Here is a 72,089-nt window from a genome sequence, read left to right as displayed (position 1 = left end):
ATATTTGTAAGTATTAATTCAGATGGGTACATTTTATTTTGGAGCATCTAAATGATGTTCTTATATATATTGACTGTATGCACAGAGATGGTCGTGGCTAAAGCATTTACCCAAATCAAAGCCTTCCTGGGTATTTCATTACGCCAAGCAGAGGTCAAGGTTACCCTGAACAGTTCTTCAACCAAGTAATTATTAGACGTAATAATGAACAGGCTCAATCAAACCGAGCCTGCAACATTTTCGTTTTTGTTGTGTTGAGCGACCTGTGGAGTTTCCACTTTTTCTATTTTAGACTTTGACTTCCCGGTTCATCAGCTAATTGATGCACTTCCCGGCTCATCAATTTTCAGCATGATCAAAATCGGGATTCAAAATTGGCTGAAATAAAAACAAAATCAGCTGTGGAGTTAGAAAAGGCTTTGAGCATATTATGGTAAAACTGAATGGACTCCAAGATCCTAAAAGACCAGAATAATTAACAACACTCATGCGAACACACACACATACACGCGCGAAATCCATCAGCCGTACAAAATTTCCTCTAAGATTAACCTTGACTTAGCGAGACCTAAACTGGCATCTCGCCGGCAAGAAACAACATCATGCTCCCGCCAAGACTAAATGAAATAAACATTAACGAGTAATAGTGAACGAGTAATTGGGAATGATATGTGAACCATTTTAATATAATTGCAAAATTGAAAATTGGTACCTTCTGCATAATAGAAAAAATGGGGAGTCGGTACTACACCGTATTGCTATTTCTTTTACTTTATATATCACAATAGGACTGCGTTCTTTGAACTCGGCTAAACATATTGGGTATATCTTTTCTGTAAAACAAACTGGGAGGGAAACATGTGCAAACGAGAAGGTTCTCATGAGTTTGCGCAGTTGACTAAATTTTACCACGCTTTTTATTGAAGTCTAAAATATCTTAAAATCTTTTTTTAAAACACATGGTTGTATTGAGTCAGTTTTTATCTTTACCGTCAATAAAATTTGTAAAACTTACTGAAAAGCCTTTTTAAAATTATGGTTGTCGATTATCGAACATCGCCATTTTGTTTGTGTAAAATTTTGACGTAAGACATAAGATTGTAGGTGTAGTTTGGCGGAACATAAATATCAAAAGAATAAACGACTAATTATTTGACAAAAAAATAAATGAAACAATACAAATGATGCATTTTACGCCAGAACAGAATTTACGAACCATTTTCTCATAAAAAAAAATCTGCAAAATCTGAGTTTAACAGGCTGTATTGAACAGATGCACTCTCATTACAACACGTGCAGTTATCAATCTTTTGGAATTTTGAAGATGTTCTACGCGCAATTAACTTGAGGGATTATACATTTGTCTTTCTTTAATATAGAATTCGCTTGTTTTGTATAATTGAACGTTTATATAACAACAGGTCGTTATTTTCTTTTGTCATATAAGTAGCTAATATTATTACCAAACAATGATACTTGTTTTCCCCTTTGAAAGTGAGAAAATTCTTTTATAGTTTAATAATCCATATCTGTATAAAGGAAAGTCAATATATTTGACGTGTGTCATTTAGGCAATATTGTAAATTGCTATATAGCAGTTATGTGATATTACATTGCTGTCAAAACGTTAAAAAATAATCCTTAGCGTCCTGTAAAATAGGTTGAGAATTAGGCCACTGATTAAAATCTTGTAAAATTTAACTGTATTTTACATATGTTGATGGAATGCAGCATTTGTTTGCATTTTTATCATGTAGTTGTGGAAAAATTAATGAGTAACCCGGCATTATCGTTCAAAAGCTTGAGCTTGTGCATCTGTCTCGGAAACAGCTTAGTCTGTCAATTTCAAAATTGTACAAACATGTTTAAACAGCAAAAAGATGCTTGAGCTTTAAGATTAGTCTTTAAGCTCAGTTCTAGAACTATAAATTAAGGTATTGTATCTTTCAGTGTATGAATGTCACCCAGCTACTAAGCAAATGCCTGAATATATTTCTAAATCCTGTTGAATACACGTAAATCAGTTGCATTAGGACATTGTCCTTAATATATTGATAATATTTGTTTCTTTTTTAACATAGGTTTTTAACAGCGGTGCCGCAAGAATAACACTACATTCTAATTACGTACTAAACTTTATTTAAAAGGCTATAAAGAGATATTCAGGTGTCAAACCAGCTCAATAATCAGGGTGTCATTAAAACACAAAATACAAAAATTATATACACCTGTATTATGAGATTTTATAACTAGATAACATTTATCATATGTTTGATGTCGCGGGAGTGAAATAAAGCCATTACATAAAGTTAATAATACACTAGTGTAATAAAGCTTTGACGTTGACATCGTTTATTTATAGGAGACGTTGGGCGAATTGGTCTATAATAGGTAAAGAAAGAAGAAATTTTGATGTCTTACACGTGATAAAAATAATATTACATTTGTGTCTTTCCACATTGTATTTATTAAACTCGTTGAATAAAATTCATAAAATGCTCGACAGAGCCTCGCATTTTATTATTTTATTCAACTCATTTAACAAATTCAATACGAAAAGACACTCATGTAATATCCTCTATTTATATGACTTTTTGGAGCTTGGGAAGGAGGATATAACAAAAGTTCCATCTGGGATATAATAACCCTAATGTTAAACACAGACATTATGCTTCAAACTTTCTGCTCTTGTTATTGAAGTTGAATAATAAAATACATTTGATACAAACAAATGGCATTGTGATATTTCAATGTATGTTGTAACTATTTCCTTAGAGACGGTTATAGTAAAACTGTGGTAACAAGTTGTGATGTAGTGCACTAATTCTAATGCTTGCCAATTGGCTGATTCGCTGACAGCCGTGTGTTAACGTCTGAGAGGCTATATATCCAGACCATTTACGTTGTCCAAAAGTCTTTAAAATTCTCATATGTTATTTGTTAAGTGTTTGAATGATTCGTTTGCAGTTGAAAAAGACAACATCTAGCTATTGGTGAGAAGTTGAGAGGGTGTCTAGCGTATTCATTTTGAATAGAATAACGTAATGTAACTTGTCGCCTAGCTATCTTTGCTTTTGGCTATGAGGCTGCATGGGAAGCTAATATTGAAACTACTTCTTTAAGGAAAATAACACGTAAATGACAGTGTTGTCAAGTGAAAAGGGACTTATTTCAGCAATCATTTCCAAGCTAGTCGATAAAAGTATAGAGTCCGAAAGACAGGAAATATATTACTTGGTAATTTAACTGTGAAGTTTAAAGTTTATAAAAAATGTAATTGGGGTTGCGGGTGTCCTACCACAGCTGGTTGTTGAAAATACCTTGCACAGGCCCTGTGCCCAGTTTAAAGATGCTGTGCGAGTTTAAGGATGCTGTGCTCGTAAACTCTGATCCTAGTTGTCTGCTGTCAGTTTATGTTAATTGTCTAAGACCTCACGTTCCTAGGTGCACGTTGTTATATTTTTCCAGCGTCAAAATAATTACATGAATGTGAAATAAATGGCCATACTTTCAGCAATAAATACAAAACAAAATCAAATGTTTTCCAGGCATGTCTTGTAACAGCTTAGCTCATCGTAGAAAAAAACTTTAAAAGGAATGTTTCTAACGGATTTTGGCACTAGTTTTGAGATTACTTCAACAGAGCGACGTTTTCTGCATAGATGAAGTTTACACAGAAAGGACAAAATCTGCCGCTTTAGATTATTTATTTACCTATCCTTGTTTTGTTATGGTAACTACTATCAAAACAATGTGAAACCGAAAGTTTGGTCAGTACAACATAATAACAAAACTTTAAACATTACAGCTCATTCATTCTCTCTTATAAATCTGTTATTTTCAGTAATGTAGGGCGTTTTATCCGAATTCACATTCCACAGGTCAAATGGAATTATCTTCAAGACTGTAACATTGTAACTACATGTTATATTATTTGCATTATCAAAATGTTTAGTACGTGGTAAGAACAGTTGTGATAATCACAATCTCGAAAAAGTTAAAAAAGAAAAAAAAAAAACAGGTATCTTTCTTGACTGCATACAAATACCTTTAGGCTTTTAAAAAATCCTATTTATCGTTCGTTTGTAGGTGGCCTGCTCTCTGGTCCTGTTTGCTGCTTTCAATACTTCCAATACTCCTACGTTTTTTTATGAAAATGAAAATAAATCGCTCTTCTTTAAAGTTTCTCTGAAGTGCAAATTCAGATGTGAATCTTTCTTTTTTCTAGAATTCTATTTGTTTTTTAAGCGAAATGATTATGTATTCGTAGCATTTGGTTCATTGCAGAAAATGAATATAGAGCATAAAGAGATTAAAACAATATTGACATGACATTTAATTACTGATAACTAACACACGAGTGTTTATTTTTCGGTTAGATTATATCTACATAGCAAACGTGTTCGCTAAAATCTTTGGTGATGAGGCCGCGATCATTTTGAATAGGACAAGTATATACGCGCTGGGGAAAATATTTCATGATGGACCTGTGAATTCTTTACTTATGGGTGAAACAGGTCTCATAAGCGTAAATACGACTAGCTTCTACTGATTATAAAACATACCGTACGATTTGTTGTGAATTAACTGTTGTTGTACTTATAGTAGTTCAACCGCCACCCTTGTTTACGAGCAACATTTAAAAAAACACGTTTTTTTCATCCTCAAGTAATAAGTAAGTAGACTCGCCCAGTTTAATCAATCTAGACGCACAATTTAATTTTATACATAGAGCGCGTACTTCACCCGATTTACATTCGGAACACTTTCACGCGTTTCGGGCTTTATCGTATGTTTAACATGGGATTTTTGAACCGTCCGAAGATGTTGGAAATGTTTGTCTCATTGTTTATTTTTTTAATAAAACTGTTACTGCTTTCATTGTCTACCACTTTTTTTCCACCCTTGCCTGAAAAAACAGTAATGAGTTTGTACACTGTTCAGACAATTGTGCTCTGAAATTTAACCAAACACAAGTTTACCTGCATAAACAGAAAGCATGATATGTCACTATGCGCGGATCCAGAGGGGGTGGGGGGTGGGGGGGGGGGGGGGGTACCGGACCCCTTCTGGAAAATCTTTATAAAAGGAAAGAAGACAAGAAGGAAAGAAAATGTTTTTCGAAAAAGGCAACATTAGGACTGCATGTAAAGTATATGCGGTTGCTGCTACATACGACCCCGGCTTAAATTATATTATTTATCTAAAAGAAACTAAGAATTTTACCTACAAGAAAGCTTGATTTTATCATTTTCCCAAATTTAACAGGTTAGTCCATAAAACTGTCCCAGAATGCAAAAAATGAAGTGCGAAATTTCAAAATTTCCAGGGGAGGGGGGGGGGGGCAGGGGATCGACCCCCTCTGAGAAAATTGGCTGTGTCCGTGCATGGTCACTATACCTGTCCAGTACTGGACATTATGGTAAACGCTTCTTTCCTGCACAAATGACAATTTCGCAACTTCTGTCCGGTTTCTACCAATTTCTGGCCGCGATAAACCATTTGACTTGTTTAAGTATTTGAAAATGTATTGTTTTCATAGCTGTACTTCAGGATTCAGTTGCTCAAAAAGAAACTAAGATTACGATAAATAGTCAGGTCATGTGTGGCATCATGCAAACCTTGCCAAACCACTACCTGTCAAAATACCAGTTTACCTCTTTTACCATTATGATGGGGTATGCTATGCAAGCCTTTTTTTCTTTGTTTTAAGGTATGAAACCCCACTACAATTATTAACTAAGATAAAACATAATAAGAGTAAACTGAGTAATCAAAATTTTTTTATCAAACTATTATTGAAAACAGTGGAGATGTAACATTATTCTGCTTCAGTGTCTGAACACTTGATGCACAACTGATACCACTTATAATGCATATAATTCCATTTGACCTGTCGAATGTGAATTTGGATAAAACGCCCTACATTACTGAAAATAAGGACCGGTGTTTTTATCTTCGTAACATATATCAAGGATACAGTGAAAAGCGAGATAATAATAAACACAGAAACTGTTAAACGTTCCGATGAAAAACAAAAGTGTTGTAGCGGTTTTGACTTTTTATACGCCCGTTTGAAAAACGAACGCCCCTGGCGGGCGGACGGACGGCGTCCACAGACTTTGTCCGGAGCATATCTTCTTCATGCATGGAGAGATTTTGATGAAACTTGGCACAGTTGTTCAACATCATGAGACGGAGTGTCGTGCGCAAGAACCAGGTCCCTAGGTCTAAGGTCAAAGTCACACTTTGAGGTCAAAGGTCAAATACACGAATGACTTTGTCCGAAGCATTTCTTCTTCATGCATGGAGGGATTTTGATGTAACTTGACACAATTATACACCATCATGAGACGAAGTGTCATGCGCAGGTCCCTTCTTTAGAATTACTTCCCTTTGTTGTTACTATAAATAGCTTGTATTGTAACTTTTTCATTACTAGTCGTCATTACTAGTCGTAGGGAAAAAGCGAGACCACTTTTCTGTAGTACAACATGCATGTTACATCCAATTCTGAAGTGTATTTTGACCTATCTCTACCTTGTTAGGATTTTTGTGTGGACTTACAATTTTTTTTGAGGTGTTGGGGGCGGGGATTTTTTTTTAAGATTAACTTCCCTTAGTTGTTATTATAAATAACTTATATTGTAACTTTTTTATAATTGACCGTAGGGAAAAACCAAGACCACTTTTCTGTGGTACAACATAGATGCTACTTTCAAATTTTAGATGTATTTTAAGGTATCTCTACCTGGTAAGGAGTTTTATGTGGATTTAGTAAAACAAAAGAATTACAATAATTACTACCACAAAATTAAAATTCCATTTGCAAATACAGGTGCTAGTGTAAAGAAATTTGCTGTGACGGGCGTATATTGTGACATACTGGCACTCTTGTTAGTAATTGTATCACCTCAACTATATCATTTTGACATTAAGTATTACCATCAAAACATACTGTACTTATAAAGTATTTCGAGATTTTTACGCTTGTAAACTTCAATTCGTCTGTTAATGCTATTTAATGCTGTGGTATTTTTATGTACGCTTCGTCGCCGTATGATAACTGATGTATATACCGTACTAAATTAAGAGAACATAATGTCCACATTTATTTACAACTACAGTAAAATATGTTTATTATGTTTCATTCTCCATTTTATAGAATCATTGTATTGTCAACCATTATCTATTATTTTATATTATTATGTTAAGTTAGTTATGTTGCATTTCTTTGTTATGTCAGATGATCTAAATGAGCCTTGACTATTCAAATAAACTGAAATATTTTAATTTGTTTCCCTTGTTTTAATCCAAAACTGTATAATGTCATTTCTTTTACTTTATTGGACTATAAAATGTTAAGCAATCACCTATTACTAATAGGTGTAATGATACAGCTCTTGCCGGGTTGCATCCATTTTAATATACGCAGTCACCATCCATGGCGCCAGCACCACACAAAGAAGTGTCTATAATCATGGGTTTTAAGTCAGCTTCATGAGTTAACGGATGGGTTAGTTATATGATTGCGTATCGTGTTTGGCTGGCAGTGCCTGTTATGGTACAGAAACATATCCATTCTATGTCTTTGTCGGAATAATCGCAATATGGGTCTATTAAAAGACTGTAAAAATCTAGATTTGGTACCTTAGGTACAGATTCAGCCAGTATTGTGTTACGGCAATGTAAGAAAAATTCCGACGAAACTATACAGCAGTATATATTAACGAGTTAGCAGTATGTACCGAACAATCGTTCCCCATTCTTTCAAAGTTATTTGACTGATAGATTTTGGACGGGTTAGGCAACGAATTTTGGGTTTAACAGATTAGGGAATATGTGTTTATACAGAGCGTTTCAACGACGTCATCGCACATGCGCGATTCCTATAAATGTCTAATCCGGTGACAGGTGTTAGGACAGGTGTTAGGAAACCGAAGCCAGAATACAATAACGATGCGGGACAAATTGTTCAATTTAATACGATGCTCTCGCAAAATGTAGATTTGTTTCCAAGACAAAACGACTTTATGTTTCCGCCTCTTTTTCCTACACCTGTATATACTATGCATCCGTTTCAAGGCCCTCGTAATGACCATAGTCGATCAAGGACACGAGTAAATTGTAGACGTTGCGGCAAGTTCTGTCATATAGCCGCGCATTGTACAGCACCACGACCTATAAACTAGGCCCAGTCGGCCTTTACGGCGAAAGGTCAGCCCTGCATCAAGTAATTTTGCCGGAAAAACATGTTAGATTTACGGGATTGTCAGATAGGAACAATGACCGCGGTAACAGTCAAATTTCGACTAGTATTATTCTTGGTTGCATTCTATGTTTCCAAAGGATCTTTTTACAGATTTTATTAACCATCACAACAGCATTCTTTAAGTGACGTGTGGCGGCTGTAAAAAGTTAACAAATTAATGGAGACAAAGATTCTACATGTAAACAGACCGAAATTCAAATATAAACATTTTATATATAGCGGCGGATGGAGGGAAGGGTTGGATCCCTGAAAGCAAGGGTTTCGAACCGTACCGTAAATATATAACAGAAAGCTTCTACTCTGCCCCCCCCCCCCCCCCCACCCCTCCCCCCGCTGCTTCTACTAGAAAAACTGATAATACCAGGTTAAACAGTAGAAAATAATTGTAAAGTCAACAAATGACTTCCTGATGTGGCATCGGACGGATCTAACTGTTAGTGATGATTGGGGTTTGATGTCATGGACGACGAGGATTCCATGGTCTCGTTCACAGATAGAACAAGGAATAGCAAAAGCTTTAAAACTTGAAAGAACTAAATTACTAGAGGTAAAGAAACATGAAGAAGAAGAAGAAGTAATTTCGTATGTTTCAACATTTAACCCTTGAAACCCTGAATTATTCAATTGTATTAGAACTAATTTACCTATCCTTGAAAACGACCAAAATATGTCGAAAATCTTAAGAAAAACTTCTATTATTAAAAGCAAAAGACAGCCACAAAATTTGAAGAGGATCCTTACGCGAGCAAGATACGATGAGAGGATCAAACAGGCTACAATAAGAAAATGTGAACGACCTATTTGTGAATTGTGTACACACATAATAGAAGGGAACGAGTACAAATTTTATAATGGACAGTCGTTCAAAATAAAATTTACAGGAACATGCGATGCCACTAATGTTATATAATGCAATAAATTGTAACGGGTGCAACAAAGATTATATTGGAGAAACGGGAAATTTGAAAAACAGGGTTATATTACATAACCAGCAAATCCGACAAGGTAAAGATGCACCCATTCCAGTTAGCAGACATATCGCGCAATGCGCTAAAGATTGCAACAAAATATACAAGATTTCCCTATATACCGACCACCAGAAAATAACAGTACTCTACGAAGAATCAAAGAACACCACTTTATAAAATTGTTTCAACCATCACTTAACGCTTTAACATAAAACCTGCCAATAAATTAAATAAATAATTGTATAAAAACATAAGCGGCGTCATTTCTAAGGCACAAGCAACATTCATGACGTCATGACGTCGACGCCTAGAGACAATGTCATTTATCTGAAGATCCCGTGTTGAACGGGTTAAACTGGTTATTTATTTCTTTGTTTTTATTGATTTTTAAATGTTTATAGACAATATTAAAATGTAAAGACTTGAGCATATTTCTCCACATCTTTTTTCCCCTGTATTTAATCCGTATTGTGCTTTTCAATTCGGATATATCCATCTCAACATTTGCATACATATATATATGCAAATGTTGAGACCAGATTTTGGCATAAAGTACATTTAGTGGACAGTTATAACGTGGTAATAAATTCAGCCAATTATGTAAGTTAATAAATCGTATATTGTTATTATAAATTTGTAGATTTTGGTTCAGAATTGGTTTAGAATTCAGACTACAGTTCCCCGCCCGAGGATCGAACTCACGACTCCGCGATCCGTAGACTAACGCTCTACGTACTGAGCTAAGCGGGCGGGCTCCTCCCGTTGAATACCCTTAATTATCCCGATTGTCGCCTTTTATTCCATTTGTATCACGTGATGTCTGGCGTTTGTCTGGTCTATAACTAGTACAAGTTCACTTGTTCCTGGCTCTTCAGTTTGGTTTTTGGTTCGGCAACTTAAATTGTTTATAATATTCTGGAATTACTTGAAAGCGACGGGATACATAGTTCAGTACAAATATTTTGATTGCATGGCCATGTAACATCTTAATATTTTTTTTCTATATATTTTTTCTACTGGTAATCCCCGCATTTACCCCCATTTTATAACAGAGCTACATCCGGACATGGGATCAACTGGAATTGATAACGTAGTTACGCAAAAAGATGTTGCCATTTTTATACCCCCACAAAACGAAGTTTGGGCGGGGGGGGGGGGGGGGGGAGGAGGGGGTATATAGGACTAAACTTGTCGGTCGGTCGGTCCGTTGGTTTTTATGGTTTCCGGACGATAACTCATGAAAGGCTAAACCGATTTAAATAATTTTTGGTACACAGATGTAACATTAAAAAAAATACAGGCCTAGTTCAACTTTGGGGTCAGGAGGTCAAAGGTCAAGGTCACAGTGACTCGGAACAGTTAAACAATTTCCGGGTGATAACTTGAGAACACTTCGGTCTAGGATCATACTTTTTTGTACATAGGTGTACATGATAAAATACAGGTCAAGATCGATTTTAGGGTCAGTAGGTCAAAGGTCAAGGTCACAGTGACCCTGAACAGTAAAACGGTTTCCGGACGATAACTTGAGAACGCTTGGGCCTAGGATCATCAATTCATGTACACAGGCGTAACATCATGAAATACAGGTCAATTTCGACTTTGAAGTTAGTAGGTCAAGGTCACAATGACACGAAACAGTTAATCAATTTTCGGATGATAACTTGTGAACGCTTAGGCCTAGGATCATGAAAATTGATAGAGAGTTTGGTTATGACCAGCAGATGACCACTTATGATTTTGAGGGCAGTAGGTCACAGGTCAGGGTCACAGTGACCTGGAACATTTAAAATGGTTTTCGGACAAAAACTTCAGAACACTTTGGATTAAGATCACAAAACTTCATAGTAAGGTTGATCATGACCAGCAGATGACCCCTATTAATTTTGAGTTCCAAAGGTCAAAGGTCAGAATGACCCAGAACATTTCCGGACAGTAACTTGAGAACGCTTGGGTCGAGGATTATGAAACTTCAAAGGGAGGTTAATCATGACCAGCAGATGACCTGTATTGATTTTGAGGTTTAGGGGCTCATCTTCTGTTTGTTGTTGAGCGTCAGCTTGCTTGTCAGCTTGTTTGTCATCATCTTGATTGGCTCTGTCATTGTTACTGAAATCGCTCGGTTTGTTCTTTTTGCCATCATCGCGATGTAACCTAGCTGTGTGCGTCCATTTCCAATACCAGAGTATTGAGATTTTGCAAAGACATCATACATTTGTTTGATTTCAAATATATGAGTATTCCTTATATAGTTTTTTTCTTCAAACTCGAGAGAGATCGAGATGGAGTCTATATCGCACTTGGACACAACGTTTCTTCATCCTTATCTGATTACTTTCATTAGCGAAGTTAACGCCTTGAGTGCGCGTAACTCGAAATCCTCTGCTACTATTGAAGACAAGTTCTATGCTTCGATAAGTAGCGACGAAGATAACGTTACAGCTCTCGCAACAAATATGATCAAGCAGAACAACGATTACGTGTTAGACAAGAGATTTGTGAATCCATACTTTGTACAACACAACACAACCGCTACCTTGTTAGATACTATTGGAAACGAAGAAGCGATACAGGAACGCGAGGAAGTCATAGATGACAAAAGAGACGCATTTTCAGACGTGACGCGTAAGATGAAGAACTTCTTGTCAATACAGAAGACACAACGAGAGCAAGAGAAAGACAAGAAGCTCAAGGCCGCTATCATGGAATACCGATGGCTGTACTTGCCGAAACTGATCTCTCCCTTCACGAAAAACTTTATACAAGACTGTTATTTGACAGAGCATCTCGTGCACAAGTTCGTTGAAACCGTTCTGGAAACTGGTGTCGAGATACACGTTGACTCTCACACAAGTTCGGACTGCATTTTTGGCTTCACTCTCAAGGATTGCTTGAACAACAAGGAGAAACAACAGTACTTCAACAAGCTGTTTCTTCCAAGTGTGTATCATTTACCCGAGATACTAAACACGACATACGTCTTCAATAAATACATCGAACAGTTCTATCCCAGGAATGTGGAAGTCAACGGTGGCAACGATACAATTTTGAGTCTTTTCTTCAATACCGTGAAATTCAAGAACGTAGACAAATCACAGACGGTCGCCAGTTTCGTCAAACAATGCGAAGATGAATTCAGACAATTAGAACATGCCACTTGTCCCTCATCGCTGTGGGTTCGAGCCTCACTCGGGGCGTTGATTTCTTCCTGTGAGGAAGCCATCCAGCTTGCTTATGGAAGGTCGGTGGTTCTACCCAGGTGCCCGCTCATGATGAAATGATGCCCGGAGGGGCATCTGGGGTCTTCCTCCACCATAAAAGCTGGAAAGTCGCCATATGACCTATCATGTGTTGGTGCGACGTTAAATCCAAAAAAAAAAATTAGAACATGTCACACATGCAACACGTTCAACCATTGACGATCTGGAGGAACACGGTAGAAGTTACCTTTTATATTTGATTTTAACCACAGTTACACACAACTTTAGTCACAATCAGGTCTGGATTTTTCGAAATCTGGCTAGATTCCATCATGGGTCCTAGAGTGACGGCAAAATTTTCTATTTTGACCTTTTCAGTCATATAGAGGTTTAATTTATGCTTTGATTTAATACAACCTTGCACAGAATGGTTATCTTGATGATCTCTAGGCCTGGATCGAAACTAGGTCATGTCGGGTCAAAAACTAGGTCATCAGGTCAAATGATAGGAAAAGCTTGTAAACAACCTGAGGCCCCATTTATGACCCTATCTTTATGAAACTTGGTCAGAATGTTTATCTTGATGGTTCCTAGGCTTAGTTTGAAACTGGGTCATATGGGTCAGGAACTAGGTCGCCCAGTCAAATCAAACACTCAAATTAACATTCTTGTTCATTTGATGTGCATGAAACTTGGTCAGAATGTTTGTCTGCATGAAATATCATATATGAATTTCTATCTGGGTCATGTGGGATCAAAAAACTAGGTCACCAGGTCAGATCAAAGAATAAGCTTGCTTAAACCGTAGGGGACACATTTTTTATTCTATCTTCATAAATTTTGGTCAGAATGTTTGTTATCATGAAGTCCCGGACAAATTCGTATCTGGGTCATGCGGGGTTAAAAAACTAGGTCAAATCAAAGTAAATGCTTGTATACACTCAAGATGCCATGTTTTTGCTCCATCTTACTGAAAATTATTGGTCCGAATATTTGTTTCCATGTAAATCACTAGGTTAAAAAAAACAAGGAAGAATATCCAACACGGAAAGCCACGTTCAAAAAACGCAGCCTCCCCAAAGACACACGAACAACCCTCGGACACCACACAAAATATGTTTACACTGTTATGGCTTGTTACACATATGAGCGACTTAGGGCCATCTTGGCCCTCTTGTTTGTTAGATGACGTCAACAACAGTAAAGAACAAATCATCCTTTCTTCGCCTCAGATTCAGGTAAGCTAGAATGATAAAACAAGCAGAAATAACACATGAATTTGCATCAGCACAAGGATTGTGTCTCTTTACCCTGCAAGCTGAAGTTTGGTACTGATATGTAAACATGTTTCGGAGTTTTGAATCAAAACCTGAACCATTGAGGAAATCTGACAAAATGCATAGTATTATTTGTCTGCTTCCGCCCTTTATTTTCAAAGTTATGGCCCCTGAAATAGTCAAAAATGCACATTTTCACCTTGTGATGCACCTAGCTAAAATAGTATATGATATAAATGGATGAAAACTTGCATGAATCTTTATCATGATATAAACTTGCACACCTCTTATTTTTTGTCTGCCTCCTTTCCCCATTTTTAAAGTTATGGCCCCTGAAATATTAAAAAAATGCATATTTTCACCTAATTATGAGCCTAGCTGAAAAAGTATTTGATGTAAATTCATGAAACCTTACTATAGTCTTTATCATAATGTAACCTTGCACGCCTAGCATTCTTCTTGAGAATCTTAATAAGCGCTTATTACAGAGTTATGGCCCTTGAAATAGTCAAAATAGTGAATATTTTGTTTGTGATGCTTTGCTCAAAAAGTATCTGGACTAGAATAATGAATCCTTTTCATAAAATATTTGTTTAGACTTTACCCCATTAAGACTGCAAACATTTGAATTGTTTCCCCTTATTTGTGACAAATGTACCAGCTGGGGACACACCCTGTGTCCTACAGACACATTCTAGTTCTTCTTTGTTGCTTCCGAATGATCTTTTTATAGAGTTTATTATATTCCTTGTACTAACGGCTATCTTTCGTAATAATCTGCGAATTTGCCTCTCACTTTCAAACTCTACTGTATAAAAGAAATATCAAATAAAACATACAATTTTTTTCACAGAGATATAGAGGGTACCGTTTTATTAACAAGTGCCTTGGAACGGTCAGTGGCAAAACACCACTGTGGAGCTTAACCCGGTTACTCTTAACCCCGCCATGTTCCAAAGACACAGGGCAGTGTAAATAAAAGTAATCCCCGCAATGTGACTCCCTTAACACAAAAAGGCATATAAAACTCAGAAATACTGCTTTATAATAATATAAAAAGCAAATCTTAAGAACCAAAAACGTATGTACTCAATGCCTTTACAGGGCATCAAGAGAAACACCCGATGAAACAGACCAGAAGACAGATATCAAAACAGTACAGTCCTGGTGGGATTTGAAAACTGCTCATCACAGTCCTCTCCCTCTTCCGTCAGACACAATCAAATGTATGGCATACATGTGTACTCGACCTTGTGGTCAATCAGATACGGCTGATTTTAGATTAAGTATGTCTGTAAGAGAGTTAATAAGATAATCAGTCAAAAAGTCAAGCAATATGAGTCAGTCTTCACGATTCGCTTTCAAATCGTGTCCTTCTTCAAGGTTCTCCATCGAAGATTTCTTAGCCAAGATATACCATTGAACGTTGAAAGGCCCGATGTGGTTCTGGGATGATCTGTGTATGAAAAGAATTGGAACCACTGCCTTACCCTTGCATGATCGTAAGAGGCGACTAATAGGGTCTAAACACTTGATGTTGTAACTCTGTGATTCCAGCAGGTACACAAATTTTGATTCCATACCTCACGTTTTTATTTCAATGTAAATGAGATGTGAAACCAAAATTTGTAGTCCTGTTCGGCGCCATATAATCTATACTGTGTTGGTGCGCCGTAAAACCCAAATCAAATCAAAACGTTGAAAAGGGTACATTTCTGTGTGCCGTTTTTCTTTTCCTCTTAGATTCGGTTATATACTTTTCCCCTTTCCCCGTGTTTGTGTTTCTGGCCCTTCACCTGGTGCATCCGCCATGTTAATATTTGATGCAGCCACGTGACGACGCTTCACGCGACTCCCGGAAATCTCCGGGAATTGACTTCGGGTTGTATCGACGACTGTTTATATTCATTTTTCTAACGGGACTGGGGCAGTCCTCGTAAAATGGAAGGTAATTATTTTTACCTGGTAGCAGACGGAAAACACACTTTTGACCTTTATAATATCTTTTGCTCAATTTAAGTGAAAAATGCGCATACATGACGTCTATGACAGTATATTACAGAATTAAAAATCGACCTTTATCTTCAATTGAGTCTTAAAGAGGTGCATTGAAAGATTTTGAGTGAGTTGAAATGTTGAGTTGATATGAAAACAAACCCAAATATATTCAAGTCCATATATAATTAAATCAAGCCAAGATTCGAAAGATGAACTAAAGGGTGGGTGTGCTGCTGTCTGCCACCTTCATCAGTCAAAATTAAGACGCATGTAAAGGGGTCTTGAATGGCACGCGTTAATGGTTCTGGTGGCGTTTTAGTAATCCATGACCTAGTTCTTGGTCAGTTATGTGTAGTTATTTCCTTATCTTATTGATAAGTACCAACTTTTTTGTGGGGGTGAGGGTATATAGATTTGCCCTTGTCCGTCCGTCCTTCCGAGAATGTTGTGTCGCGCCTAGCTCCAAAAGTATTTGACGTAGAGGCACAAAACTTTACAGGAATGTTGGTCAGCATGTGTTAGTTGTGCACCTGTGGTTTTGCGTCCGGATTCATTCAGTCGTGTAGGAGTTATGTCGCCTGACTTTGTAAAAATTGGTCATTTTAGTGTTGTGTCGCGCCTAGCTCCAAAAGTATTTGACCTAGAGTCACCAAAGTTTACAGGAATGTTGGTCAGCCTGTGCAGTTGTGCACCTAGGGTTTTGTGTCCGGATTTATTCAGTATTGTAGGAGTTATGGCCCCTGACCTAGGAACGTGGTCATTTTAATGTTTTGTCGCGCGTACATGTAGCTCCGAAAATATTTTACCTAGTCATTATGAAGAATAGCAACATATTGTTTTCCCAAAATTTATCTGTGTCCTTTGTCATGTAGTGAGGGCATCTGTGTCCCATGGACACATTTCTAGTTATTAATATCCTGATATAAAACCTGAAAAGGGATCTTTTTCTGTCACAAGTAAGTGTTTTTGGGACTTTCGTTGTCAATGGCGACCGATTTTATATGCGTACGGACGGACGGACACTCAACATATGCCTTTAATGGTATAATTTTATGTGTAGGCATTTAATATTGCTTTCTAATGGAATCAAATTCTATTTATGTTTAGACGTTAAACGAAAATAGACATGCTTAAAATCACAAAATATTTATGTTTCTAGTGCTCTTTTAGTCATCTGCTACCTGATGTCTTGTCTGTCCGCACAGACGGACAGTCCACGTATGTTTAAAATGGTACATTTTTGTAGTGTGTGTTACAAAATTCATATTTATATCTAGATGTGCGACGAACAAAGGTAAGTGTTTAGATGGATATTACTGTCACTGGTGACGGGTTATTTGGTCCGTACGAACAGACGGACAGCCATGTTCCGGATATGTAGACTTTTATAGACCTATAAGATGGAATCAATTTCATATTTATATCTAGACATTTGACGCAAGTAGAAGGGTCTAATATCACACACGTTAGTGGATTTGGTGCGGTTTTAGTCATCTGCGACCTGATTTTTGGTCGTACGAACGTATAGTCCAGATATGGTTAAAGTGTTATGAATGTGCTGTTATTCCGTTTTCTTATTGAAAGGTACCAAATTTATATTTATATCTTTATGAACGACGTAAGAAGGGACGTTTAAAATGTCAGAGGTAGGTGTTTTGGGGACTTGTTATCAATGACGACCGTTTTTTCTTGGTTCATATGGACAGATGGACACTCAAAATAGCCTTTAATGGTATTGATGTGTAGGTATTAAACTGTGCGCTTCTAACAGATTCATTTTCTTTTTATATCTAGACGTTCAGCGAAAGTAGATATTCTTAAAACGACAAAAATATGTTTCTCGTGATCTTTTAGTCACATGCGGACTTTCCAGATATGTTAAAAAAGGTACGGGTATATAGTTATATCCTAGTCATATCAAAAGCTACTGCATTTATACTCGTATCTAGATGTTCGATGCAAGTAGAGACGCTTAAATCGACAGAGATCTGTATTTTTAGGATTCTTGTTATCCACAGAGACCGGTTATTTGATACGTACGTACGGACAGACGAACACGAACGAATGTGTTGACTTTAAAGTGCCGTCGGATGGTGGCAGTTTGATGTTCATATCTAGACGAATGACACATGGAGAGGTTCTAAAACTTTTGCTGCTGATTTTGTCGTTTGTGACCTAGTTTTTGTCTGTGCGGACAGACGACCTCACACGAAGGGTCATTGTAATTGTATGCATTCATGCATTGGAGATAAAGTTAATGTCCTGACTGCTTTTCCATACATACACTTGAGTAATCATTATTGCCATTGTCAAAAATATGTGAATCTAGCATGCAAATTAAGTACCTTGATACATTTTCAAAAGACTAATCATGTAATGTGTTGAAATAGCATTTTCATATTGCTATTCATGTGGACAGGCACGTGTAAAAGATGTCACATATGTATGTTGGTCTTTGTCAGGAAATAGAAAAGGCAAAAATACCCGATTTGTAAGACAATTCGTACAATACTTTCGATTATTATTTTACTTAATAATAAAATAACAATGATTGTGGAACATGCGTTAGGATTCTGCTCGTTTGGATACTAAACGAAGTATAATTATGTTACTTACTACAAAATACATCGTTGGCTCTATATATCGTCATATCCATTATGCGACAGCCGTATAATTGAACGGTTATCCTACATTGATTCGAACACGTAAGACCTTTTAATTCAATTATCGTAGCTTGTATTCTACAGTGTTACGAAGACATGACAAACGTCTTTTTAGAAAAGGAAAAAGAAATAATTTTTTTTTTTTAAAAAGTCAAATGTTTTGTAAGTGAAAATATAACAAAAGTATCACAATGACTAATATGTTCAAATGTACACTGACTTTAAACGACAAACAACGGGACAAACGACAGTTTTTTATCTATCAGATAGTCCTTTTGAGAATACAGATCAAACAATATTATGATTTAACCCATTTCAACAATGCTTCTCGTTTAAGACGTTTAAGAAAAAAATAAAGGCACTGAACGATAAACTGTTGTCGTTAGTATCTTATCGATCACTTGGCTACAATATCCTTTTGTTTTTATTTTCATTTTACGTCACGGACTTGTAATTCATCAAGGATAAATACCCAACTGCATTAAAATAGTAATTACCATTGCATTACAAATAGTTACTGCCAAACATCTTTTTGAAATGGGCTTTACTGTCTCCTGAACACAAATATGATCGTGAAAATGCATGATACGAAGTAATTTTGGTCAGGTCTAAGCAATAATGAATATTTATATTCAGATTTGCAAATCTATCTAAAGCTGTCCAATTCTTAGAACAGTAATATTGATATTTCTACATAGTTTCTCAACAACCCCGCGTTTAAAAAACACCAGACCAATAAATAAAACTGCCTTACAGAACAGGAAAATAAGTATTTTGCCTTTCCTGGATGTCAGAATAAGTAAAGCTACTTAGTTTTGCATTCAGACAAGAATGATTTAGCGTTCTATAATTATTATAATGAAATGTGTATAAAAGGTACAATTCAGTTATAAGCTGTATCCAAACGCACGAAGACTATAGACACTGAATGAATCAGCAATCTATGGTGTCATTAACCGCTTTTAGATCAAGTAAGCTTATTACATTATAAAATAATACATGATTCAAAACGCCAAAAGTTCAAAAATAAGGGAAGGAAAGAAATGTTGAATTATTACGTATTTTCAAGATCATTCTTAAAAGCAATTATTCATTAAAAGTAAAGTACCGGCCAATTTATAATGCTGCCATACGTATATTTTATGTCAAAATAGCCTCGCAAAGTAAACTGAATATAAATATACAAATTTCGATTAGCTAGTAGAGAATTTACTTGTTCTTTTTTCTGTTTGTCAAAAAAATTTATGATAAAATAAATCTTTGTGTGATTTTGACAAGAAAAAAAGCCAAGTACGAATATTATGTTGAAGATTACTTATATTAAATGCGTTCAATACATTTTCATAAAACCATGTGCAAACATTAAATAGTAAATAATTGTTCTTTGCATGTAAGATACTTTTCAGATTACCAAGTCTGAAAACTATGTACCAGAGACAGGAAACATTTTCTAGAAACGTAAATTTAGAACACACAATTACAACAATACCGTTTTTACAGTCAATAACAGAAGACAAATTATATATTTTCTGGGCGTTTTTGCTTTACATTCACTCGTGGAACATTCACATGTATTTCATAAATGCTAAATACAATTTTTTTTATGCATATTTTCAATAAAACCCCATATTCAGATTGCCAGACACGATACATTTTCTGGATAATACCGACCATAAAATTCTTGAATTGAATAATGGCGATCATAGTTTGCCACAACATCTTTTTTTCCTTTATTTTAACTTCATTTTATAAATTCATCATAAATACCATGTCGCGTTGATTAATGAGATCGAAATGCTTTATTGATCCACAAGTGCAAAAAACTGAAGTTTCGGCCGCGTGACACTATCGAAAGTGACGCTTGTATTTTGGATGTGCGATTATGTTTATAAAGAACTATCATCTAACAAAATAATTAAGGCGCTAACATTTACCATGCGAATATAGTTATTCTTATCTGAGTCTTTCACTGGTAGCAAGTGCAGAGGGAAATCTCCGGCTCAGACGGTAACGAAGCTCTGCCGAGTTACAGCGTAAACAGTTACCTGAGAGCCGGATATTCTCATCCACTTCTACAGCCAGTGGTATATTTTTTGCTAACATGCTATATTCAAGAAACAAAAGGAAAAATAAAATCAAACGGATGGCTTTCTTTATAGCACTTTTTACAGTAGCGGAATATCAACGTCCGTTACCAGGGAAGACGCCATGACGTTTCATGTTTTATTTCCGTTTAATTTTTATTTGCAGCGTAACGCTATGTGTTTTTAATTTAATACCTTTTGGCAGTCTGGGAACAAAGGAACTGGCAATGTTTTTGATTTTTATCTCGTTTTATCTGATGAAATGATAATCACTGCATAAATCTTCTACATAGATGTAATTGTTTATTCATCATTAAAAGCACGAGAGTCGTCTTACACTCGGAGTGTAAGATGAAGTGTTCCAGCACCAGCGAAATCACCGGAAACCCAGTCAGGTGTGCAAAAATGAGTTTTCTCTTATAAACGTTTGAGATTCGTATCATTCAACAGTTATGTAGATACATAAGGAATAAACACAAACGTTTCGGTACACTATTCTTGGTGGAGTGCTGTAACACTTTCTAGTCTTTTGAGATCATATAGTCCATTTAATCTTTATATAAAGTGTTCTGCTAAAGCCGGTGCTAAAAGGCATGAGGGGTGTTTCACATCTTACTTCCTCTTAATAGTCATTCAAACAGAAGAGATCATGTCTGCAGTAATGAATAAAAACAAATGAATTCTTTATGATTTTGGCGCATTATGTGTAACAAATGCATGAACATAATTTCTAGAACTGACCAAATCTCTTTAATTAAGAGACCTCATGGATATATTTATCATATTGCTGTGTAATGGTATCGAGATTATGAGAAAAGCACGCGATGTCATTATAATACCATTCATTAACGAACTTGAATGAATATTGTTAGCAATTCCCTCAGAAAGCATATTTTTGGCTGAAACAAAAAAAGGTATAATCTGTACAAAAGATCAGTCTCTCCATTCCAACACAATGGTGTTCGATTTATAAATGTATATAAAATGTATACAAGTGATTTCAATCATTTAGTGCATTTGCATGGAAATGACAAAACATAAATGTAATAAGTTGGTGATCTCTTTGTAACGAAAGGGCTTGACATGGTACTTTCAGTGTACATAGTCTGACAGATTGAATTCCTGATATATGATACGCATTGTCTCACAGAATTAATAAATGTTCTGAATGCAATATTCTCAGTGGGACTTTCAGTAGAATCTTGGTTTCCTTTTAGCAGAAAATATTTAACAGAAATGGAATTGTTCCCCTTCTCTAAATGACTTCATTATAATTTCCAGTGAGTGAGTGAGTAGAGTTCTATATATTGCCGAGAAGTTATATTGAAACTGTAAATTGTAAAGCATACCTAAAATCATTTATGTAAAAATGTATATTCATATTTAGTGTTAAAATATTAGTTGCATACATAATGTCCAAGTTCTATGGAATCTTAATCTATTATATGAATATGTTGTTAATGTAATAATGGTGCATAATGGATAAACTATTTGGTAAGACATACTTATAGAAATGAAGTTTTAAAACAATCCGACTGTTAAACAAAGCAAAGAATAATGATACTAGATATTGCGTCTGTTTATACATAGTGCTGTTATTCAGACAAATATTTATGCTAAAACACATTATTTCAAAAATCAAATACACTTCGAAACATACATTTAAGCGCATATATAATAACTTGACTCACTAGAATATAATTTTTAGAGATATTTTTGATGTGATATAATCAAGAGTAAATAGAACTTACCTTTGTTTTTTGAATGCTGATTTATTTTCTTTAGTGAGTTATCCTATCATTTGATCTGTGATAAAACTGCTTTAAAAGTAATTTCCTTTTAGGCTGCATGCAACGAGACACAAAATTGTACACATATGTGTTGATCAAGATAATACAACCAACCAAGCACATATAATACACTCCCATGCCTCGCTTAATTCTTATCCGAAATTGTTTGCAGTTCACAACTGACACTTGGTCGCCAATTTATTCTTCCACTTTCCAGCATTTGAATCGCTATTTATCATTGCACAATTAGTGCACACTATCAAAATGTCTGTTTAAGATAAGACTCATCCTTTAGATTAATCTGAGTTTCCATATTTTCTCAGGTAGCAGGGTACACTTAGATTCGAAAATGTTGGGCACGGACAGTCTTACATGTAGCGAGTCGCAATATTGCATTTCCATTGTGAGCAGAATCAGGGTGGCCATTTTAAAATTGCTTGCATGTTTTGTGCTTTTAATTAATGACAAGATCAGGATTCTCATACAAGAATAAAGAAAGTTATCAAAACGAAAGGTTTACTCCATCCATGAAAAATAGCATGCCAAAATCATCAATTCTGCACTTTTTGAACAGCCTGCAATGATCCCGCAGCAAGAACAATGCCCAATTTTATTACATTTCTCAATTTGATAGTCCTTACTGAACTTCAGGATATAAACGGAATGGGGGCCCATCCAGCTCGTTTTTTCACAAACTAGCGAAAATGTTCCTGAGTATCAATCAACAAGCACAGAACCCTTCCTAGATTTGAATTTTTGAAAGGTGTCTCATTGATTCATACAAAGCTACTAGCAGTAAGTTTTACAACTGACATCAGAATTTTACGTGTATCGACTGTATAAATTTTGGCAGTGGCTACGATTACGGTACCGTAATCCTAGCCTCTGGTTCTAGGATTACGGAAGTTCCGTATTCCTAGACAACCCTATGAGGATAGGCTAGGATTACGGAAGTATTTAAGAGGCATCAAATATATGTTAGGACATGCATAAATGACGTTGTAAAATTACTTATTTCACTATTATTTCGTGCTATCGATCCGCTGTTTTGGGTTAGTATAATCTTAATGGTGGCACGCGGAAATATTATAGAATTATCTATGTTTCATATATACCTGCAATTTTTGTCATCAAATCAACACAAATGGTCTTTAATAACATACAATATGGTTATAAATAAAAAAAATCAAAGTATAGAATATTTTTTTAAACCTTACTTTTACCCTCATTTTCTATAATATTTCCGCGGGCCGCCATTAATATAGCGTTTAAGATTATACTAACCCAAAATGGCGGATAGATAACACGGAATAATAAGGCAGGCATCAAAAATCGCTATTTTAATAAAGTGAAATAAGAAATTTACAACATCATTTATGCATGTCCTAACATATTTTTGATGTCTCTTAAATACTTCCGTAATCCTAGCCTATCCTCATAGGGTTGTCTAGGAATACAGAACTTCCGTAATCCTAGAACCGGAGGCTAGGATTACGGTACCGTAATCGTAGCCACTGCCATAAATTTTCTAAAGAATTAATAATCATTATCTCTCACCTTAATTTACAGACATCCAAAATCACGAAGTTCTAACCTCAGCTGATATTTGGAAGTCCGTTGAAAAAAAATTTGTTAGGGTGTTACCGGTCTCCCGAAGGTCAGACGAGTAGAATCTTTATTAAAATGTTCTTGTAAGAGTTCTGCGATGAATCGCTGAAAGCTTTTAGACCGTCCGTCGTCGCACTTTGGCTTTAACATAGGGTGGGGGCGGGGGACTTTTTTTTTTCTTCGTCAGGTGTGTATAAACGTCACCGCCGCGCATATTTTTGCGCGTATTTTCAACGTCGACGTCATTTGCGCCATATTACCGGCCCCGTTATATTACCGGCTTTAGTGAACCTTGTTTAACCAGGAGACAACATTTTTGTGAGTATATTCTATGTCTATAAATTCAATTTTTAAAATGATCAGTAATCAAATGAATAAAACGCAAAACATTAATTGAATGGTAATTCGTAGTAATTACTTCAAATACTTTTGTTGAAACTGATCTCCAAAAACATCTTGTGTTTACTTCATAAAATATGCAGAAACTTTCTGATACATACACATATTTCAACATACGACTTAACTCCATGTGGTATTTATTGGTGTTGCTGTTTTAAATCAAACGGGAATTTTCTACTGATATCGTTGTTTCAATTTTGACTTTTTGTTTTGTCAGGGAAAAAGCACTTTTTTAACTGTGCTACACAAAACTGATTAAAAGAGCAGCTCCACGAAAAATGTTCAACGTAAATTATGCAAATTCATTATTGACACAATTGTGCTTGACTTGATTTTTATAAAAATGTGTTGAAATATACTAAAATATCTAGAATGTATATTTCTAAAAATGTAATGCAGTTCTCGTAATTGACTTTCAAAATTTTATGTCTTTAAATGATCAAATGTATAACTTTTATTGGTGTATTGTGTTTTGTTGACTATAATATTAGAGTAAATTTAAGCTTACCTGAATTCACGCCCGTTGTTGTAAACAATACTCCTTTCGGTAAAGAGTCTTTATTTCTAGGCGGCCTTCGATAAAGAGAATGGTGGGGTGGGAGCGGGGAGCGGGTGGGGTGGTGGCTCAGTTCGCATCAACTACATAGTTCACACATTCCCACTTCTGTACTTAATTATAAACTGTTTCATAACAGATGTATGCACAAAAATACATACAAAACATGCAAATAGACAACACTGACATAAAATGAAACAACGTAACACAGACGGACACTTCCTCATACCGATATGTGGAATTTAAATCACTGGTAAGTCGTGTTACACATGAGTATTCAATATCATTTATTTCATATAACAGTTTTTTTTTATTATTCAGTACTCCTATTATCAATAAACATATGACTTTTTGTAGCGTTAAACCTCACACGGACACAGACAAATTTGTGATCCTAAGGCAAGTTCCACCTCTTGATTTTGTAACGGAGGAAGACCCCAGCTGTCCCTTTTGGTATTATTTCTGGCACGAGCGGTCTCCCAGGGCAGAACCATCGACCATTTGTAATCCAGCTAATATTATATCCGGAAGGGATTTGAACCCACAACGAATAGGGGCAAGTAACTCGAAGTCAGTGGACTGAACAATTCAGTCAATGACCCCTAAATCTCATCTTTTTCTCGGCAGTATGAAGTCAAATACACAGGAAAAATATCGCTTGATGACTGTGTTTTTTCTGTTTCTATTTGTTTCACAGACATTTAACATTAAAGTTACCATTAATCGTGTTCGAAGGATTTGCTCTTGCCAGTATTAATAATACGAATGACTGTTCGATAGAAAATGACATTTTAAGTGTCGGCCAGTCCCAATGAATCTGAAAGTTTAATTTTCCGGCTGATGGATTCCAGGGCATGATGGTAGAATTACAATGCTGCTCATCATTTGTTTGATAATGAACATTGTTGTCTGCTTCACGTGAGTCATGTAAAGCACCTAAAATTTGTTTTTGTGATTTACCGAACAAGATCTTTTTTACATTTGTAAAATGTGAATGGTAAGTTGCAAGACTTCATTTTAAATTATGATTTTTATGCTTCCGAATTTTCAAAATTTGAACTTGGAATGTCTGCGTTATACTACGTCGACATAGCATGGCACTGTATATGTCATGCAAGGATGCTGGCACTGTATATGTCATGCAAGGATGCTGGCACTGTATATGTCATGCAAGGATGCTGGCACTGTATATGTCATGCAAGGATGCTGACACTGTATATGTCATGCAAGGATGCTGACACTGTATATGTCATGCAAGGATGCTGACACTGTATATGTCATGCAAGGATGCTGACATATGCGATATTTACCTTCAGTGTAATGTGGATAGTCCAACAAACGACGTGTGTATTTTACTAGAACACGTTCCCACTCATGCATGTAAACTGCATCGCAAAAGCTACAGGTAAAAGGAAGGTATTCTTTCATAACCAAATTTGTGCTAAATGTGTTTCATTTAGATATTATTTCCGATAAAAAGTCATACATTAGACCATTTATCATACGAAAATCACTGAAATCGCGTTAATTAACTCGTGTACTTGATATTAGTATTTGGTGTACTTCAATTTGGGAATGTTTCCATAAGTCCTCAGTGGCTGTATACTTCCCCATCCCAACCTTCGTAAGCAAATTGAAAAGTCAGAAATGAATGCATCAAATAAGCATAATCGTTAGTGTATTTTCGTTTGCCCTGTGACTTATTTCTGGATAACACTCGTTATTTCTAATATTTTACAATGAACTATAATAAAGAGAGGTCATCATTATCGCTATATTTAACATGCGAAATGGACAACAAATTATGATCTGCAAAATATAAGATACTATAATATCAAATTTTGGGTTAAACTATTACATACGGATTGAAAAAATATATAAGAAAAGTGTACACTTTATCAAGATACTTTAAATTACCCTTATAGAAAAAAAACTTGTGTTCTTTGGTAAAGAATTTATTGTGTATGTTGGGCTTTCACGAAGTAGGATTTTTTCAAACAGTAGGTGATACAAGTATGTTCTTAATGATTGTTAAACAAAAGGATAAAAGATCAGTTTCTACAAAATTGGAATGAAAGATTAAACGATTCCAGCAGAGCTCTATTCTATAGACAAATATGTAACTTTAGATTTCAGCCATATTTAGATATTGAATATTAAGAAAGTTTGTATGCGTTTATCACGGTTACGTTTATCTTCTCATCGCCTTTGTATCGAAACTGGTAGATGGAACCAGCTTGTTAGTACACCTATAAACGAACGATTATGTAATGTTTGTAACTTGTTAGAGGATTTATATCATTTTCGTAATACAATGTAACATGTATATTGATTTAAAGAAACGACTGATACCACCATCATTTTGGAGACGGTATAGCATGTATAAATTTAATGAACTTGTAAATTCAAATAATCCACGCATTGTAATGAATTTATCTAATTATATCGAAAAAGCATTTACAACAAGATCAATTCTTTTGTATAGCAGATAAATATCCATACAGGAAAGGTCATCAAACATGTTGTGTAATAATAAAATGGATAAGTTAAATCAGAATGTAAGTAGCCACTTTTATTTTTGAAATGTGGCAATGATGCAAGAGCTTGTCACTTATAGTTGTCGCTTTTATCACTAAATTGTATTAATATTATTAGTTGAATCACATTATTTACAAGTGTGTTATTACAATGGTTTTGCCAATTTCGGCGAAGATTCCGCAGGCCGAATCTTGTAAGATCCTTTCGCTTTCTTGCTTACAAGAACGGTCATCCGTTGAAAACAAATAAGGCTTTAGTCATGTATTAATTCATATCAACTGTGTAGTGTATTAAATGGAAAATGATCTTGATATTTCGTTTTCGTTTTTGTTTTTAATCAAGATCATTTTCACCGTTATATATCACAATCTGGTATAGATACCCTTAGATAGCATTCATACGTTAAAGTAGAAAGATTCAAATCTTTCCTGAATCTCGCTGATATGTCAGAGTGAAACATAGATATACATGAATTGTTGGATTTGTCATATATAAATCATTTGATTATTGTGTTATGTTTAAATGTTCACTGTTGCCATGTATATATGATGTATATGTACCACATGGGTCAATGACCTTTTGGGTTAATGAAATAAAACTTTGATCGGTAAATCCATGCATTGCCTTAGGGATTCAAGGTTAATTTCTGATCATATTCTGTCGGTTATTTCGTATGAGCTCAAAAATATTTTCATTTCGTGTATTTACGTCATACGGCTTTCCATGTGTAAACATCGTTTTGACGTATTGACCAATTTTTGTTGTATTTAACAGTAATTACATGACTCTGGAGTATCAGGTCAAACAGTAAGGTATACTTAATTATACAATGGAATGTGGATAAATTGGAGAACACCGTGGTAACACGTTAAGATCTAAGGACTGTGCATTTATACGGATATAAACCAAACTGTGACAGCCATGAATCCTGGGACGAATTGCAAGAAGTCCTTATACGCACATGAAATAACATTCAGTCTTTATATTTGCAGTAGCTTACTTAAAACTTAATTTCCATAAAATCATATGATAAACTTCGACTATCAATCTTTACAGTAGATAGACAGTCATAGAACTGCCTAAAAGAATTACCCACGTTAAATTTGAAATCGACTTCCAATAAAATGTAACTTCTGACATTAATTTAAAATATCCATAGTCCAAGAATGGTCCTACTGTCGTGTCAATTAAATTTTGATCTTGACTGTTAGAAAAAGAAGATTAAACTATAATTAAATGTTCTCTTTTGAGTTTTGATTGCCAATTTTCAAAGAATTTCGTTTGAACAACCCCACATATGGAAACTTTCTCAATGGAAGTAAATTAAATTTCAATAATAATATTAAATATCAGCTCTATTGAGAGCATTAACAACATATTTGGTTGTGTTATCAGAACTCAAGTCAGCGGCGTTTTGTTAGAAGAGTCTAAAGTATTACAATTTTATGTAGCACTTTAACTGTAATTCAGTCGTACAAATTTCAAACTCAAAACAAATACAGAACGCAAGTCGTTTACACTAAACTATATTTGGCACTTTGATGTAGCTGTCATATTTATTATAAGGATACACAAAACATTTTTGTTTCCTAAGAACTACTGCTGATCGTCTTTGAATGACGAAAAAGAATGGAATATGTTACCATCCTCATCCCTTATTTGCACGAACGCACGCGCTATTTTGTGTTTGATATCGTAAATTGGTAGTTGAAATAATAAACAAACTATCAGCAGTAATATTCTTTCTGTAACTCCTTCAATCGAGGACGATGACAATTCTTCTATTTACGTCTGCTTCCGTTTATTCATGTGCTCAAAACGAATTCGAATGCTGAAATTTTAATACATATTAAAGCTTGTTGAAGAATATATGTGTCACTTTCTCATTAAACTGTAAGACCAAACCTAAGTAACGTGTAACATTCCCAATTTTACACAGTAATTTCTCGTTCTTGTAAAATGTAATATTATATAAGTGAGTGAGTGAGTGGGTTGGATTTTACGGCGAATCGACACAAAATGGTCATATATCGCCCAGAAGAAGTCATATTGCAAACGTCAACTGTAAAGCATAAACATTGGTGTAAAAATGTAAAGCATACCTAAAAACATCCATGTAAAAATGTAAAGAACACTATGAATAATGTAAACATATCTAAAACATCCATGTAAAAATGTAAAGCATATCTAAAAACAGTTATGTAAAAAATGTATATACGTGTGTGTTAAAATATCAGCTGCAAACATAATAATATTGCAAGATGTAAATAAAATTAAGAAGTGTTAGATCTTTTGATATATTCCTATCTGCTTTAAAAACGATAAAATATTTCTATAAATATCATATGGCAGCGTGTGTGACATTGATATTGTCAACCCGGAGCGATGACATCGTCGAGTGTGATTGACCATTCTGTTGAGTGTTTATTATATCAAATTAGTACATGAATGTTTTAATGATGTTTAATTTTTCATTACCGATCTTAATATTTAGTTACATTGAAAAGTGACGTCTAATATTACAATGAATAATTTGGCTTTACAGTTTCCTTATTCTATGCAACATTAATCAGCGTTTTATTCTTTAAAATCACTGCGGTATAACGTGTCGATTTCATTAGATTCAAGGACTACATTCTAAGAATAGGTGTACAGAAAAAACAAAAAGAAAAGGGGTGTTATTTAAGTAACCGTTTATAAAAAACAACGTGAAATACCTAATTTTCTTTTCGTTTCAGTTTCTCTTTCGTACATTAAATTCTTACGCCGCCATTTTTATCTAGCTGGTAGGAACATGCCATTTCATTGAAGCAAAGGAACATACTAAACGCGGTAGGGTAAAAGTAAGCACGTTGCTGCCGAGAAAATGCACTAGGAAAGGAAAAAAGATTAGTACTATTTATATTTGGACTACTTGTGACTAGACCTGCGGAGGCTTACATTCTATTTGGTAGTGATCAGCCTATAAGAGAAATTTTTTGTTTGATTTATCCATGAATTTGCATTCATTCTCAAGGTACACCTATTTCACAATGATTCTGCTTTGTTTTGGTGCAAAATATTGAGAAAATGTAGAGAAATGACAATTCATTACAGGTCACCCCCATCCCCAAAATATGCGAAATTTAGCCCTGTGCAAGCAATATTTCAATTAATTTTACCTTATTCGTGGAATTTACACTTAACATCCATTTAATCGTTACGATGTTTGTCATTTTCATTCAGAAACATGCTAATTTCAATATTATTTAGACAACTGAAATGCTAAAATGCGAGAAAAGACATTTACTAGGTCCTAAAACGAACCAAATAGTGCCACCTGGTCGAAAATTCGATCAAAATTCCAAAAACACAAGAAATTTAAGCGTTTTCAGCCATTTGTTACCGTTTTACATCATAAAGAATAGATTAATGGCATTTCCATTCATTTTCGAGGGGTTTCAGAAAATAACATGTATTGCCCCTTATAGGCTGAACACCACTAAATCCAGCTGTTCTTTATTTCATATAAAATCCACTCACTTCATAACGGTGTTTCGACATTTTCTAGCATATCAGATTTTCAGAGACTTATATTCCCATAAAGAACTAGATCGCTACTTTAGAAAAACAAAAAGAAAAGGGGGTGTTAACTTTTATATAAGAAAACTACAGTTCGTTAAATACAACCCGCTGAATTTACTACTTTTCGCTTCTTTCAGTTTCTCTTTTCGTGACATTAAATTCTTACGCCGCCATTTTTATCTAGCATGCGGTAGGAACATGCCGATTTCATTAGAATGCAAAGTGATACATACTGAAACGCGGTAGGGTAAAAGTAAGCACGTTGCTGCCGAGAAAATGCACTAGGAAAGGAAAAAAGATTAGTACTATTTATATTTGGACTACTTGTGACTAGACCTGCGGAGGCTTACATTCTATTTGGTAGTGATCAGCCTATATCTTATCTTATCATGACCTGACAGTAAGTTCCGCTTGGTCACGTGTCAAAAAGGTTGATAATGTTTTTGATAGTCAAAATATCTCTTTCTCGGGTAATGAGATTTTATCATTTTAGACAAAAGAGAGGTATAATAAAGTTAGGTAGAATGATAAGATGAACTTTTATTAATATTAGTTATCAGTGATGTGATACACGCATCACTGTATGCAAAGAAATGTAAAATATTGTACTTACAACAACCGCACACATTTTAACAAAGTGTTTTATATCTACTTCCATACCGACTATGTGATTTATTCATAAACATACATACAGAGTTCAATGTATTAAGGCTTTCAAAATATTTTTTAAGTTAGAACGTATCCCGTTACGTCTGCTGATTTCATTTTAAAGCCGTCAAACAACTATTCATGACATCATACAGATATATTACAATTTGTATCTTGGCAAACTCGATCACGTTTCATCCATACTTCACTTGCTCCTCACCGATGTGGGTTCTAGCTCCACTCGGGGCGTTGAATTCTTCATGTGAGGAAGACATCCAGCTGGCTTACTGAAAAACGGCCGCTCTACCCAGGTACCCGCCCATAATGAAATAATGCGTGGAGGGGCACGTTGGTATCTTCCTCTGTGTCGTCATATGACCTATAATTTGACGTTAAACCAAGTTAAACAAACAATACTGTCTGCATTTGCATATATAAATGATTAAATACATTCATATTTGTATAAATTGGTATGTTGTTATATGCTATAAAAATAAACGGATCGTCAAAACATCAAAAAACTCATTCAGTTGCATGATATATGTAAGTTCTGTCCGACATTTGCGTTTAGCTTTTTTTCTATTCCCGCATGGTTTGTTGATCTTTATTTTGAATGATGATTCTGTCTTTCGTAGTCTAGACAGATCATCAGAATGGGAAATTAAGTTATCTAGTTTACGGAACACTTAATTTTGGCTTCAGTTAAAAGAGACATGCTCATTATGTCCCAGTCTATTTAGTTCTTTTCATCTACATTTATTACGTCAAAGTGTGCATCATTTAAATTCACGTTTTGTTTTGTTAGGATGGGTGTACTGAAGAGTCTCACCCCAAACACTCTCAGAAGGGAAGCAATCTATTTAAAGAGTGATATTGTTGAGAGAACACCATTTGTCAATCCTAATCCCATGGGTGCTACATCAATGCAATGCAATGAAAAAGTAATCCAACTGTTATTTGCTATGCAGGAGAATAAAGTCATGCATCTAACAGTCCTGAAATTGATTTCTTTGATGTTATCACATTTCTGGATAGTTCCCAATATGTTGTGCATACATATAGTTAGCAGAGATTGTCCCCATCAATAACTTTGTCAAAATGGTTAAACTTTTAAAATTCGTAGGGTTTTAACTTTCGAGATAACTCGTCTATTTGTTAATAAATATTACTACTTTCCGCAAGGCATTTTTTAATTTTATCTTTACTTTTATTTTTCAAAGTACTCACCAATTTAATAATTAAGCATGTTCTGTCATGCCTAAAGATAAAGAGTGAATGGTTTGCATGAGATAATAGGTTTACCTATGCCTTCGATAATGCGGAGTTGTTTCCATTTGTTCTAAAAGTTTTACCAAGGATCTTTTTTTCGGCTAAAATTGTTCCTTTTCGGAAAATGTTACTTTGATTATTTTTCAGACAGCTCACTAGGATGCAGTAAACTGCACATACATAAAAACAAAGTGCCAAACATTTTCCAGCATCTGAAAGATGACAAACCCATAAGACGTGTTGCTATTTTAAGCTTCTATAGACGTTTATATGAGTTTAACACCTTTCCATTATGATGAAAGAACGTTATATTTGAAGACATCATTATGCAGAGAAAGTATTTACAGCGCTTAACTAAAGTATTTTTTTTCCAAACAACTTTCATTTTACCGAGATTAATTTTCAGAATGTCAATTGACAGTTCATCAATGTTATTTAAGTTTTGCACTTTAGAAGAAAGACTCATTAAGCAATGACAACCTGGTTAACATTTTTAGATGACTAAGCCTCATTTTAATATTGAATTCATTTTAATATTGAACACAAATATATAAATATAGCACGGCATTACTGTTCTTGCTTATCCCAAACACAGGAATACGAACATAAACGGTCTCTGATAACACTTAAAAATAATTTATGACTTAGTTACATACCACAATAGTTAGTGACAAGGACAGAAACAACGGATGTAGGCCTGGTTCTTTACAGTATCAAGAATAAGATTAATTTCACTTTTGATTGTACTCGTTGTTACGATAATATGTCAGTTAAAGATATCCGGCTGACTTTTGAAAGTAAATTCTACAAGAAAAACAAGATTTACTTGATATGCAAAAAACAATCTGTATGGTTCTAACTAAAACCGATGTAATACTTAGAGAAACTACAACGTTATATACATAATATGGAATTAGACAGTCAAAATATTAATATTTCTGTTTAAGCCGTGTTATTATAGTGGACAGAATAGAATATCGTTAGAGTAATTGGTGTCCAGTAGAAAATTTCACATTTCAAATACACAATTTGCTATTCACATTAATTCCTTCTGAGTAAATTCTTAAAGTGAATAAACCAGAAATAAACAGCGCACTGATTGCTTTTCTTTCATATGTTTTGACAGGCGAATAATGCAGGATTCGTTGTTAATTTCGTTTTAGTGACTATTCCATTGACCAGTATGAATCATATGAATGCTGTTAAGCGAAACTGGCATTTTCAGTCTCGCGCCTATTCCCCGATGGATTATGAAAGGCTAATCTTGGGCGATTGATTGTTTCCGGTGCATGGTTTGGAATTAAAATGCTGTACATAATGAAAATTGTCGTGTGCCGAAATGAGTCACACTTGTGATTAGATTTTTTTCTTTTCTAAATTGAAGTCATTTATGAATGTTCATAAAATACTATTGATAATATCAGACATTAAACTGGTTAGAAACTTGCTCTAAATTAATCAAAATTATTCGAGTAAATAGTCTGACAGATACTTAATTGTTCATTTATTTCAAATACAAACAAAACTATAGTGGACTGACTTTGCTTGTATAGCTTCAAGGAAGCTACAGTAAAATAAGATTCAAGGCTTATATGAGAAAATTATCTGCTTTACTTGCAGGCCATGAAGGTCTAAATATACATCTGCATGATACATCTAACCGGATGGGGTCTATTAGAGTCTTAAAAGATATTGCCAATTGGTAAGTCCACCATTAAAATATTTAAAAAAGTAAAAGAAAACAATGTACCAATCTACCATTTAGTTTGGCTACATACATGAAATTCCGGTACTGGGACACGATACAACTTTACATCTTAACATACCCTACCACTTTTGTGGGTCGCAAGAATACGGTGTTCCGTTTGGACAATCGTGCCTTTTTATTTAATACTAAACCGCGATGCACGATGGTACGATAATGAAAACACGATGGCACGATGATGAAACAACGATGGTACGATGGTGAAAACGCGATGGCACGATGATGAAATCGCGCTGGTGCAATGGTACGATGGTGAAATGTCGATGTAATATCGCGTTTTCATCATCGTACCATCGCGTTTTCACCATCGTACCATCGCGTTTTCACCATCGTGTCATCGCGTTTTCATCATCGTACCATCGCATTTTCACCATCGTGCCATCACCTTTCGGTGGTCATGCGCAGTGGTACAGTATATGTGTCAGTAAAATACAGGCTTGATACAGTCTCGTTTTCACATTGCACTATGTTCCTTCTACACCCTAACAAGAATCTGCTGAGTTTGAATAATATCATGTGACTATTACACCTAGCTTTTTATTTACTTTCATGCATACATAAAATACAAAGGACGTGGCCTTGAAGATTTTACAGTTTAATGAACTGAGCACTGAACATTTTGTAAAACATTTTGCAAAACAGCAGAATCTAAATGGTAAATTTCGTCTCACAAAATACATTGAGATCCATTCATCTATGGTTGACAAAAGTGCAAGTGTACGAGACTACGCATTTCTAACCGGAAGGCGATGGTACGATGGTAAAAACGCGATGGTACGATGGTGAAAACGCGATGGCACGATGGTGAAACCACGATGGTACGATGATGATAACGCGATGGCACGATGGTGAAAACGCGATGGCACGATGGTGAAAACGCGATGGTAAGATGGTGAAACCACGATGTTACGATGATGATAACCCGATGGCACGATGGTGAAAACGCGATGGTACGATGGTGAAAACGCGATGACACGATGGTACGATGATGAAAACGCGATGGTGCGATGGTGAAAACGCGATGGTACGATGATGAAAACGTGATATTACATCGACATTTCACAATCGTACCATCGCAACATCGCGATTTCATCATCGTGCCATCGCGTTTTCACCATCGTACCATCGTTGTTTCATCATCGTGCCATCGCGCCATCGCGTTTTCGTCATCGTACCATCGTGCATCGCGGTTTAGTATTAAATAAAAAGTCACGATTGTCCAAACGGATCACCGTACGGGAATGACATTACAAGAATCTTACCATTTCTTATTACAGATTGATCGTATTATATTTGGCGGACGTTAACATGCGAGACACTGTACAAATTTATACCACATTTCGTACTACTACGAAATTAGACTAAGCCATTTTTGATATGACATACCGTATCTTATAATTCATTCTTCATAAAATATGCGCCAGCAATTAATATAAATAAAAGAACAAGACTCCAAATCGTAAATCAATTTATATTACTTTGAGCCATGCTATGTAGATGAATTATCACGTCTGGCAATCTGAATAACTGGACGGATCATTCATTTATCAAAGCAATTGTGAGTGCAAGAATTGTGTTCCATACAAATAGATGAGCTTTTACGTTTTACAACTGGCACAAGACCAAGAAAAAATGCTATAGCACATATTGTACCCTGCCACTACGAGGGTTGTCCCAAAAATTCGCCTACTTCTTTTATGTTTTCGAAAATAAGCGACGCATCAAATAATTATTTTAACTGCTATTATTTCAATGTATACTCACAAGGACTATAGAGTTTGAAATTAAATATATGCCATTATTATTTAAATATTTTTTAAATAATGGACGACAGTCAGTGCTAGTCGGCGCACGCTCAACTTTACTCCCACAAAAAGAAATTGCTTCCTTTAAAATTCATGTAGCTTACCCAATATACATCTCACAGAAGTTAAATCTATATCATCGTTAACAGCAACGTGTGGTGTCTATATCGTTTAAACCCATCTGTAACTCAGCCCTCATGCCAGATGACTCTCGTGCTGTTGTGACAATGAACAAACTACATTTGTGCACTTGTATATAAATTCGTCCAAAAGTGAAATAATATAAGCATACAAAATGCCTTTAATGAACCTAATTTATAATTTCATTTCACCTTATAATCCCTTAATTTCATTGGCACATGTTCGATGTCTAACTTTAAGAAATGATCCGTTATTCAGTCAATATATCCTTTAATCTGTAAAAAGATCTTCATCAAAAATGTGGGCCTCCGTGGCTAAATGGCGTCTCACTGACCGCTGTGGGTAAGAAACCTAGCGTTGAGTTGCGTTCTTTCTTGTGTAGCTGGCTTATATGGACGATGGATTTACCTTGGTGCCCACTTGTGCTGAAATAATACCCTGAGGCACCGAACGTTTTCCTCCCGCCATCGAAAGCTGGTAGGTCATATGACTTATGATTACGTCGGTGTCAAAAAAAAAACAAAAAAAACAAATTAGCAACTGTTTAGAAAGCTTATATAATATCGTCATTTCCTTTTAATACATCACGAAACGTACCCATATTTTATCAGCAATGTCTGCCTGTCATATTAGTACTTGTCGACCGTATCTACCTGCCATACGTATCAAAAATGCAGCCGTGTCGCGCTGTAGATACTGTCAGATCTGACTGCCTGCGTTTTATGCAAATATTTTAGAGGACTTGAACCGCCTACAGCTCGGCTTTGGAATTGCTAGTAGATTGATGCTGTATTTTTGAAGCCCTGGAGCGACAATTGATTTCCGTACTTCCCACTTCTGACTTCTAACTTTTGCACTTCTCACTTCCAACTTCTTGACTTCCTACTGCTAACTTCCACACCTCTGACTTCTAACTTCCGCACTTCTGACATCAAACTTCCTGACTTTCGACTTCTGATTTCCAACTTCCACACTTCTTACTTCCGACTTCTTACTTCCTTCTTCTAACTTCCGCACTTTTTACTTCTAACTTCCGCACTTCTGTCTTCCAACTTCCTGACTTCCACACTTCTTACTTCCGTCTTCCAAAGAGTGAAAGTTGGAAGTCAGATGTGTGGTAGTTAGAAGTCAGAAGTGCGGAAGTTAGAAGAGGGAAGTAAGAAGTCGGAAGTAAGAAGTGTGGAAGTTGGAAATCAGAAGTTGGAAGTCAGATGTGCGGAAGTTAGAAGAAGGAAGTGCGGAAGTTAGAAGAAGGAAGTAAGAAGTGTGGAAGTTTGAAATCAGAAGTCGAAAGTCAGGAGTGTGGAACTTAGAAGTTAGAAGTAGGAAGTCAAGAAGTCGGAAGTAAGAAGTGTGAAAGTTGAAAATCAGAAGTCGAAAGTCAGGAAGTTGGAAGTCAGAAGTGTGCAAGTTAGAAGTCAGAAAACTTTTAGTTTGATTTTACTTTTAATATAAACATGCCGCTACAAAGTACATGAATTAATATGTTTATATTTTCAAATTATGATATATTATAGAGAATTCTGACGTAATGGCAGTAGCTCTGCTCTATTGTAGTAGCAACGAAAATCTTTTAGTACGTCTTTAGAAACACGAAAATGTAAGCGATAAAAGTAATAACAGACTCGGTTTGAATATCTTCATGAGGTAATGATAAGTGCCCCCCGCACCCACCCCCACCCCTATAACACCCCCTAGTACCACCCTGAGCGGATTGTATCATACAGATCAACTGGATAAACTTCATGACTCCAAACTGGGAAATATAGCAGGCGTAAGCCCAAGTCAGGTGATATATTTTAAGGCCACTAAATGCCACTTAGGGCTCTTACGGTAGTACATTTTAAGTATAATTTGTGCGTTCGGGGTAACAGTTTTTTTTTCAACATTTTTTTCAGTCATATATACGACGCTGTCTACTTGTAGCATTGAGCAAAATGCCCAACTTTGTAGTGATGTCTCACTGGAATATCAGACATGATACCCCATCTAGTCACATACTCACACTGGCCTGATCAGTCCTATTGCTGAGCGCCATGCGAGGAAGCTACTAGACCAGCATTTTTCAATGTTTTTGATATGATTCGGCCAGGGAGCGAACACGTGACTTCCCGTACTAAAAGTGAGCGTTCTTCCACTAGGCTACCGAAGCTGTTAAAGGCTCATAATGCCTTTGTTTAAAATGTGCCTGCCATATTTTCCGTTATGAACATAAGATAAATTATTTCTTGTTGAACCCTATTTCTGATAATTACTATCTTTAACATTTGTTTAAGGTTTGAAAATTGCTGAATATACTAAAATGTTTTATTGGATCTATTGAGTTTTATTACCTCCTAACTATAACAGTCATGTGCAATATTTAATGTAGTGCTTTTCTAACCATGTAAGTACGTATAACATATATTTGGAAAGCTGTTTCACCTGGTTTTAAAATAAAAAAATTAAAGCATTATGGACCTTTAAGCATAATTTGATTGCTAGGATTTACATAAAAAGTTTACACATGGAATTTTTATCAAGTGACAATTTTTAACTTAAAATGGTAATTAAACAAAAGCAAAAAGTATATATGAAACAAATCATTTCAAGAACAAGTACCTTTTATCAAGGAAATAGCCTAAAATATGAGCTATGACTCCGCTCCGCTCTCTACACTACGCAAAAGTGAACGTGACATTGGTAATTATAAATGTAAATCTGAACGATTGTATTATTACGAAACTTTCCGTTACTCGTCTATAATTAGACGATCCTATTATTGCTAACAAGACATTAGATAGCACACCAACCTTATGTGACCTTTCTGACTAGATAAGCAAGCTTTTATAAAATTTAGGCTTTAAAGTTTGAAGACATTAGAGCAATATGTTGTTGGCTTTTCTTCCTGTTTTACTATTCGTAAAAGGTAAATTTATTATTCCTACAATACTGTTTTATTAAAGCTGCAAGGTCTGTAAAATATCTTGTTTAAAAGTGTAGAAAACTATAATTGATGTTAAGAATAAGGACTCTTTGTGTCTACTATCTAAGATGTAAATACACAAGCGTAGCAGGGATTGTAGGATTGGGCGTCTCTCTACTACTAGAATCAGCAATAAATGCACCTTATTTAACCTAAGAGCTTATCCTTTGGGAGGCTGGGCGTTTTTTTTTTATCATGTACAATGGACGCTCCTTTCGATTGTTGTACGTAGATAATCCATAACGCTTTAATGTGTTACGTTCGTTAAGACTGATTTTACTTTTCAAGAATAATATGTTCTTATGTAATATGAAGATTTGACTTTGTACGGTGTTGTACACAAAATAGCGATGTTGCCAGCATCTCTTGAAAAGAACATTTCCACACACCATATTCTCACCTAATTTTTCTTCAACGTAGCTATAATTTAGATGGATGATCCGGCGTCCTGCGTCCGTCGTCCATTGCCCGTCGTACAGCGTCAACATTTTCTCCTCTAAGACTTACATCATACCTTATCAGAAGGATCCTGACAAAAACCTCTTTTACGTATATTCAACTGGTTTCGCTTGGTTCATTTCCATTTTCAGGAGCTTTTAGAGCTAAGAATAGGAGAAATCGTTAAACGTCATCACATGACCCTGTTGAATCCTCGCAGTCAGTCAGAATCGTTCTTGTAGGAATATATCAAAAAATCTAACATTTCATATTTGTGTTTACGTCTTGCAATATTATCATGTTTGCAGCTGATATTTTAACACACACGTATATACATTTTTACATAACTGATTTTAGATATGCTTTACATTTTTACATGGATGTTTTTAGATATGTTTTACATTACTCATAGTGTTCTTTACATTTTTACATGGATGTTTTTGGGTATGCTTTACATTTTTACATCAGTGTTTATGTTTTACAGTTGGCGTTTGCAATATGATTTCTTCTCGGCGATATAGGACCATTTTGTGTCGATTCGCCGTAAAACCCAACTCACTTACTCTTGTATGGATCTCTCAAAGTCGTTACAATGGCTTTGCCCGACCCCTTTTAGATATCGGAAGAGTTAAAAATAGAAACAAATAACTTCTTCTAATGACTCACTTGGCGGATTGGCCGGTCTTAACAAAACTTGGTCTGTAATTTATTTGCATTTCCGGGTTTCGCATAGCCCCTTACATGACCACCAGAGCTTAAACTAGTTTTTGTTTTAAACAAAACAAGTTTCCTCTGATGGTCACGCATTTTGGGATCATCACAGCAAATAATAGAACTGAAAGCTTAAATAAATTGTGATGACCTGCTTAATTGTCAAAATTAACAGGGTCAAAAGGTTGAGGTACTTCTCAGATGGGCGACATAGGCCCATTGTGAGATAAGACATCAATGTAATAACAAAAGATATTTTACATTGCTGTCATTATCTTTGTCTGAAAGATTTATGCCAGTTTATAATGTAAATGCTGCGTACCCTTTTATTTGTTACTCATTCAGGTAATTTAAATGCTTCACAGGATGTATGAGTGCAACTGCTTGCATGGACGGGTTTGAGCCCCATCAAGGATCGTGTTATTTTTTCAGCCATGACAAAGAGACATGGACAGGGGCCTACGTATGTTTGGATTATGTTCTTTTTGATTAAAATGGTTCTTACATTATTAACAATATAAAGTATATTCAATATTCACAAGCCATTTTTACAAAATATTAGTTTATCGCACAATCGTAGGGTGATACATATTATATCTCAAGAGTCAACGTCAGCAGTTGGCTGATTGTGGCAGTTGTCTGATTGTGGCAGCTGGCTGATTGACAAACTCTGGGAAATAAGTTTACTACGCATTTTAATTTGAATAATAAGATTAACAAAAACGATTTATTATAATATTGTGTCGTCACATTAATGTCATTTTATTCCTGTGCAAATACGCAATAGTATTTGTAATACATGACTATTATAGAAGTTATATATGTGTCTATTTATTAGCAATCGTGTAAACTTTTCGATGCAATGCTGGTTGAAGTTAATTCGGCTGACGAAGATGCATATCTTTCCTCAAAGACCAGCACTCTAGGAAGTATGATTTTAGACGTATTTTTAATTTCTTATAATCATGTTATAAATATAAGCATGTAACTTATACATTTAGGAAGGTAGTCGTTTATTCAATTGTTCCAAGTATGGCAAGTTTGGCATTAAGGGAATGTAGTTGTTGGTATCGGTGAAATTGATTTTTCAAGTTGTTTTCATTGAGAGTTTTGTCCGTTGTTTTTTTCAAAACAGTATAACTGTGCGAGCCACTTTTATTTTACTGAAATTGCTTTGTCTATACGTATTATTCATGCATGTATAGGTGTATTAAATATCAGTATATAAAATAGATATTAAGAATTCATTTACTGTGATAATTTCTACTTAATAGCCGATTAAGTCAAATTAAGAAGTTGAATTTCCAAGTAACAGCCCTTTACCATATCTATCCCTGAAAAATTAACAGAAACGTCATTTTGTTTATGCAAAATTACTTTTTGAGAGGTAATTATATGATGCTGACATTAGTCTATAATTACGAATGTTGTTTCTAATTGGAATATTCGTTATGTCTGTTTCAAAAGTTATGATAGCTAACTGTTTTAGTGCATCTAGATTCTGTCTCACAAGTATTTTAACCGAAAAGAAATATATAAATAAATACAAAGAAAATGAATAGAAAATAGTTATTCGTGTTTAATATGGGTAGGATACACTGCACATATTACCTGTTTAACTTTCTTACAGACTTTATGAAAACAAAATCCCTTTTAAGTAAGCTCACAGCTAAACATAACAAGCATTGGAATATGATACGAGTATATCTAACAAAGCTTCAACAATGTTCAAAACTAAATACTATGTAAGGTATTTGATTAAATCATCGACTGAATTTCAAACATGTGTTTGATAGACTACTGGTGGATAGGCCTTACTGATAAGTTAGTGGAAGGCCAATATGTCTGGGAAACAAGCTTACAAGTAATGACCAAAGACTCATTCTCAAACTGGGGAACTGGTGAGCCAGACGGTGCTGGGGATGAAGATTGTGTGGTTTATGCTCCATCCAGAAACTACCAATGGGGAGATGCTATATGCACCAGAACAGAACATTACATTTGCGAAAAAAGGTGAAATAAATTACTTTGCTTTGTATTCTTTATCATTTGTAGAGGCTCAAGACCTTACATCAATATTTTTGTCTTGATAAAGAGTGAAGACTTTATCTTTGGAAAACAGATATTTTTGCATAATTGTCGTCTTTTATTGTTATGAAAACGCCCAATAGCGGTACATGCATTTATCATGGAAAATAGTTTCTGCCACTATAATTTAGGTGAAATGGTTTGATTTTTTTTTGTACACATATATAACGAAAAATCATTTTGGATGTTACCAAATGTTTAAAAAATAATTTTAAATCTGTAATTAGCAAATATTTTAAAATTTCTCCCATTCAGTGGTTTTCATATCTCTTCTCATATTTTTTCTGGCTGTGATTTTTTCATTCTTCAGTCATGTATATATATTCTTTAAATTAATGGAATGAAAAAGATATGTGTTCGAGGTAGATTTCTCGTTAAACAATACTTTTAGAATTAATATACACCGATAAATGATTAAAGTACGTACGGGGGAAAGGCGACGCCACGTCAAGACGCGACTGCAAATTGTTTTTCCTCTCAAGAGCGGGTTGTCTCACAGATCTTACCTATTAATACGTTTAAAGGCCTAACGAGATCCCCCTCCTGTTAGCAATTATTTAGGGAGACTGGCCTCACACCTTCTCAAAGGAAAATTACATACTAGTACATGTAGAAACTCCGACAACATACAATAGTTGTACAAGCATCTGACAAACGTCTCATAACACTATTAGGTAGATTGCCAACAAAAATATTAATTCTTTTTATGTATCAATCTCTAACATAAATTTAATCATTGTTGAATGATGATTCTCTTCATGACATTACACAAAAACTGTTATTTTACATAGCCTTGTCAAAACTGAAATAGAATAAAGCAAAATACGTCTGTCGGCAAGTTACGCTCAACACTCAATAGTTTGAAACCGCGAAAAACTGCAAAATTTCGTGCGAAAAACTTTAGCTAGCTAAGACCTGACAAGAAAAATCAGTTTTAAATCCCTATGCTCAATCGACGAAAATCACATTTCCCATGCAAACACAGAAATAATTGAAAAGAAAACACAACACAATATTTTATATTGATTTTGGTATAGAACGGAGATTAACTGACGGACTGAGTGAAGAGAATGGGTCTTAATTCAAATTAAGATTGAACTTGGATCAATTGTAGTTCATAAAGATATTTTTCCAAATTAAATACTGGAAACAAAAATAGTTGCACGTTTTAGATATAAACAACATAGCGATTCTTGAAATTAACAAGTTTTACCTAATTCAAAGAAAATACACATACTCGTATAACCTTGGAAAACATAATTATCACTTTTTAATTTTAACAACAACGCTTCTTAAAAATTCTCTTTGATACATTATATATTATTTCTTTATATACTAGTATACTACCGTATTTTTGCAACAATTCAACAGTCATTTGGGCCTTTTTATAAACAGGTTTTGCAAGTTTTCGTTTCGCATCATCCAAAGGATTCGATGATTACTATCCGTATAAGATTGATAGTCAAATCATGAAACCATCTTTTACTGTAAAACGCGTTCACTACTGGCCTAGGCGTATAAGCAGTTTGTACAGAGCAACATAAAACGCCTTGGAAGGTAAGGTAATTCCAACGTCTAACTTGTGGAAAATAGGGTACGTACGAGTTTGGCAAGCCATAAATGCGTTTAAACCGGCCAGTTTCCTTTATATAGGTAACTGACCGTTTCAAGGTGGTGCCCCTATTTTCAACTTGTTTCTGTTAGGGTCGTATCTTGTGTGGCGTATGCTGTCTGGTTTGTTGTTGGCGCCCCCGAGTGAGTTTCCGTGCCCACCGTATTGTTGGCTGCCGGCCGTCCTTGGGCGATGCCAAACTGTTGTTCCTTCCTGCTTTTGTATATGTGTGTTTGCGTGTGTGTCTTGGGCGGTGCCCACTGTGTTGATTTTTTCTTACTTATCTGTTAGTTTATCTGTGAACGAGGAGTGTTCGAAAAGTATTGTGTATTGTTGTGGTCTGAAACATTTAAAACTGATGGAAACGTGCATGTTGTCATTTCATACCCTCAAAATATCCCCCCGTGGTGAGAAAGGCATAATTTTAGTAAATGGATCTACTTCCAGAAAGCGTCACGGTAGACTGATTTTAGTATACTATGGAGGTACTGATGGACAGCAGAACCGAGAGCTGGTCGCGATCGATATCTACGACCAGAAAAGAAGTTTTTCAGTTTTGAAAACAGAAAGAAGTCGCATGGCGCCAGATCTGGGGAATAAGGTGGATGTGGTAGCACAGTAACTCTCTCCGACTTCAAAAACTGTTACTGTACTAGAAGTGTGCGCTAGAGCATTGTCATGCAACAGTCGAACATGTTTGTACCTATGACTGGGCGGCGTTTCTTGTAGTACTTCTTTAATTTTTGCCGAGCCCGCTTGCGGTGAGCTCGATATAGTCGCCACTTTTGGCGGTTCGGTGTATGTGCTTGCGTGCGACCAATTTTGTTCGGACCACAACTTTGACATGCATGGACCAATCTTGTTTATAGTTGGCATGAATGTTTACCTCAAGGAAGAGGCGTGTCATGCGCAAACCCCATTTTCCTGTCTCAAAGGTCAATGTCACAATCGGAGGTCAAATGTCAAATTGAAGTTTGTACGGAGCATTTCTTCTTCATGCATGGTGGAATTGTGATGTATTCTGGCATGAATGTTCACCATTATGAGACAGAGTGTCATGCGCAAGAACCAGGTCCCTAGGTTTAATGTCAAGGTCACACTTGACCGCTTGCAGGCTTGACATTCTGCCCGTGAGCATACTTGTTTTCAAGATAACGTCACTGTAGTACCTACCAGTCACACTTCTACCCCTTTGTACTGGAATCTGTACTGCTATACCTTCGCTGGAGAAGAATATGGCATACAACTCTTTCTTTGCGCTCAAAGTGCGTTAAGCAATTATTGGCACCTGGCCATGTTTGGTGGCCCATATTTTGTTCCCAACCTTTCTGACAGGTTCAAAATAATGCACCCAGGTTTCATCACCTTTTTTGTCGTATTTTGGTAAGTTAAACACTTTTAGTAATCTTTTGGCAGTTTCAACACGTAGCCTTTTTGTTTTGGTCGTCCCAAAGATGAGGTACCCACTTAGCAGAAATCTTTCTAACTTTCAAGATTTTCTTTAAAATAAAATGAACTGTTGATAACGAAATGCCAACAATGCGTGCAATACTCTTTGTTTCTCTCAACAGCTCAGGTATCGTGGAGACCTGTTCCGCCAACACGCCCGGAAGATCTAGATCAAGCTGTTTCATACCTCTGAAAGAATAGACGTAAAGAAAAATGACAATAATTTATTTATTAGTTTCTCTTAACTATTTTACAGTACCGCGAAACGAAAAAACAGTTACTGTTTCAATCTGAACTATCATTAAACATTTATGTTCTCAAGCAGTAATATAAGAAAATTCAATGTACATCACTATGTTCAAGTATAACAAGAGCTGTCCGTAAGACAGCGCGCTCGACTTTTCTCAGTGCTTGACTCTGAATTTGAGCTTTGCCAGTAAAAAAAAATCCAAGTTAAAAAGGGGCATAACTGTTAAAATTCAAATTACAGTTATGAGAATTGTGTATCCTGGTGTAGATTTTGATAGTAAATAACTATTTTGAGTTTCAAGTCAAAAGCTTTAATAGTAACAGAGATATTTGACTTTATCAAAAATTTTAACCAAAAATTCTAAGTTAAAAAGGGGCATAATTCTGTCAAAATTCAATTCAGTGTTATGGGAGTAGTATAAGAAAGGATGGTTCTGGAACAGTTTCATCTAATTTAACATTCAGTCCTCGGCCCGAACCAACTAATGCCGGACAATTTAAAATCCACAGGTTTTAAACCCAGTAAAAACCTCTGATTTAACTAAAGATGATTTAATTAAAGATGATTTAAAATGAAGAAAACATATGTCTTTATTTAAAAATAGTTTCCACTTAAAAACTTTTAAATAATCTTTAAACACTACACCGGGAGACAAAATGTAGAATAAGTTTGGTCTAATATAACATACAGGAAGTAAAATATAATGTGGTTGAATTTAGACCACATTTATTTTCTGTTTAAATCACTCTTTTACTTCCTTGTTTGTAATCCTTCTACATAGATAAAACAACTGTTAAAGACATTAGAAATGACACAAAATGTACACAATACCAATAAATACATTAATAATTATCCATGAAACAAGAAAATTTCAAACTAAAAATAACACAGACCGGGAAAACCAAATGCTAAATATAACAAATATAACAAGGTCAGGTTATTTACAAATCTATCCCCCTTTAATAATTGAAATTAAAAAAACAAGTAATATCTCCCTTTGATAACTGAAATTCATACAAATTATTTTAATTAATATTGGAAGAATAAAATTACTTTAGGAGTTGTTATTATTTAAAAACAAAAAGTAATTGAATAAATTATAACACATGAAAAATAAAATTATGATAATTTCAAAACCATAACACTATTATAATAAAGAATATACACTATATAAAACCGGTTTCAACTTTTATATCATTGAGCCGTGTTGTGTTACGCTTAGTTCCTAATAATAGGCGTTTACATTGTAAACGTTACTAAAAATAAATGTTACTAAAAATAAGCGTTTACATTGTAAACGTTACTAAAAATAGACGTTTACATTGTAAACGTTACTAAAAATAGACGTTTACATTGTAAACGTTACTAAAAATAGACGTTTATATTGTAAACGTTACTAAAAATAAATGTTACTAAAAATAGGCGTTTACATTGTAAACGTTACTAAAAATAGGCGTTTACATTGTAAACGTTACTAAAAATAGACGTTTACATTGTAAACGTTACTAAAAATAGATTTACTTTATTTACACAGTAATTAATTAAAGTTTTAATTAAAGTTTTTAACTCAAAAGTTTGTTTCTATCATAAAATGCATATTCATCCGATATGTAGAATCTAATGTAACTATCCGCCAAAAGCGAAAATATTACTTTTGTAGATGTTGAATCGTTATAAGGATGAATGTCAAACACTGTCCCTTGTGTTAAATAAATTTTAATTTTTTTCTTATACATAGATATTAACTGATCAGTGTCAAAGTCCTCAGCTGCTATATTTACATTTTCAAATATACCACCAAATAAACTAAAAAATGGATTATTAATCCGCTCCAAATCATTCCGCCATCTAAATATAAAATGTGATATTGGACTTTTAATCGGTTGATCCGGTTCACCTATAGGCCTGGTCCCCGTTAATAAAATATTAATATCTATTATATAAATTCCAGTTTTTTCGACTAAAAACACACCCTTCAAAAGCACATCTGGTACAGCTAGTTTATATTCTTGGTCTATGTGTATAAAATCTTTATAATCTACAATAATTCCAGGTTTTAATTCAAATGCATTTAAATAGTTCAAACCGGTCATATCTTCATATGTTGAATATATCCAGGCACCCCGACGGTCAAAATACTTTGTCATTTTTACGTAATCATAAAAACTTTTATTAAAGTATTCAAAGAGAAACACTTCATGTTTTACTTTTTCTATTTCTTTTTCAAATTCTTCTTTTATTTTTTTATCTTTCTTTTTAAGTTGAAGAATTATTTCAGCTAAATCATCAAGTCGTTTTGTTGTAGCAACTTCAGAAGCAGATAAATTGTCAACAACGCCTTTCTTGTTTTAGAAAAAACATTTTTTACTTTTGTAATTTCTTGGGTATTAGTGGTAATTTCTTCAACATTGGTGGTTATTGCTTTAGTATTAGCAGTAATTACTTGGGTATTAGCAGTGATTGATTCTCCTTGTTTAGCTGATATTTCAACTACAGAGTCAAGATCATTTGTTATTTTTTTAATTTTATCATTAAATTCGTTGATATCTTTTTGTAATAAACCTGTAAGTTTACTTAAGTCTGCGTACTTTATATTGTGACGTGTGTCAACAGTACTAATCAAGTTCTGAAGTTGTTTCTTAAAATTTTCTAGCTGATCATTAATTGTGTTAATTGCTTTAGCATTAGCAGTAATTGATTCTCCTTGTTTAACTGATTTTTCAACTACAAAGTCCAGTTCATTTTTATGTTTTTCAACTTTAACATTAAATTCATTAATATCTTCTTGTAATTTTTTTGTAATATTACTTAAGTCTGCATACTTTAAATTATGACGGTTGTCAACAGTACTAATCCAAACTCGAATTTGTTTTTTAAACTCATCTATTTTAGAATTAATTTCTTTTTTAAGGTTATCTAATGCTGTGTCATGATCATTACCCCTTTGTGAAGCTGCCTTTTCCAGTTCAGATTTATATTCTGCAAGTTTATTTGAAATTAATTCTAATAAATCTTTATGCTTATTTTCAGTTTCAGTATTTAGTTTATTTATTTCTGTTCTGATTTCTAACTGATACATATTTTGTAACTTTTTCTCAGCTTCAATAATCTTGTCTTTTAGTTCTTCATGTTTAATCATACTATCTTTTAATTCTTGAACTTGATTGTATAACTTTTCAAAATTGGTTCTAAATACTTTCTTTATGTTGTCATCTGTCAAATCAGATTTCTCTTCAAGTTCTTTAATAGAATCAACCATAGCTTTCATTTCTTTTTCAATTTTATCTTGTAATTCAACTATTAATAATGAATTGTTTTTTAAGTCTTTTGTTAATTCTTCAATATTCTTTACTTCTGCTTCTAGTGTTTGTTTTATAGATTTGATGTCTTCAAGATTATAGTTATCTATTACACTTTGAACTTTTTTAAACATAAATCGTCTTGAAACTGCATCGTTGGGTTTATCTGGATCTCCTAGGTTTATAAGGTTATTACCTCCCATATCTAATGCTCTGTTCATTGTGTTATCAAGTTCCTTATTTTTGTGAAGATTCCGTTTCCTTTTTAAGTTTTTTGAATTGTTTTTTAGTAGCATAATCACTTAAATCAATATCAAATTTAACTTTACTTATACTACCTGGTTCACTTATTTGTTTTACATCATTAAAAACTCCCATTATATAATTATTATATATTACCAGTAAAGTTTTTTCTAAAAAACTTCCTTGGTTTGTCAATATATAAGAAATCATATTTTTGATTGTTGCATTAGCAAAAGATTTAGGGTTTAATATTTGTTCATTACAAATCATATCATTTTCTCGTTTACCTGGACTTTCAAATAAAATATAATGTGAACAGTTAATTCGGATATCTTTTGGTGTTTTATAGTAAGACTGACTTAAATAAATAACACAACAGTTTTTGTGACGTCCTTGAATAAAGTATTTTGTTATTTCATTTTGAACCTTTTTATCTTCACATACAAAATCATCAAATATTACTACTTTTTGTTTTTCTGATTCAAGATTCTCACAAGGTTCAATTTGGTTGGGATCAGCTGAATATTCAAGTATTTCATTTGGATCTACTTTATTTTTTTTTTTTTTGCAATTTGACTTAAGTTGTTAATTAAATCTTGATATTTAGATTGTTCTAAGTTTTTTAGCATATAAGTATAATTTATCATAATATATAAGAGGTTTTCGAAGTATATGCATTAATGTATTTGTTTTTCCAGATCCAGAAGATCCACATATTAACATTCTAAAACATGAATCTGGCATAAAGAGATATTGCTTAAATTGTTTAAAGTTATTAGATTTATCACTTTTTGTATCATAATTTGGAATTTCCAATTATATATAATAATACATTATCTTACATTATATTACATTATTATATAAATGCAATCAAAACTTAATGAAATAAGAATAAGAAAAAAATTAGTCGGGCAAAAGATGAGAGCTCTTAGAGAAGAAATAATGAGAGAAAAAATAAGAAAAGCTACAAATCGGGACATGAATACTGAAATTTATAAGCCAATTACTGAAGGAATAGAAAGTCAAAAAGAACAATTATCAAGTCAGTTAAAAGCATTACCTGGAATTAAAGAACAACTGGCATTAATTCCAGAACAGTTTGCTGATAAGATACAAGAAGCAGAAAATCTAAAAGGGTTGGAAGAGCTATTCCAAGAACCAATACGATTATTACCGCCGAAAGATCATATGGGTTTGGATGATGAAGATGATGAGTTTGAAGACACTAGAGAATTTCCTGAAGAATCAGAAGAATTAGAAGAAGAATTGGGAGCAAGACCAAAAGAATTTACAGTTAATTTTAATAAAGATATTGATTTAGATCTTTTAGATGAAAAACAATATTATACGCCGCAAGAAGTGTTTGATTTTTTTCACAGCAAATCTAAAGATCCAGATGAAAAAATGACTAGAGAAGAAGTAGAAAATATCATAGAAAAGGCATCAAAGGATATAAAAAAATTGGGTAATGAATCTGGTGTAATAACTAGAAAGAAAAACAAAAACAAATTTCGATCTGAAGCAAAAGGAAGCAATTATAGCTAAGTCGGAAAATTATAAAAAAATATAGAGACGTAATCATTGATATTTAAAACAAGGAAAAAGTATATGGGAAAAGGAATAAGATATCATAACCCATATAAAGTTTCACCAAATGGACAATATGGTAATTTAATTATTAACTTAAATAAACTTTATGGTCACAACAAATTAATTGCTAAGGATCAAAGAACTGGAAAAAGAAGTAATTAATACTGAAGTAGGTAATGATTTGATTGATTTGATTAATAAAAGATATAACAATAATAAAAAACATTCAATTCATTCTAGAAAAATATTTAAAGAATTAACAGAAAAGTCAGGATTACCTATCAATAAAAGATCTATGAAATTTAAAAAAGTAATTAGAGGACAAGGTTATGACGTTTGTCCATGTAATCCAAAAGAATTGGTTAATGAGTTGGAGTTAATTTGTGGTTCAATTGATGCTGGAAATAATAATGAAGAACTAAAAAATGAAGGTATTAGGGTAGTAGATCAATTATTAAAATGAATTCACTCTTACCAGAACAACATGAAATGTTATATGAAAAATATTTTTCTTGAATATATAAATGGAACAAAAAATAGTATTAAGTTCTGAAACAGTTAAAGATAATAAAAATACTCCGAGTGATTTGACAATCAGATTTAGTCGTTCTTTAATTTTAGATAAAAATAAAACTTATGTTGTTGGTTTGGATAGTATTAACACTATGACCTACTCTTGGCATAATATTAGTGATGAATATGATAATAAAAGAATTCGTTATAATAATGGTAAGGATTGGAAAGATAACATATTTACAAATGGTTCTTACAGTTACACAGATATTAATAATTATATTAGGGAAACATTAATAAGTAATGATGATTATGAATTTGATAAATCAGACATTGCTCCAATAAGTTTGGAATTTGATTTAAGTAGTTTTAAGATTTTGATTTCAATTAAAGATAATTTTATGTTGGATTTAGGAATGTCAAGTTTTCATACATTGCTTGGATTTGAGAAAAAAGCTTTAAACAAAACTGAATGGGGAACTACAACACCAAATATAACTAACTCTGTGGATACAATTTACATTCATTGTGATCTTATTGATAATTCACTTGTAGATGGTAATTTCAGTGATATTATTTATGCTTTAAGTACTGCAGATTTAACAAGAAGCTTATCCATTTACAAAGAACCACAAAGAGTTGGATATTCTGAAATTAATAAATATATTATAAATTCAATTAGAATATATATTACAGATGTATTTGGTAGAATAATTAATTTTAATGAGGTTGAAACAAGTTTTACACTAATATTAAAAGAAATATGAAATTATAAATTTTAGTTTTATATAATGTACAAAAAGGTTTATGACAAAAATAAAGGAATATTTATTTATGTTGATGCTCACACAGGAAAAGAAATCATACACGGAACAGGTATCTTTGACACTTTAACGAAATTGTTTTCAAGCGGAGTTGCATCTTCAATTAGCACAGCTGGAAAAAAAAGCTTTGGAAACAGCAGGAAAAGCAGCACTAGAAAGTGGAACAAAAAAGGTTGGAACAGAAGTTGGAAATTTAGCTGCTAATAAAATTGTTGAAAAATTTAAAAAGAAACCTGCTCCGGCAGTTGGTAATTTAATTGCTAAGGAATTACAAGAAAAGAATAACAGTAAAAATAATAAAAATAATAATGATAAAGAGGAGGATATTCATATGAGAATAAATAGAATATTGTCAGGACCTGGAACTTCAACTCAACGTAAACGTATTAACAGATTAATTTTTAAAAACTAAAGTTTTAACTTTAATAAAAACTAAAGTTTTAACTTTAATAAAAACTAAAGTTTTAACTTTAATAAAAAAATAAAATAATATATAATATATCCATGTTTAGAACAAAACAAAATTGTGAAAGATATGAATTAACTCCTATTCAATTAGATACAGCTTTAATATCTGTCTTGGGAAATAATGTTAAGCAACAAAAAAACGGATATCACTTTACAATTAATGATAGAAGTTCATATTTTGATTGGTTTAATGGTTATTTTGAAGTAAGTTTTAAAGTAAATAAGCTTGCTAATGGTAATAATTATGCTGATGGAGACCAAATTGCTCTAATTAATAATGCCGCTTCATTAATTGATCAGTTAGTGGTTAAACAAAATGGAAGAATTGTATATGATTGTAATAATTTATACAAAGTAATAAATGTAAAAAATTTAGTTGAATTATCTAATGATTATGCAGAATCAACTGGAACAAATGAATTTATCTCTTTAGATGCTACTGGTGTTGCTGAAAGTAGGGATGACCAAGCTGAATATAATAAAGGTTTTGCTACTAGGAAGTTATTAATCCAAGGTGGTAATGAGGTAAATGCTAAAATTCCATTAAATAATTATTCATTTTTTCAGGGTTTAGAAACTAATATTATACCTCCAAGTCAAATTCAAATAACACTACAGCTGACAGATGATGATGAATTAATTTTTAGAGCTAATGCTGCTGATGCTGGTAGAGTAATTGTAACAAAATTAATTCTATGGGTTCCACGTTTGGTTTTTAATGAATTTGGACTTAATTTAATTTCTGAAAGATTTACAAAAGCAAGATGGACATACCTTAGGGAAATGGTGACGCAATCAACTGATACACAACAAAATAATATAAGCTTTAGAATAACAGCTGGTGTAACAAAACCACAACATGTATTTGTTTATTTACAACGACCTGACAAAAGTAATTCACAACAACATAATCCACACCTGTTGGATACATTTAAGGTAAATGCTAATAATTATAATTGTACATTGGAATCTTGTCGTCTTGAAGTTGGTAATGGTGTTTTTTTATCCAGAAACAGAATACACAAGTATATCAAGAATATATGATGATGTAATTAATTATTATTATAAACAAAATAATAAGACTACTGGAAGCCTGCTAAATAGATCAAATTTTTCTAGATTATTTGGATTTATTCATTTTAACTTGGAATATAAAAAGGAAGTAATAACAGAAGATCCTAAGCATATTACATTAACAGCTAAATTAAATATTCCACCAGCAGCTAATATTCGTGTTTACGCAATTGTATTGTATGAAGAAACAGTTGAAATAAATACTATTGGAAATGAACTTGTTATTGTTTAAATAAAATAAATATAAATTATATATAATGACATCAATTATATTGAATATAAAGTTAACCTAACAGATGGACAAAGAAAAATTTAGCACAAGCTTATAATAATAAAATTTCCACATACTTTTAGATTAAAACATGAACAATTACATGGAAAACGTCCCTTTATTATTAACAAAAACACAAATTAATCAAATTAAAAAAGCTGTTGCAAATAAGAAGGGATTAGAAATTAAAATTTCAAAAAAACAAATGTCCAGTCAAGGTCAAAATGGTGGATTTTTAGGAGCTTTGGCTGGTTTGTTAGGAAAAACAATTCTTCCAATGGCAGCAAAAATAGCTCCAAAAATATTAGCCCCTCTAGGCATTGGAGTCCTTTCTGGACTGGCCAGTACTGGTGTTAGTAAGTTACTTGGGAATGGTATGATTTCAGTAGCTAATGATAAGAGAAATATGATATCACCATATCTTACATCTAATCAAAGAAAGCAACTAGTAGGATCTGGAGTAATTAAATTAACACAAAAACAAAAACAAAATGGCGGCTTTTTAGGTATGTTGGCTGCTAGTCTAGGGATACCTTTGATTACATCTTTGTTAAGTGGTAAGGGACATGGTCAGGGTGGAATTATAAATTCCCCGGGAACCAAAGGTTTTGGTCTACAGATTGATTCTCAGAAAAGACCTTACAGACGAATTCCTATAGTAAAAAAAAATAAAATTTATAAACAAACCAATTTCTAACTTTGAAATTGAACAATGGGTAAAACAATTAAAAATTAAAATCTTTAGGGGTGTGTTTAGTAGAAATAATTTACTAAAATTAAAAGTAAAGGACGAGTGTGGAATAATCAATTTAGATGACTCTGCTGGACCTGGAACACATTGGGTTTGTTACTTAAATAATATGTACTTCGATAAAACCAGAGGTTTTCTGAGAAATGCTTTGTATTTCGATCCATTTGGACTTCCTCCGCCGAAAGAAGTAATTAAGTATATACCAAATGTAAAATACAACAATGTTCAATATCAAGACAAAACAAGTACACTCTGTGGTTATTATTGTTTATTTTTCATAAAAATGTTACAAGATGGTATAAACATTTATGATTTATTGTATAAAATACTAAAAATTAATAATGTAAAACAAAATGAACAAACTATTATAAATTATTTTAACCAATAAGGACATGTAAATTTTACTTCCGGGTTTTAATTAAAACTTATTAAAACTGTGTTTTTATTTAACTGGAATAATTAATATAATGGGAATATTTAATAATATAAATGAAAAAGTAAATAAAATAGAAAGACAATTAATAAGAAAACCTCCATTGTTTTTAACATGTTATACCCAAGATACCGATAGTGGATTATTTCAATGGAAAACTGTAAATGCTAGTCCTGGTTTAGTTCAAAATGGTAATAATGTAAGAAATAATTTTAATTGCATCTTAATTATTCTTGTTGATGCAGTTAAATTAGATAAAGGAGAAGCTAAATTACAACTAAAAAATAAAGAAAATGTAATTCTTCAAAGTTACGATGTAAAAAAACAACAGAAAAAAATGATCTATTTCTATTAATTATGCTAATAAATTTAAAATAAATGATGTTATTTATATTAATTCTTTAAACGTTAAAAATATTCAGTTAACAATTTATGGTTCTATAATTTAAGAGTTAATTTAAGAGTTAATTTAAGAGGTAATTTAAGAATAAGCTAATGTATTAATACCATTATCAAGAATATATCTTTTACGTCATAACATGATAAAGATGTTTTATTTATAACATAACTGGAAAGATTGTGTTTATCAGAGCGAATAACTTTAAAGGTGTGATTAGTTTGGGTTGAATTAAACAAAGTATCTTTGTAATTTTTATGAACTATTGTTTTCTTAACAACAAGTTTTTTAATTCCTTTACATTTTTTAATATTAACTTCGTTTTCTAATAAATATGAATACATTTTACTTCTTAATCCAACAAATTCAACAATGGGAATGCCGGCAGCTTCATCTTTAAATTTTCCAATTACTTTTTTATTATTGTCGAAATAAAATTTTGAGTTGTTATCGTAATCACTATTATCATAACATAATGAATCAGTGTCAGTGAATAGTAATTTGCAATTACCCTCGTACTTTTCCTTAATGTAATTATAATGAAAATCATACATTAAATATTTTGATAAATCTAAAATGCACATTCCAACATAACAAGGTCTGTTTAATAACAAACTTTCTTTTATTCTATGAATTCCAAACAAATTCTTGTTAAACATCGTTGAACTAACAAATGAAGGTTTGGCTATATATTTTAATAAAAGGTTTTCATCATGAGTTAATTTAATATTAATCCTCTTGCGTAAATTTCCATCGTCTTACCGAATACAGAATTGTTCATTAACTTAAAAAAAGTCTTTTTCAAATGATTTTTTTGCTTTAGATCTTTTTTGAGTATTAAAATCAATATACTTTTTTAACCAAGGACTTTCGTCAAAAGTTAATATTTTGTGTATTTTTGTTACTTTTAACCCTAATTGTGTATATAGTTCAAGATTTTTATAATGAACTACATAATTTTGTTTTTTCATTAAAGTTGGAACTAATTTTTTTACATTACTTTTTCCTATTTCAAATTTTGTTTTAAAATTTTTACTATAATTGGAAAGCAATTCGTCTGGTATTTTAATTTTTTCAGGAGCTAAAGGATAATCGTTGTGGGTTTTATGTAATTCTTTTGGATATTCAAGATCACATTCAACTGTAAAGTTAGTTTTACCTTTTGCAATTAATTTCTTGAATTGTTTTTCAGATATAAATTTAAAGTTTCCAGAGGGTAAAGGTTGACACATAGCCCAACCGTAAAGGTTATTGGCATCGAGGTACATAATGTATTTGCTGTCAAGTTTAGGATCATAATCTTTCATATATTTATTGTTTGCTTTACTGTATCTGTTTGAAATATAACTTATTCCTCCTCTCAGTCCTTTTTCAATAAAAAGATACATATCAATATCAGTTATAAAATCTAACTTAATTCCAGTCATTTTTAACATTGCATCCCAAGCTAAACCAGGGCTACTAAAATAATGACAAGGATCTAATTTGTAGTACTCCAAACATAATTTTCTAAAATTTTCGAATACATCAGCTAAAAGTAATACGTCAGTTTTTAAATATAGATCATGATATTCTCCCATTGTTTTAATTTTAAATTTATTCCAGATATTTTTAGCATGTTCATATTCGTTGTCAGATATGTGTGTTTCATTTAAAATTGAATAAAAATCTTCTTTAGAAGGTAATTTTGTTTCTTTGAATTTTTTAAATGAATCCATGTAATCATATGGATAAACACCTTTTGTTTTTAATAATTCTATGTAATCAAATTCTTGAGATAAGTATTTAAATTCTGGAATATTTTTTACTAGGTTATCGAATGATTGAGACATAAATTGGAATGAATCAATAAAGATCAAGTCTGAAATCATAAATGCCATATATCTTTCCATATTGTTAGGAATAACATTAATTTCTATTTTAAATTTTCCTATTTGTTGCATAATAAAATGACCGTCATAACCTCTTAAATTATGAAAAATAACAGGAATTTTGTGTGTTAATCTAAAATTAATATTACATTCTGAGTGAGCGCTTCCTCTAAATTTTCCTGTTATATGACAATGATCCCGGACTGGCACTTCTCCTTCTATATATTCTTTTTCACAGATATGACAAAACTTTTGTTTTTTAAATTCACTTTCATCTTTTTTAGACATTCTTAGTTCTTTGTTAAAATTATCTCTAAATATTTCTTTACAATATTCCTCTTCCTCAAGCATTTTTTCAATAAACTTATAAACTGCATTAGGACCTCTATAAATCTGGCTTGGTTTAGTATAACTGTTATCATAACAACAAACAACTTTATAGCCGTAACCACAATATATATGTTTTTGATATGGTTCAGAAAATGAAGATTCAGTTGATGGTAAAGCAGTTAAAACTTTTTTAGTTATTGATTCAAAATCAGCATAAATTACAAAAGGTACCGCTAAACCTTTATGATAATTTTTAAATTGTACTTTACTTCCCTCTTTTGGCATTTTTACACCTTGGGTACCATTAATAGCTAAACAATTTGGTATGTGTTCATTTAATATTCTTTCTTGAGAAAAATGTTGCAGACAGCTTTTACAGAAGTGTTTTTTATTTGCATGTTTTGTTTTGTTAAACATTGATCTATTAAAGTCTTTTATCCAAACATAATGTTGGACTGGGGTCTCTGGTGATTTACAGTCGCCATTTATCTTATCTTTATTAATTAATAACATATAACAGTGTTCTTCGTATTGATATTTTGATATGTACAATGGATAAATTCCCGTAGGTTCTTCATATCCAAATATAATAAATGATATATCATTTAAAACTTCAATTTTAGGTATTTGATTTAATGTAACAGGAAATTTAATTCCAGTATAATCAAGATCGTTTATATGTTTTTTATATTTTGAAACTCTATGAGGGTTTTCTTTAACAGGAAATTTATAAGCTAAATGACACCATCTAAAACATTCGTTATCATCATTATTTATATTTATTAATCCTTTCATTGGATGTTGTAATGGTTTTGGTAATTCTAAATAACTTGAAGCAGCCAAAGGACTATACTTATATCTATTTATATAATGAGCATCAACTGACTCTATTCTCCAGCCGCTTCCTTCAGAAATCCAATTACCAATTCTATTTATTATTTCATCAAAAGCTTGATGTAAAGTTTTTTTTATTTCATTTCTGTTAATAATTTCTAAAGCCTTTGATTGAAAATAAGCTGATTTATATATTGTATCAGTTTTATCCATTTTTGCAAAAGTTATTTTTAAAACAACGTTTATTTTTAAACCTTTTAAAGTTTTAAGTTCAGATTTAAGTATTTCATAAGAGTCGTTTATAGTTAAATATAATTGATTCTTTGGATCTTGTCTATATGTAATTTTAATTTCAAATTTCTTATAATATTGTTTTGTAGATCTCTCGATTTCCATCTATATATTATATTTAGAAAATAAAATTCGTTAAGCAAAAAAGGATTAAAAAAATAATTAAAAAAATAATAAAATAAATAAAGTTTTAAATTATCTTTAAGAAGAATTAAAATATTTAAACTTATATCTTTTTCCATTAGTTTTTGATATTCCACATTTTACTCGGTTTTCTCCTTTGCAGCACATTGTTATTAACCCAGAATTAATACCAAGGTCTTTAGACGCTGCATAATTGCTTTTATATGTTTTTTCTTCATTAGTGTCACAATCGGTTGCAATAACTTTTTTAGGATTGTTTCGAATATTATTTGGTCTGGGACAATCACATAATCTTTCAGCATTTTCTTCTTCAGTTAATAGACAACCACAGTTCCATTCAAATAAATTATTTTTTAAAAGATAAGGATCTATAACATTTTGTAATTTATCAATGACATGGTTTTTATATTCTTCGCTAACTATTTGATTAAGTTTTGATTTAATAACATTTCTTCTTTTAAGAACTTTCTTATATGAATTTTTGTCTGGATTCATTATTTCTCCTAAAGTGCTAGATAATTTTGGCATAATCATTCTATCTACCTTTCTATTAACCATCTATATATAATATACTTATAGAAAAAAAATCTTTAAAAAACGCACCTAATGAAATTATATTGATTTGAGAAATTTGTTTATATTATCTATATCTTTTGAATAAGATTTTAAAGTCATTTTTTCTAAATTGTTATCAACTGTTAAAATTTTAATACCTTCTTGAAACATTCTGTTTAACCATTCTTCGTGTAATTTGTGTAGTTTTTCTAAATAATCTAAACCAACTTTGTTTTCTTCCGTTCTGTTTCTTTTTTGGAGTCTTTTAAAACATATTTCTGGGTCGGTTTTAACATAAACAAATCCATCAATTGGGTTTTTTCCGTATGGTTTTATAATATGATCAGTTAAGAAAAGATTGTATACTGCCCACTCGGGGTCATTTATAACACCGTTGTCGTGATGTTGTTTTGTAAAAACGTTACTGTTAGTTAAATAACAACGTTCAAGGACAGAAATACCATCAAACTGTTTAGCAGAAGATAACATTTTTATATGACTATTTAAAGTTGTTAGCTGAAAAGGAAATAAATATTTGGAAGGTTCTTGAGCAGCAAGTTCAAAAAGGTTATATGAATTTCCGCTTGGGTTCATAACATTTTGCCATTCGTGAATTGGTTCTGGAATTATATTAAAATTAGGATTATATTCTTTAATAATATCTAAAAACGTACTTTTTCCTGATGCAATATTACCTTCAACTGATATAATTTTTCTCATTTATATAAAATACTTATAGAAAAAATCTTTAATTAAAGTTAAAGTTAATACAACTCTTCTTCTTTTTTGCTTTTATATCCGTTAAGTTTAAATTCCTTCATATGCATTTCAAGAGGTGTTGAATAATTTTTTTCTTTCTGCATTTCTAATAGTATTGTAAAAATATCCTGAATAACTTTTTTCTCTTCTTCTTTATTTACTTTTCCAATCCGTGCTTTTGTTATAAGTTGTTTTATTTTGTGATGATGTGCTTTTAAAATAAATTTCTTGTCGTCAAGTTTTAGTCTGTTAGTAAATATGGTAATTACTGATGGAACAGCGCCAGCAACTGCTACAAATATAGGAATAGCTGGAACAAGTGCTAATGCAGCTGAACAACCAAAGACACCTGCTGTAATATATAATCCAGTACTTACTCTCCCACAAAATTTATAACTTTTTCTGTAAGCAACAGCTAGTTTAGTTAAGTACATAATTAATTGATCTATTGTTTCTATTCCATTATTATTAGAAATTAGATTTTTATTACTCATTTATATAATTAATATTAATATTTTTCAACTTAAATTTCTTCCAATTCACTAAATGTTACCCAACTATTAAATTTTTCATTGTAACCTTTCCATTTTACTAAAGCTTGTTTTTTCTTATAGTCTCGTCTAATAACTTTTTCAATTCTAAAAACTTCTTGTGTAGTAGGTAAAAGTTCTTGTTCATAAAATGAACCTTGAATTATTTCATCATTTAAATCTTTAATAGTGTATATTCTGGGATTTGTATTATTAATTCTATAAACTATAAATATTTCCTCTGTCCAGTTTGGTGTATATCCTTTTTCAAAATGTCTTTTCAGTTTGCTTAAGCGAACTCGATCACCAATTTTAAATTTTGCTCTACTCTTTGGTATCTTTAAATTACCATATAAATTAAAGTAAACAGTACCTTTATTTAAGTTTTTACTAGCTTCGGTTGGTGTCATTTTTATGCTAGAATGTTTTGTTTTGTTATATTTATCAACCATATCCTGCAACTTATCTAAATAAGTATAAGTATTATTTGCTGTAAAATATTTCCACATTATTCTTTTTAAACTTCTATTAAATCTTTCTATTACTACAGACTTTCCTTCATTAAATGTATGATACATATTAATCTTATTTTTATTCAAAAATGATTCAAACTTTTTATTATAAAATTCTTTTCCTTCATCTACCCATAAATTTTGTGGAATTCTTACAGTCTCCGGGGACTTTTGTCTCTGAATTCTACCGTCTGAAATTATTTTTTCAAATGCTTCTGTAACAGATTCTCCAGTTTTATTCTTTAATGGAATAACCCAAGCATATTTACTAAATATATCAATAACAGTTAACAAGTACTTTACTCCTTTATTATATTTTGAAAAAGCTTGCATGTCAACTAAATCAGCTGACCAAGTATCGTCAATATCATTAACTATCACTCTTCGTTTCCTAAATTTCATTTTAATTGGTTTGTGTAATTCTTCTGCTAATTCATCACTCCATGTGATTCCGGGGGTATACTCTACCCCCTTTTCCCGTTTTTTTGACATTCGTTTTTGTCCCAACCCAAGTTTGTATTTCGTTTTGATAGCTGGTTTTAAACTAAATGTTTTGCTATCTTATTTTTCAAATGATTTTTGATTTAGTTGTTATTTTAAATTTGAAAGCATTTGCTTATCACATGTACTCTTTTTTACACCACTGTTCATAGCAAAAGTCATGGTCCAACATACTGCATCAGTTCGTTGAAGGAGGTCCGTTTATCAATAAAGGATTTCCTGTCCACAATAGTTAATCCTGGAAGTGTTAAACCTTTTTTTAGTAATAAAGGTAACATTGCTTTATGAATTATCTAATATTACTGCTTGGATAGTACTTTTAACAAATTTTGCTTTCATTTTCCACAAGACGAACATTGGTAGCTTTTATCATTTTTCTCCATTTTTTGTTAAAACTAATGGGGTTTATATTACAGTTAATCTTCTTTCTTTCAAACAATATATTTTATTTTGTAAACTCATCTATATCATATGTATTTAAAAATTCTTAGTTGGTTTAAAACCTGTGGATTTTAAATTGTCCGGCATTAGTTGGTTCGGGACGAGGACTGAATTTTAAATTAGATGAAACTGTTCCAGAACCATCCTTTCTTATACTACTTATGGGGATTGTTTCTCCTGGCGTAGACTTTGATAGTTAATAAGTATTTTAAGTTTCAAGTCAATAGCTTTGATAGTAACAGAGCTATTTGACTTTATCAAAAACTTTAACCAAAAATTCTAAGTTTAAAAGGGGCATAATTCTGACAGAATTCAAATCAGAGTTATGGGGTTTGTTTCCCCTAGTGTAGACTTTGATAGTAAATAAGTATTTTAAGTTTCAAGTCAATAGCTTTGATAGTAACAGAGATATTTGACTTTTTCAAAAACTTTAACAAAAAATTCTAAGTTAAAAAGGGGCATAATTCTGTCAAAATTCAAATCAGAGTTATGGGGATTGTTTCTCCTGGTGTAGAATTTGATAGTAAATAACTATTTTCAGTTTCAAGTCAATAGCTTTGATAGTAACAGAGATATTTGACTTTTTCAAAAACTTTAACCAGCGGCGAGTGCAATAGCTCTACATTTTCTTCGAAAAGTCGAGCTAAAAAACGAGAATGGTCTATTGTTAGAACAAGGGAGGTAACTTCATCAACTCAAGTACAGTATAAATCTTACATTAGCCTCCCTTCTACTGAAAACTCTATGTATAATGCTATCATACGAAAACATTTCGAGTCGTGTACACCTAGAATTCCTGATCTATTTTTGTACACGGAGTGTAAACTCCTTTTTTTGTTTGTAAAATCAACACTCCGAAACTAAAAAACACATTTAAAACTCTTGACTGATTTGAGATAATACGTATCAGAAATTAATTTCTTGAAGTATGAAGTTTTATTAGCGAAATCAGATTTTACAATTTCAATACACATAATCTGATAAGAAATAAAATACGTTTGGTATTTTACGCCTAATATTGAATGGTTTAAAACCGCCAATATATTAAACAAGAAATATCTTTAAAAATGATGGTCGGCGAATTGTAATAAGGAAAGAAGTTTATGAATTTTTCATCTAACATTCATCTTTCATCTAACATTTTTCAAATTGCAAAAGTAAACACCGCACTTTAACAATTTAAATGGTTCTCTTTTAATTTTTCGCAAAGGTTTCGTAGGGTTGCAATTTTGTTTCGTTTATCCTTAGACGAATAATTACAGCAGTAGTTTGATGAAGATTCATGAAGCGGTTCATGAGAAGAGGTCATTAAACGTGTTTATATTTTTAGCTAAATTGGTCCCTATCCCCATTTGTAACAAAATAGCAGGAGACCTTACGATATTGTTACACATCGAGTTTGATAAAAATCCATTACATTTTAGTGGTTAATGCGAAGAAAGGCATATCTACTTTTAGCTATAGTGGTCCCTAATAGGGCCCAAGTTCCTATATAAATAAATTTGGAAGAGGACCTTATAATGATGCTCCAGACCAAGTATGACAAAGATCCACCAAGCTGTTCATGAGACGCTGTATAAAGGCATTTCTAGTTTTAGCTCTAGCAGCCCCTAAAAGGGGTCAAATGTCCCAGCTGAACAAAGTTGGCTGCGGGCCTAATAAAGATGCTACAAATCAAATTTGATTAGAATACATGAGAAAAAGTCAATTAAAGGATCTTTTTATTTATTATTTTTATTTATTTCTAAAATAGGCCAACTGATCCCGCTTTAACAAATGCATATTCGCTATTCATGAATCTTTGGACAATGACGTCACACCTATAAAAAAGTGAAGGTCAAGCAAAACATACAATTGTAATTATTTCAATATTTCTGTTTCATAAGCAAAGTTTAACCGTAGTCATATCACATAGATAAACTGTATGTAGCGTACCTTCATTTTAGTGTAATGAGATTCAGTCATTATATAGCATATATATAATGAAACAGATTTCAACTGAGTTCAATATTTGCATACCATACTAAAGAAAAATATTCATATATAATAAATCAGTTAAATAATTTATAACAAATATATCAAAGCAAACAAGTACTCATTTTAATATGCAATCTGAATAAGTCACAAAAGCAAGAAACCTTTTCATATACAGACGACAATTGTAACAAGGAAAATCTTTTAAAAAGCACTTCTCTACATAAAAGACTCTTATCACACCCTTATTCATGTGATACGCAGACCGTATTCAGCTCTTTCTTTAATTTGATATATGTTGGTATTTGAACAGATTTTTATCATATTTATTAAACTTACTTATCATTTTGAGATATATCAATATTCTTGCTAAATACACTGAGCCAAAGTTAGCTTTGAAACTGTGAACAGCGTCGTTTAGGATAAACGCTTTGTCTACATTTCACTCAGCGTAGCACAATCAACAGAGTGAAAGAAATTGACACTCTCGTCCAATCAGGCAGAGTGTTGCATAAATCTTCCATTTTGATAAATTATCTATAATGCGTTATCAAGTAGTTTGATTTGCAAACTGAAGTCACGTGGCATAGGTAACGAAAACGAATTTAGACGGCGTCGCCGAAAAAATCGTGCAAAACACCTAACTAACAAGAGAACTCCATTTTCATCTAATTTGCTACGCTCAAACGACGAAAACTGTATTTTCAAAATTGCTCTTGTACTGTTAACGGTTCGTGCATTAAGTATAATTGTTTATGCAAAATAAGATAAAATCCAAATACTTTGATTGTTTCCCTTTGTTCCTTAAAATATATTTCTAGATTCAAAGTAAGTCATTTTATGGAAAACATGCCAAAACATTATGCTACAAGTAAGTAAGCTAAACAGGAACTTTGTTGTTTTGTGTCTTTCTGTACCTTCAAACCAGTTATTCCTGTCTACATCAACAACGAAAGACAGATTACTACACCGGATGATTTTTATACAACGAACTCAAACAGTCCGTTTTTAAGTGGTTACAGTGTAAAAATGTTTGCCGGACATGCTAACATATAAGCTGCTAGGCTGTCAGGCCGCTTGACTTTGAAGATGTTTCGTCGTATATCGATACTCATTTTGTTGATAGGCCAATATGAGCCGTGACGTCTGATCTAAATGAATGTGATTATTTATATAACAACGATGGCACGACGATGAAACAACGATGGTGTGACGATAATCCTAAACCGCGATGTACGATGGTACGATGACGAAAACGCGATGGTGCAGTGGCACGTAAATGAAACAACAATGGTACGATGGTGAAAACGGGATGTCACGATAATGAAATCGCAATGGTACGAAATGTCAATGTAATACCGCATTTTCATCATCGTACCACCGCGTTTTTACCATCGTACCATTGTGCCATCGCGTTATCACCATCGTACCATCGCGTTTTCACCACCGTACCATCGCGTTTCACCATCGTGTTATCACCATTGTACCATCACGGTTTCACCATCGTACCGTCGCGGTTTCACCATCGTACCATCGCGTTTTCACTATCGTACCATCGCCATTCGCGGTGAGATATGCGTAGTTCCGTGTACTTTTATTTTTGTCAACAATAGATGAATGTATCTCAGCGTATTTTGTGTGAAGAAATTTACCATTTAGATTTTGCTGTTTTGCAAAATGTTTTTCAAAATGTTCAGTGCTCAGTTCATTAAAACTGTGCGAAATTTTAAAGGCCACGTCCTTTGTACCTTATGTATGCATGAAAGTAAACAAAAAGCCGGGTGTAACAGTCACATGATATTATTCAAACTTAGCTTATTCTTGTTAGGATGCTTAGTGCAATGTGAAAATGAGATTGTATCAAGCATGTTTTTTATTGACACATACTCTACCACTGCGCATGACCACCGGAAGGCGATGGTATGATTGTGAAAATGCGATGGTACGATGGTGAAAACGCGATGACACGATGGTGAAAACGCAATGGTACGATGGTGATAATGCGATGTTTTGTTCGTTTGTTTTGGGTTTAACGCCGTTTTTCAACAGTATTTTAGTTATGTAACGGCGGGCAGTTAACCTAGGCAAAGTTTCTGGATTCTGTACCAGTACAAACCTGTTCTCTGCAAGTACCTGCCAACTTCCCCACATGAATCAGAGATGGAGGACGAATGATTTCAGACACATTTGCTTTTATCAAATCGTCACGGAGAACATATGCCTCGACCATGGCACGAACTCAACAACCCGAGATCCGTAGATCTACACTCTTCCTATTGGGCTAAGCGAGCGGGCTAATAATGCGATGGTACGATGATGAAAACGCGATGGCACGATGATACGATGGTGAAAACGCAATATTACTTGCGTTTTCACCATCGTACCATCGTTGTTTCATTTACGTGTCATTGCACCATCGCGTTTTCGTCATCGTACCATCGTACATCGCGGTTTAGGATTCAATGAAAGTCACGATTGTCCGAAGGGAACATTTTAAAATTGATACTAGCTTACATAATCATTATCAACACAAAGGAACTGAACGTCATTTGCAATCTTTAAAACAAATAGACTGTAAAAATGGTCACGTTGTGACATCGCCTTCTATATTCGCAGACTTCAAATCACATGCCCCTCATCGATGTGGGTTCGAGCCTCACTCGGGGAGTTGAATTCTTCCATGTGAGGAAGCCATCCAGCTGGCTTACGGAAGGTCGGTGGTTCTTCCCAGGTGCCCGTTTGTGATGAACCGCCTCAGTAGCCTAGTGGTAGAGCGTCCGCTTTGAGTGCGGGAGGTCGTGGGTTCGATCCCCGGCCGCGTCATACCAAAGACGTAAAAAATGGTACGAGTAATTTCCTCGCTTGGCGCTCAGCATTAAGAGGGTAGTGCTAGAACTGGTCAGCCCGGTGTCAGTATAATGTGACTGGGTGGGGTATCATGTCACGTGTCTACGGCGTGATATTCCAGTGAGGCAGCACTATAAAGTTGGGCATTGTACTCACTGCTACATGTAGACATCGTCGTTTATATGACTGAAAAATTGTTGAAAAGACGTTAAACCCGAACACACACACACACACACACCGCTCGTGATGAAATAATGCACGGAGGGGCACCTGGGGTCTTCCTCCACCATTAAAGCTGGAAAGTCGCCATATGACATATCATGTATCGGTGCGACGTTAAATCCAACAAAACAAAAAAAAAATATCACGCTAGACATTATGTTTTTGTTGACATATGTTGATTTAAAAAAATAAAAACCATGAACACATACCCTTTTTATTTCTTAGATTTAAAGGATGATATATGATAGATAGATAGAAAATGTTCACCGCCGCCAAAAAAAATATATGAGAAGAAGAGATATGTAAACAAACCTGTACTTTATGCTCTCATTTCTCGGTTTTGACGATCGAGCTTTGAAATATTTTCTAAAATAAAGTTTTAAAAAATCGATTTGTAAGTATTTGGGCACTTCCAGAATGAATTTTGTTTTGTATTGCCGGGGATGGGGATTAAATTCGGATCAGTTTCACAAAAATGATTGCGGAAAAACTAACCGTGAGAAACGGAGGTACCGCTAGGGAGCGCTCTTTGTAACACTAAGACTGGAATGATGCAAAGATATCTATGATTATCGAAAATAAAGCATTAAATCTTCATTAAGATCAAATTTCATTGTTGGATTTCATTGTTGCATTTTTGTGTCTAAGGTCCGGAGCCTCTTTAAGTCTGAAACATGTTAGTTAGTTAAGCGAAAACAGGATAATTTTTTGATGAACAAATTAATAGTGCTGTTTCAGTGAGAAGAAAATATTTTCTAAACGGTATCCAATTTCCATCTTTCATTAAAATATTTAATCTTTACTTTAATGTCATGCAGTAATGTTCAGTCAATTGTCAAACAACAACAACAACAAAAAAACGTCCAGTTTTTTAGAATTATTTTTTACACTGTGTTTAGCTACAAATAGTTTAAACCTGTTATTACACATATACTTGTTACGTTTTATGTTTAGACTGTATATACTTATAGTTTATATTTGCAAATAAATAATTTGGGTATAGTACATTTTATACCTTTTAAAGGGTAAGGAAAGCATGACAATAAGGTATTTCTAAATGAAAGAAATCCTAAAATGTTTCATAACGCTGAAAGTATTTTTTTAAATCAGACCATTATTGAAAAAGATATGGCTGTTTTAGATTCAAGAAATGGCTGATCATTGAGGCAGCCATTTTAGTGTGTTTATGACATCATTCACACATTGCTAAATTCTTTATTTAGACAAAACCTTTTAAATAGATTAATTTTCATATGTTTCTTGAGTGTAAGATGTAAAACATGATAATTTCTTTTATTATAGCTGGAAAAAGTAGAGAAATTATTTTACAGAAATAAGTAAATACAGTTCAATTGTGTATCAAATACTTTAACAAATACGCCATTTTGTTTTTTTTTTGTTGCCATGGAAACAAAATGGCCACCAATTTGACCAAATATTTAAATGCTAATAACCCTCTCATTTTTACTCCGATTTTGAAAATTCTTTCACTTCTTTAAATGGTTTCAGAAATCCAAGCTGTCTGAAATTAACATAAGAACAACATTGTCTTTCCCCAACAAGAACAAAGAGGAAATTTTAACAAAATTTATTTAAGTACCGTACAATATGAAACCCTTCCCGAAGCCTGTAGATTTTATAGCTTTCATGTCAATTTGACGTTTTTCATTCGTGTGTCGTTTTCTTTGCAAATCTTAATAAAAGCAGAACTATCACAAAAATTACCACAATCTACAGTAACAGTTGCGCAGATGCAAAATCTAAATAGAATCTATTTCTAAAGCAACCTATATAGCATTCATAATTGGTATCAGTTTTATTACTTTCAGTGAAGAAAATGGTGAGATTGTCGGATGAGATTGGCGTAACTATAAAATATGTAAAGCTGCAACATCGATCTTGACAGAATAAATACATGAATTGTATACTTGTTATGGTTATTATAAGAAAATGTTGGTAAAAATTGAGATTTGTCCAGATATTGATATAAATGGGCTAGTTTGGTCAGATTTTGGTAAGAAAAAATGGGCATTTCAATAAAAGTTTGCTACAAAAATTGATAAAAAAACAAACAAATAAAAATCACATTTTCACTGTTTTAGGTGTTTTTTTTAATGTACATTTACACACTAAATTTTACCCATTCATAGCTTTCAGAGGTATTTGGTATATTTCAGAGTATTATTGTGTAATTTGCTTGCAACCTATAGTAGAAATATATAAAATAGGGCAAAAACAAGCTCAGGCTAGAGGAACTGATTAAAAATTATGTCGTGACATCGATTTTGGAGGAAACTTTACGCAGAGACACGCGTTACTGAAAATGTCATAAAACCTTGAAAACTGATTTCATCAAGCTGAAACTTGGTATTTTTCATGCAGATATGTTACTGGTACTATACAAATGAACTTGAGACTATTACAGAAATCTAGTTTTTCTTAAAGCCCTAACTATAGTAAAGGAACAAGTGTGGAAGCCATCTGGTCTATTCGCGTAATGGCGGACATGTTTTTGAACACTAATTTTTATTTGGCACGGCCACAGGGTCTAAATTAAGGCTGGTTTGTGTTTAAATTTCATTGTGGATGTATTTTTTTGACATTTTGGTAGACAAAATGGAAGAGGAGGTTGTATTTGGAAGTGGAACTCAATTTTAGTACGAGTAGTACTTCCAGGTCACAGCCTTGGGATTTTGATGGGATTTTACAGTAAGCAAATGTGACAAGAGAAACCTCTTTTAGCAGATACATGACCCCTGCTTTTCTCTTCATTTTATATCAGTTTTATCATAACTCTTTAAAATGAGTTAAAGATTTGTTCTCTGAAATGTGTCTAGCTATGTTTGGTAGCTCTTTAAAAATATCATTTTTATATAGAGTATATAGGGAATAATATTTACTGGTGTGTCACCTATAGACCAGTATTCCTGCCGTTTTACACAATATGTCAGGAAATTCCCCATGACAATAAGATGTTTACAAAAAGTATCCATACGGTTGCGTAGCAGATTCAAACGAACCAAATGGCGTACATTTAGTATTAAGTTTCAAAGAAGAGATTTGCGTCCGATGTACACGGGACTAATGATTCCTACATTTTAGAGACAAACATGTAGATAAAACACATTTAACACAGAAAAAGTGGAAACTCCACAGGTCGCTCAACACGACAAAAACTGTTGCAGGCTCGGTTTGATTGAGCCTGTTCATGGACGGTAGTGGAAATGCATGCTACCGTCCACGCCCTATAGCCCCGGGTTGTGCAGAACTCAAATTTATACATGCTAAAAGTACAAAAAACAATTTAGAGACATCCGCAGATGTGTTCATACGGCGGTACACATGGACCTTCAATGAGACACTAACGTGTAATTCCATAAAAACCGATTTCACATTCACATTTCAATATATGGTGTGTATCCGTTCCGAATCATAATATATATTTAACAATCTTGAAAGTAATACCATCAACAAGGTTAGACAATTTTGCAACTAACCTGATTAGAGCCCACAGGATCCTGAATTACATCAATTACACGCGTTCTCAGTGCATTGCAGACGTAAATATATCGTAGGACTTTAATTCTAGGATAAACTAGTTGAGACAGCCAAGGTCTGTCTTGTACCTTTAGTTCCAAACTTGTATAATTGTTCTGCTTTATAAGAAGTCAGTGTCTCAAATATTTGAAATAGTGATCTTTGAGGATCTGAGACAGAAGAATAAATCTGAAGTCTTTCCACCAAATATTCCTTTCAAAGAGTGAAAATTGTCAGTTTTAGAACAAGTAATTCCACAGCAGAATTCAGCAAAGAATGAGCAGGTTAACAGATAACCATAATATAATGTGTGCATCTCCTCTACCTTGAAAACGTTTTAATGTTATGACTTCTTACGTTCTTTCTTCTCGTTTATAAATCCTAGAAAACAATCAGGCAATCAGGCAATATTTCAAAAGAAATGGCATTATACTGCTTTAAATTTTACAGACCACTAGGTAAACACACACTTGTAATCCCATATGCTATATTATACAAATTTAATACGAATCATGTTTTCAGTGAATTGTCGAAATATAAGAGCAAAATATATCTGATAATTTCACAGACGAAAATGTAAAAGATACTTATTATTAATTTTTATTTAAACCATTGCTTGTTTTACATGTAAAATCAAGATATGTTTCACCAGTAAACACCAACTGTTACATTTTTTATTTGCAGGTCTGACACTTTACTTGTGAAAATATGTATCAAGTGTTCCACCGTTGAAAAATACTTAAATCTTACAATAAAACAAACTACCATTCTATTTGCACTTAACCAACGTTATATGTCCCGTATTGTATTTATAAAGCGG

At 33.2% G+C, this 72,089-nt stretch overlaps 1 protein-coding gene across 1 annotated transcript; it reads left to right on the top strand.

The window, feature by feature from the left end:
* Window positions 1–39,314: 39,314 nt before the first annotated feature.
* LOC123535033 (perlucin-like) lies at window positions 39,315–69,657 on the top strand. The gene is made up of 5 exons (XM_045317548.2): window positions 39,315–39,453; window positions 41,025–41,122; window positions 41,498–41,588; window positions 42,456–42,672; window positions 69,562–69,657. The coding sequence occupies exons 1-5, from the start codon at window positions 39,414–39,416 to the stop codon at window positions 69,587–69,589; spliced, it is 474 nt and encodes a 157-aa protein (XP_045173483.1). The 5' UTR covers window positions 39,315–39,413; the 3' UTR covers window positions 69,590–69,657.
* Window positions 69,658–72,089: the final 2,432 nt, after the last annotated feature.

The sequence above is a fragment of the Mercenaria mercenaria genome, chromosome 12 (genome assembly GCF_021730395.1).
Source record: "Mercenaria mercenaria strain notata chromosome 12, MADL_Memer_1, whole genome shotgun sequence".
In the NCBI taxonomy this organism is placed as follows: Eukaryota; Metazoa; Mollusca; class Bivalvia; order Venerida; family Veneridae; genus Mercenaria; species Mercenaria mercenaria.
This window is presented reverse-complemented; position numbering and strand designations above follow the sequence as displayed.

What these genes read in the sequence shown, in the direction of transcription:
- LOC123535033 (XM_045317548.2), top strand. Translation starts at nt 39,414, where the DNA reads ATGTTGTTGGCTTTTCTTCCTGTTTTACTATTCGTAAAAG. An exon ending in AGACATGGACAGGGGCCTAC is followed by an intron (nt 41,123 to 41,497) that starts GTATGTTTGGAT and finishes TCTATTTATTAG; the next exon opens with CAATCGTGTAAACTTTTCGA. An exon ending in AAAGACCAGCACTCTAGGAA is followed by an intron (nt 41,589 to 42,455) that starts GTATGATTTTAG and finishes TGTGTTTGATAG; the next exon opens with ACTACTGGTGGATAGGCCTT.